This window comes from Ciconia boyciana, chromosome 7 (assembly GCF_034638445.1).
Source record: "Ciconia boyciana chromosome 7, ASM3463844v1, whole genome shotgun sequence".
In the NCBI taxonomy this organism is placed as follows: Eukaryota; Metazoa; Chordata; class Aves; order Ciconiiformes; family Ciconiidae; genus Ciconia; species Ciconia boyciana.
In genome coordinates this window covers 54,239,319-54,309,848 of record NC_132940.1, presented here as the reverse complement: position 1 = coordinate 54,309,848, position 70,530 = coordinate 54,239,319, and the positions used below count along the sequence as shown (strand labels likewise).

Here is a 70,530-nt window from a genome sequence, read left to right as displayed (position 1 = left end):
CCTAAACATATTTTGAGCCAGATTTTTATCATATGTCAGTGCTACCTATTTATTTCAAAGAGGTTTCTGCTGATTTCCAGCACAGTCTGTAAGGTCAGTGAAGCACAGAGCCGAGATCGGGTCCCTGGGGCAGCCACTTCTCCCTGAAGGGCTGAGAGTCGGTAAGAGAGAACTAGCACTCTTAGCATTTGGTACCAAATGATCTCTCACAGTAACAGGTGCATGTGAGTGAATTCAGATAGAAATCTCTAACCACATGTAATATTTCAGTGATTGTCAGGTTAAATATAGTAATCCTGCTACCACAGGACAAGAACCAGGCAGCTATGCTGGTTTACACCAGCTATGGAGCTGGTCCAAGCGTTAGGATGTATAGGTTAATCATGCACCTCATCATGAGACTGGGAAGCAACATAACCTATTATATACACAGGAATTTTTAGAATATATATGCTATGGCAACACTCAGGACTTGTACAGTTCTGTACAAATGCAGAATTAAAAAAAAAAAGTCCCCTCTCCCGGGATCTCACAACATAAAAACAGAAAGCAGCTACATAAAAACAGAAAGCAGCTAGACACAGAGAAAAGTAGATAAAAAAGAAACTTATGATGCCTAAAAAAACTCCACCAGCATTCACCTGATTTACTCACCACGTTGACTGGCACTCATTTCCTTGTGTCTGCAGTCAGGTCTAGTTTCACAGGATGACTGCTAGCGGGTGAGAGCAGGTATTTTGGTTGAGAGTGTTGTGTAGGGACTGGCCTCGGGGTGTTATTTAAATGCACAGACTAGGGACACTGAAAGTCGAGAGCAAAACCTTTTTAGGAATACTTTCAGGATGAGACCTAAGTTATTAGTATAACCATCAGATGTCAAGTCTTAAACAAGCAATTTTCTATAGGGTTTTACCACAAAAGGAAACAAAGATCTTCCAGACTCTCTAAGGACAAATAAAGCTGCTGCAATGGGCCTGACTAGATTAGTGGCTGCTACCTGAAGGCTGCTGCTCTCTGTGCCACACCTGCTGTGATTAAGCAGTTTGGCGTGAGCTGGGAAGAGAAAGATCATGGTTATATGGAAAACTCTGCTACATGCATCTGAGTCAGCAGACGAGAACACAGACACAGGGCCAGGTCTCTTCTCTCTGGAACTGCATTCCCAGGACTCTGGTAACATTTGAGCAGCACTTCGAAGGCTGCAGGTGCTACATATGTGCTAAAAGCTATTTCTAATTTGAAGCCAATAGGTGTGATATTGCCTGCATTTGTGCGAAAAAACATAGGGGTTTGCATGACTTCCACACTAACCTATAAATCAGCCCAGGCTCTTTGGGAGCTTAATGTGAACTTACTCAAAACTTGGCCTGCCTTTGGAGAAAGTGGGTGAAAAGTTTGCAATCCAGAGTCATGGGTTCATGATGACAAACAAACCAAGGGAAACCTCCCCCTTCCCATCACCCCACCCAGTCCTGAGTAATAGAGGACGGTCCCAGCCTCTGGCTGCCTTCCCTTCCCTTGGTCCCAACCTGGCATCTTGGGGTGGGGGGAGAGAAATGAACCCCACAGTGAGTTATAAATTAGGTGCTTTTGACATTCATCTAGTATACTATAAAGCTGAAGAGACATCAAGGTTGAGCCTGGCCAGGTTTCTGAAAGGGGCATAGGACCTCAGAGATCCACAGGATTAATGCAAGCCTGAGGGAGGTCAAAGAGCTGGGGATACTGAAGGCAAACCACAAATGAAAGGCTTTATCACGTCATGCAAGGAAGTTCTCTGTTCCTAAATTGCCTAAGCAAAACGAAGGATAATTTTTCTCCGTCCCACAGTAATCCAAAAGCCTGGGAGTAATTTATTATGAAAATAAGCTTAATGTTGTGCAAAGGTGGCTTCTTTGTGGGACAGACCTAGTCAGGGCTCTCATGAGGAGAGGAGAAACAGAACGAAGACCCCACTTTGCAGACACACACCTAGAGTGGATTTTTAGGGTGAATATGGTAATGGAAGAATAATGGGTTTTATACATCTCCAGACAAGCAAATATTTTCAGGAGGCATAAGCAAAAAGTTTTGACTGTGTATATTCACTGAATCAATCGATAGGACGAGGCCAATTGTATGAGGTTCAACAAGGCTAAGTGCCGGGTCCTGCACTTGGGTCACAACAACCCCATGCAACGCTACAGTCGTGGGGAAGAGTGGCTGGAAAGCTGCCCAGCGGAAAAAGACCTGGGGGTGTTGGTCGACAGCCGGCTGAATATGAGCCAGCAGTGTGCCCAGGTGGCCAAGAAGGCCAATGGCATCCTGGCTTGTATCAGAAATAGCGCGGCCAGCAGGACTAGGGAAGTGATCATGCCCCTGTACACTGATGAAGCTGCACTTCGAATACTGTGTTCAGTTTTGGGCCCCTCACTAAAAGAAAGATATTGAGGTGCTGGAGTGTGCCCAAAGAAGGGCAACGAAGCTGGTGAAGGGTCTAGAGCACAAGTCCTGTGAGAAGCAGCTGAGGGAACTGGGGGTTGTTTAGCCTGGAGAAGCGGAGGCTCAGGGGAGACCTTATCGCTCTCTACAACTACCTGAAAGGAGGTTGTAGAGAGGTGGGGGTCGGTCTCTTCTCCCAGGTAACAAGCCATAGGACAAGAGGAAATGGCCTCAAGTTGCACCAGGGGAGGTTTAGACTGGATATTAGGAAAAAGTGTCTTGACCGAAAGGGTTGTCAAGCATTGGACCAGGCTGTTCAGGGAAGTGGTTGAGTCACCACCCCTGGGGGTATTTAAAAGACGTGTAGATGTGGTGCTTAGGGACATGGTGTAGTGGTGGACTTGGCCATGCTAGGTTTACAGTTGGACTTGATGATCTTAAAGGTCTTTTCCAACTTAAATGATTCTATGATTCTATGAATAAAAAAAGGAAAATATTATGAGACTGTGACAGTTGTACTGCCTAACACTCTGAAATTAGGGGCTGTCAGAGCTAAGGCTGCTTTATTTTGCTTCCTGCTGTACCCATGAGATGAATGCACTACAGGAGACCTCCAGGGCATACTGTTCATTATTTACTCTTTCTGCCTCCTTCCCCCTCAGCATTGTGGTAGACGTTCATGTGGTATGAAATAATTTTGTGTTTTGTATTCTCCTCGTTGTTCAGCATGCAGCTTCAGGTCTTATTCAGTGCAAGCATTTAAATATTGCTCTGAGGATACAAATTCACTTTAAGCTTTTCTCTGACTGTTTCAGCTGTCCCTAAATGCTGCTCTGCCATTCATTAATTTATTTGCACAAGAAGGAAATACTATTAGGTCCATGTTAGCTGTATAAAATTAATCCACACAAAATGAAGATGAAATATAGCAACAAATTTTGGTGTGCCTTCTGAGGCATCAATATGCTGATTTTTTAGGGTATGGCATATTTAATATATCTAGGACACAATTTCCATTAACATCAGCCACATCAGGGAGCATCCACAAGCACCATCATCCTTAGCAAGTTCTACCAGAAGGTTTTCAGACCCCTGTAACTCGGCCAATTTGAGGAAAGCAGCAAACCTCCCACTCAAGGTGGGCACCTTCTGCCAAACCTCCAGGCTTGGGCAGCACTTTGTTTTCTCAACAAACCAGAGACAAGAATGTTCAAAAGTACATATGTGTCCCAAATCTTAGCCACAGAGAATAAGACAATTACAACTGAAACTTTCCAAAAACACGGAAATGCCTGAGGCAGACAGACCACATGGAAACCTTTAGCTCAGAGTGTTTGACAGAGTCGTAGAGGCAGGTCTCACCCTGGGAGGTACTGCCCAGAAGTGCAAGTGGGCACCCAGCCCATGCTCTGTGCCTATGGTGCCTACAGCGGCAATGCCAAAGCGGTCATTGGGGCCGCCCCGCTGAGGGATGGGGTCCTGCATCATGGCTAAGCTCTGGCATACCTCCCAAGCCAGATGTTCCTGCACTGCTGCCCCTTGCTGAGACAGAGCCTTGATGAGCATGGCTAAACCTCATTAAAAGCAGCATGAGTAGGAGGTGGCAGTGGAGGCCCTGTACAGCCTCTGTATTGTCCTCCTCTGATGCTGAACAGAAGCCTGGATGGATTATTTTCAGTATCAACAACTGTTTACTGATCTGGGAGGGACTCTGCAGGATTGCAGCACAAACTTTGTTGTCACAGCATCCAGTCTCTGCTCCAGTGAATAATGAAAGAGCAACAGCCTGAAAGAGGGAGAAAAAAATGCAGCATAGCAGAGGCTGGTGTGCAGCACGCTGAGCTGGGGCCACCACTCTTGGCAGGGGCTGTGCTAGGGTGGCCCAGTGCCCAGCTACTGTACGATGGGAGATGTACAAATGACTTTGCTGGACTGAGGCCTTGGCATGGATTTAGCGGGGCTGTAGGACTGGACGTGCCATTTTCCCCTGAAATGTAAAACAACTTCTGGCCATTTTTACTCATTTGAAATAGCAAGTGTTTGAGTGCTGGGCAAATTCCAGGTCGGATAGCATCATTATGCCTAGTTAAATGGTCATGGTGGTTTTTAATTAAACTCATAATTCTTTTTGATTGCCCTCTCCAGGCTTTTGTGCAATATCACCAGACACTAATAGACAAGGGTGAGATGGGATGTAAAGAGCTCTGAGATCCCTGTGGCCATACTGTAATTGTCATTGCTATGATACCTTTTACAGCCAGGTTAACTGTCACTAAATCATTCGCACAGCAGATGTTGGCTATTCTGACTGCAAGCAGGTGCATCTGCCAGGATGGTTAATCTTCTCCAATGAAATCTGAAGGATGATGGCTCCAGAGTAAGGGTAATAAGCTGTTAGGAGTCCTGCTTGGACTGTCCTTGTTCTGGCTTGCTTAGAAGTATAGAGAAAAGACAGCAAAAATTAAACTGGTGGGTAGGTATGTGTATGAATCTCAGGTCCATTTATGGCATTTGAGTCCAGAAAGACAGAGGTTCATCACAGTTTCCTGCACAGTATGCGTCTTTGTTACCCAGGGTCAATGCTGGGTTGGGTGGGCCCATCTCATGATCCACTCAGTCACCAGCTTTACTGCTGGGACTGCCCTCAGGTAGCCAGGTTGGTTATTATTCCTCGGGCAAGGGGAGCTGCCACATGGCACAAGATTGAAGCCATCAGGCTCATTTTGCAGAGCAAGCACTTGACTCCTTCCTGATGGTCTTGCACAATGGTTCCCATGGAGGACCCCGAGGACAGGCATCTCAGGACACCATGAGCACAGAAGGTTTGAGACATCTCTTCCCCTTTCCCATCCTGGATGGATTACAAGTAATCTAACTAATGTTCAGGCATCGTGGGGTTCATAACACCACTTTCTAAAAGAAGCCTGTTTGATGCATGGTACGTGGGGTTGTGGAAAAATTTATGAAGTGTGCTGTGCTTGACAGCTTTTTCCAAGAGGACTTTGAGTCGATTTTCTTCCAAGAGTCTGCATTCAGTTATAGTTCGGAATATGTGATCTCATGGTGTTTGTATTTATACCTCTCACAAAACCATTTTTACAGCATCAGTATCTATAGGTTACTCTGAGGCACCAAGTGAAGTCATCGTAAGGTCACCCACAGGATACTGCCTCCTACGTGAAGCACATCAGTTTGGCTGCAGGATAGCTACAGCTGACGTTACTTTCTGCAGCTATGAACTGAAGAAATACAAGCAAGGGATATTGAAGTGGTGAAATAACACAATATAAAGGGAAAATACACTACAGGGAAAACACCCCCCTGGCCAGGGGCAGTTATAAGGATTTGATAGTAGAAGGGGGCTTTTCCATCACCTATTCCTGCATTAGGAAAACATGCAGTTCCCTGAGCAACAAGCTCAAAGGGCTGTTTCTTTCATGACTTCTTTAAAGAGCCCCTGATGTCTCATGAATAAGCAAAATTTCCATACCGAGATATTTCTGTATCTCATCCAAGATTCCTAAGCTCTCCTGGGAATATCCCCCCCATCACGCAGGTGACACCTTTGTTACCTATCAGTGTAACAGGAGGAGGCAAATTGGCTTCATACCATGCAAGAGGTTTGGCTCTTGGATGGAGGGCTCTTCTTCCCTCTTCTCAACCTATTTTCAGAGGGAAAAAATTAACCTCCTTATTGGAGGAACGGAAAGCATGGCACAACAGACCAGAAGAAGAAAAAGTGCAGCAAAGGTTTGAATTGCCTTTGACTCTGAGGTTGCAGCCTTCCCTGGGTAGTTTAGGAGACACAGCCCCCATGAGTCCGACATGTGAGCTGGTGGCATGGAAACATCCACAATGTAGGAAAGAAGCACCCCACGGGCAGTGTGGAGCTTCTGGAAATCTGCACCTCAAAGGTCCTCCCGAAATGAGCTCTGCTGCATACACAGCTTCATCAGTCCACGGAGTGGGACTTGGACTTTGTTGTGCCATAGGAGTGTGATAAACATGGGCCTTTTGAGTACTTTGCCAGATAAGCTCTTTGCTCAGAACAGAAATACCAGCTTGTCTGACCAGGGCTGCATGTTCCCATAACAAACTGGGGTTAAGAAAAGCCCTGATTTCCAAACCAATCAGTGCTCTAAGGTGACTCACAGTGCTTTGAATACCCAGAGTTTTTAAGAAAAAATTTTCCTTTTTTTCTCTTTTTCCTGCATTCAGGACTTCTTTGGTTTTTTTGCATGAAAGACACCTAAGTGATAACACAACCATTTCCAGAGCTCACTGCTGCTGATTATTTTATCCAGTGGAAAACCTAAGCCCTCCTTTACTCATTGAGACATTCAAATTTATTCTGCCAAATAGTTCAGAGGCATTCCAGCACCCACTGGAAATGGTGGTAGCTTTCCCACTGACTTCAATGGGCACAAAATATTCCCAAGACTGGAAACCCCAAATTACCTGCATCTGTTCTTCACATTTCTGAAGCCTTCCAACTACTAACAAGACCATCATGTTGCAAGAATAAGTACAGCTATGTGAAACATTAGCAAGATTGTGTGTCTCGGTCTAAGTCCTGGTCTACTCCAGTTGATTGGAAAACTGCCATAAAATAAATCAGGATTTGGCCTCAAGTGTGCTGAAAACTAAGGCCAGGTTCTTCAGCATGCTGCATGCACAAGGAGCTGCCCTTGGCTTGGGGTGCATGGGAGGGTATTATTCAATGTTATGATTTCTGTAGCCACCCAGGGAGGTTTGAAAGCTTCCCACCCACCTTGTCCTCAGCCGTGTGGCTACGATGGGTGCAGGGGGGAAAAGAAGGATACAGCACCCTGTAAACTGGAGCAGTGAGGGTGGCTTCCCTTCTCTCCTTGGAATGGGGAGCAGGGCGAGAAGGAGAGTATAGGAGTATTATAGAGAGAGTATAGGAGTATATCGGGAGTATTTGGGGAGTTGCGGGAGGACGTGGAGGGTAGCAAGCAAGCAAGGGGTCTGTTTTACAGACGAAATTTGGGATGCAGTGAGATGCAGTGATTGTGGTGGGCATGGCAGAAGAATGAACCACTGGAGAGAAGTTATGGTCTCCCTGGTCTTTCTCTTCTCTAACTCCAGCCCCAGCTCCTTGTCTCCCCACCCTGCTGCCCTCCTCCCAGCTCTTCCTCTGGGGCTGGAGTGCAAGGGAGGATTGCTGAAAACAGATGCCAGAGCAGAAGAGGGACAAGGATGGCCAAGAGGAAAGTGTAAGAGTTGGGCTGGGTGCAGACAAACCCAAAGGGACACAGAAAACCTAGGGTGTCACAGGCAGGAGATGACCACGAGGGAGACCTCCCCACTCCTAGGTGTGGGGGTGCTTGCCCAGGCTCCCATCCTGGGAGAATTTAAGGCTCTAAAATACAAGATCAAAAAATACCAGCCCATGGTAGAAAGTCCCTCCCTTTCCCTTCCCATGCACTTGTCCCACCCAGCACTGCCCCGTCCTGCCAGAGTGGTAACATGTCTAGGAGACATGCTGCTGCCCCTCGCATCCCCCCGCTCTCTGGTATCTCATCCCCTCCCACAGAAATGCAGCGGTGCCTGGTCACTGAATTCATCCCCTCCTGGAGGAGTAAGATGACTCCTTGCCGCCTGGGAAGCGTCTCACTTTAATAGGGAAATACAAAAAGGAAAATTAATTTGGTGGAAGGATAAGGATTAAGTTTGCATAATTCTGGCGTAACAGCACTAGGTGCTGTATAAAGCAAACAAAACCCAAGGAAAAGAGGAGCAATAGCAAAGGCGAGGCAGAGAGGGGTTGAGCCATCCTATTTTGATGTCTGAAGTTATAGCTGGCAGTCTCTCAAAAAGGCCAGTCAGCATTTTGGGGACAAAGCTGCCTGGCTGTACCGAGGAGGCAGAAAACACGCTTTGAGACCAAAGTCAGGCCTTTTATTGACAAGTGTCAGCTCGAGGGGATTAGCAGGGTACAATGCCTCCCTTCTAATTCACTCGCCAGCCTTTCATTCCCTGCAAGGCGGGTAAGCAGCCGCCTCTCTGGAAAGCGGGGAAGAAAGGGGCGATGGTAGGAAGGTCAGAACCAGCTGGCTCGTAGGCAAATTCCTCCCTCCTTCCTCCGCACGGTCGCTCGGCTGGAGGCTGGGCAACAAACGCTGGGGACCCAGCAGTACAAAGACCGGCTGTAAGCAGCACACCCAGGGTTGTTTGGGATACTGTGGACCTTTGGGACTCTGGGCTTCTTGCAGCTGAGGGCCCAGGGCTCTGCGTGGCAGGCTTTTGGGCTGAAGGCCCCGTAACCCGGGCAATAGCTCCTGCTCCCCTCGCAATGATCCATCCTCGCTGCATCAGCGCCGTACGGAAGAGGTGCCAAGGCCATACCACCATCTACCGGCCTCTCCTCGCCGCACAGCCGCCGCAGCAGCGCTGGCGGGTCCCCCTGCAGCCCGGCTCAGCCCTGCTAGCTGCCTCTTCCTAGGCACCCTCCTGGCTCCTTGGCAATGCCAAGAAAGCCGCCCTGCCAACTGCACGAAGCTGTCCCAGGGCTGGTAAGCAGCTCCACATCCCTGGGGTTTCTCAGAGAGCGATCCTCCTTACTCTGCTGGCTTTCCCAGCTGCGTGCAACAGCCCTTTTCCCATCGCATGGTACCTTTCTACTTGCCCTCTTCTAGTTTTGAAGCAATCAAGGCACGCTGTGCTCCAGAGTGTACTGCTTGGATTTACCATGTGTGAACGTGTAAGTGGATTGATGCTATTTATGTGCTTCTTGCCAGCTTACTCAGTATGGAGAGCTTGCAAACCTGCAGGTGAAGCCAGGCCAACAGCAGCCAGCTGTGCCAAGAAAGGCACTGGTCTTGGTCCAGGGGCCTGAAATCTCACATGTCAGTCTCTCCATCAGACAAATGAACTGATGAAAGAACCATGCTTGAATGCTAAAAAAAATGAACAGGATCATGGCAGTTTATTTCACACAGACTGGTCACATCAGCCCTGACAAGGTCATATACTTGAAAGGTTGCAAAAACTCTTCTGGTGGTCTTAATGAGAGTAGTCTGCTTTAAGTTCTCAAATGAAGTGAACGTTAGTTGCCTGCGTGGAAGACAGTAATATTAACATTGCATTTCAGATGTCTGTAGCACTTTGCAGGGATTGACTAGTTAATCCCCATAACAGCTCTAAGCAACTTTTGCTGAGGCATCATTATCCCTCATTTTACATATCACAGGTGATAGGATTTCTCCAAGCCTAAACTTCAGATCCAGCAGTTACCAGACTCTGAGCTGGTGGTCAGTCTAACTGTCCCTGCTGCTGTCTTCTCCAGATGGATGGCTGAGCAAGGCCTGTGCACGTAGGCACAAGAGATGGGGTGTAAAGTCCACATCTGGCTGACAGGAGGGACCATGCTCATGTTTTCTTAGGTTAATGGGATCAACACACATCCCATGACCAGCCCAGCCTGAACGCTTTGCTTCGAACAGAGCTGGAAGCCTGATGAGCTGATCATCTCCGGCTCATTTTGCCAGCTTTGTTTTCATGTACCAAGGAAAATTGTTGAATTAAAAGCCTCGTAGACCAGTGCTCCTGTTTATCTTGTAATCTTGTACAGCAACAGCAGCCACCGTGAAATCTAACTTGACAGTGAGTCAGCCCTGGGCTGAGGAGCCTGTTTCTTCCCGGGCAGTTTTTCCACAGCCTGCTCCAGTATCTCAACATTCTCACCTGTGGAGTGTCTGCCGAGCTCTGCCCACAGACATCTCAGAGCAGGTGCCTTTCACAACACACAGCAAACTGGACACAAATTGCATATGCAAACCCCACACTAGGTTTTGTAGGATTGCTGTTAAAAAGCTTTGCATTGCTGTTATTAATAATGCAAGATCAGAAGTCCACTCCTCAGTCATGGCTATGCCCAGGATATTGGTTTAGTTGCAGATGAGGATGTTTAACGCCTTCCCAGTTCTCATATCCCCTCCTTGTAGAGTGCTAATCTGATCATACACTGCCTGGGTCAATGCAGTAACCAAATAGTGGTGGTTTCAAAGGCGTGCAGAGCCACCAGCACAATTATTGCAGCTACCAAAGGAGCAGTGAGAGCTGTTCCGGTCTTTGGATGATGCGAGCTCTGCCTTTGACCACCAGCAGGCAAAGGGAACAGCCACAGCCCTGCACAGAGCTGGGAGCAGGCTGCCACAGCCCCCTCCCTGTCCTGAGGAGCACTGAGTGAAGAGGGACACCAGGGTGATGAAATGTTGTTATAGACTCTGGCTTAACTGTTGATGGACTTTGCACTGAGGCTGAATACACCTTCCTGCCAGCTCCAGAGATAGTCGCATATGGCAGGGAGTAACATGGGCAGATGGAGACAGAAACCTCTGCATGCTCCTTAGACCACCTTCCCAGGACTTGCTGCCCATGGCTTTGTGGTCCTGTTTCTCCAGAGAAACCCAGCAGCAAGCAGAACAACTGCTGGAAAGTTTAAAAATGTGGATGTCAGCAAACAGTTCACATCACACCAAGAGCCTGTGTCCCAGCAGGGTCTGGAGCTAAAGATACTGCCACACGCCCTTCCTCTCCTCATAGCTAGACAATGAATTTCTCCTCAGTGTCCCAGTGAAATCCTGCCTTGAGGGAAGATCTGAAGGAGGATAACAAGGATCTTACAGACTGGTTCAAAGAGTTTGGAGGGCAAAGCGTGAGAACACGCTGCGTGGCAGGGCAGACAGTGGGACAGCCGGGTGGAGCGGCACCCCGGTGTCGCAATGAAGGGCAGGGACCCGACAGAAAGGGCCAGACAGCAATGGGCTGTGCAAGCCCAGCGTGACCAACGCAGCCTGGTTGGAAATCCACGCTGCGAGGAGCTGAGCTCTGGGCAGGCACAGCCTGGGCTGAGCACCTGCAGAGGGAGCTGCGAGAGCGGCTCCGGCGCAGCAGCAGCCAGCAGGCTGCAGGCAGCACCCGCCCAGCCTGCACAGCACGGGTGGGTGGTGGGCGAGGCAGGCAGCGGGGCAGGGCTGGAGGGGAGCACAGTGACCCTCACCTGGCCACAGACTTTGGCACAGGGGGGTCGGGGCTCACCAGGCTGGGCATAAGTCTTTGCATTTGGAGGAATCCGGCAATGCTTTGCAAGCGGTTTCCTAAATAGGGTAGGAGAGAAATCCCAGAGATGGTGAGAAAAGGCCTTGGCAACAGCACAAGTACCCAAACCAACAGCCACTAACCTAAATGACAGGATATTTGCTTAGAAAACAGGCTGAAATTCATGTTCTGCGTAGTTTAAGGCGGGGAGTGGGATTACCACCACAAGGAGCTGTAGAGGCAGCCTTCACCTTGCCAGGCTTTTCAATTAGCATAAATATTCAATATTCACTGATCCAGAAAGACTGACCCTGTCCCCAGGGTCTGGCTACGGGAGATCCTGCTAGACTGTCCTTAGGTTTCTGTGTTTTCCTGCAAAAACTCCTCCCCGAACCTTAGAAATTTTCCCAACACAAAAATCTAAATGCCACCTATTGCCATGAAACACTCTGCAAAGTTTTCCAGTTCTGTGGAAAATTATTACAATGAGCCCTCCTCCTGCACAGCCTCCCCTGGAGCAGCAGCTGGGGCAATGCCCCCAGCAGCTGTACCACACCCTAGGGAAGATGCAAGGTTCCCCATGCATCCCCGCTTGCAGCCCCGCATCCCTTCCCTCCGCAAGGCCGGATGCTCCAGGCACTTTGGGGTGCTCCAGCAGCCTCTGCCAAGCACTTCCCTGGTGCGAGTGCAGTTCTCCAGCAGCTCGGCTGGCTGCACTCTCAGCTCCGCTTTGGAAGCGGGAGCGCTTGAAGCGGAAACTCATGTCGGAGCCATCCAGGAGCAGCAGGTTTCTGCATTCTTGGCAAAGGAAAAAAAAAAATCAGCAAGTGAGCAGAGGTGGGGGATGTTCAGCTTTAGCTGCGTGTGTGTCAGTCTGGGGGGGGTAACATCAGGGTGCTACAGTCCCTGCAAAGTAAAACACTTAAGTCTCTCTAAGCCGTTGCACCCACAAAACAGCCCATCCTTATGCACCTGTCCCCAGTCAGGCATTAGCCCCATTTCACCTGAAAAACGTCTTTATATTGCTGCTGTTTAGTGTGAGAGCAGCCAGGAAGGGTGGGGGTGTACAAAGAGGTGGTGAGCTGGGGAGAGAGAAATGCTCAGCAATACAGAACATATCCACAGCCCAGCCTGTTTTTCTGCCGAGCTCCCGGCAGCCCCCAAGCCCGTTTTCCTCTCCAGCAGTGGTAGGATCCTGCTCCCCACAAGATGCGAGCCCTACCCATGGGTTCATTTCCCAGGCTCAGCTGCTCTGAAGTGACCCCGCTCCCCAGGAGGGGGCTGCAGGATCCAACTATCCGAGAGGCCAAACAAGGAAAGCCTTTCTTGGCAAGGGAGAAAAAGGACCTGGGAGGCCCCCTCAGCTCAGGTGACCCACCCGACCCCCATTGCAAACAGCTATAAATCCTCCCTCTTCCCTGCCACAGCATTCCCGGGCTCTCCCCCTCGTGCTGGAGTTGGGCCTGGCTTTGCAAAGCATGTCAGTGCTGGCCAGCATTGGAAGGTAAATACGTAGCTGGCTGACTTATTTATCAGAGGGTTTTTCTGGCTGAGAACAGAGCTGACTTTAACCAGTGCATAGCAGAGCTGAGAACAAGCTGGCTGTTTGGCTCAGCCAGGCACCCTGCAGGACCGGTTCACCAAGACCCCGTTTTCCGGCTTCATCAAGGCTCAGTGTGGTCCCTGCTAGGAGCCCCAGGGGGGGGTGAGCCTGGCACCAGGCACTCTCATCCTGCTGCCATCAGCGTGGACTCACTCAGTCTCTCTGCATGTACGGAGTTAGTGGCAAGCGGTGCATTTCCACCAGGCGCAGAAGGATGGGGTGTCAGGGCTGGCTCTTGCATACCCCATGGATGGGATAGCTGCCCAGCAAGTCTTTAGAGAAGGGTTAACATGACAGAGATTAGCTGAATCTCCGTATCTGTCCTCAGAGCCTCTCACAGTTCTGTTCATTTGTAGCAGAAAGCTGGGAAACAATCTGCCACATTTCCCTTCCTCCACTGGCTCTTCCCCCATCTCCATCCCATCATCCCAGCAAGGCTGCTCCCAGTGACCCCACATCCTGCTGTCACCTTCTCACCCTACACCTTCACCAGCCTCTCCTCCCCAGCCAAGCCTCCAAGCACTCCTCCCTCTCTAAATCCCCCCTTCAGCGCAGCCTGTCCTGCCTCCTCCCTGCCAGGATCACGTCCCTCTACCTCCTCCCCATCCCAAGTCCTTTCTTGCTGGGCTTGGTTCTCTCTCAAGATAAGCCTGCCCGGGAGGTATAAGTATCCATCCACTCCCCACGCAGGGGAAAGCCCTCTGGCAGGGCTGTTACCTTGGCTCCCTGCCACATAGCATCACAGTTTTGGTTAGCCCAGGGCAGGGGTAGCCCATGGGTGCCTCTGCCAGAGACCAGGGGCACCCAGAAGCTCCCAAGCACTGCCTGCAATTTATCATAGTTTATGTGTGCCCAATACCCTGGAAACCTGGTGTTTTATATAAGTGATTGCTAATCGTCACCACAAGGCTTACCCATAGTAATGGCACAAATAGCCTGCAGTCCCTGTGAATCACACCTGGTGCAGATCTCAGCTTCTCCTCTGGCAGATGGAGGAACAAAACAGCTGAGATCATGTGGATAAGGGTGACACAAGCTTGTTCCCGCTTCAAGGTGCCAAGGGATCACCCACACAGGAGGCAGGTAGCTGGTTTGGGGGTGCTGCCCTGTCCCGGCACTCCCAGCACAAGCTGCCAGCAGGGAGGCTGCAGCGTCCTGCCCCAGCTCTGGGTTTCAGGGGCCATCCGCAGAGGACGCAGGTGGCCGTGCGGGGTGTGGGTGACAGGCTGCGCAGGCAGGGGAGTGCGGCACAGGCTGGCAGGGCAGCGTCCAGGCAGAGGGGCTGCGACCCATGCGGCGCTCGGGCGGAGTGTCAGGCAGGTCGGGTGAATCATGCCTTCCTCCCAGTTTCTCCCCATCGATTATGAAAGGAGCCGAGATGGCTGCCACAGATACCAGTGTGTGTCCCCCCACCGTGGGCTGCCGTGGGCTCTGCTCTGCAGCAGTGGCCACCCACAGGGTGACCCACCACCCTACAGTGACGCACCACAGAGGCCCTGGGCCACTGAGGATTTGCAGCCCTTGGGATATAGACCCCAGATCTCTAAGATGTTTTTAAGAGGTTTCTGGCACTTTGGTTAAGCAACATTGCTACCTGCACGGCGTAGTTTGCAGCGCAAACAGTGCAGAGGGACCGCTTCCTCTGGAGCTCCTGCTGCAGGGAGCCAGAACCTGCTAAAACTCACCAAACTTCCACCATCACCTTTTTTTTTCCAGCTCAGTCCTTAAGGCTTGACTGCCCATGCCTAGCTGCGTCCCACCCAACTTTCTGAGATTCAACAATATTATCCTTGGGAGTGTTAAACTCAAATACATAAGAGAGTCACATGTAGTTAACCTAAATAACAAGCTGAGGGCTTCCAAGAGATACTTCCTCACCAGCCCAACCCAGCTACCCAAGATGTGTGTGCCTCTGAGTGATCACACCGGGTAGTACCGGGATATTTGCCATCATTTCCAAACCTTTCTATTAAACCATTCTGGGGCTGCAATGGTTCATCACGGTCCTGTGTTTTAAACGGATGGAAACAGTCTTGGCTCCTGTACAGGGGAATATTGCAGTCAGGGACATATCCATCACCTCTTTACCCTTGTGCAGTGCCTGCATTCGAGCTGGAGCACCCCAGTGCTCAGATAGCCCCCCATCTGATTTTTCTTCCTGCTTCAAAAGCCATCCATTTCCACCGGCAGAATATCCCCCTGGGTTTAGGCAAGACCTGTGCTAAGAACTATTGTTTAGAGGGTGCCAGCTCTCTCAGTTGCTCCACGCTTCAGTTAGGAATGCCCTTTTTTTATATATTTCAGGAATGTTGTAAGTAAATTCACAGATGAACAACAGTGGGAATGGAAACCCTCAGAGCTGAGGGCTGCCGATGTTACAGGTACGGTAATTCCAAACTGATCCTCCTTTGTGCTGATAACAGGGCTGGCTATTGTTTTCCTGAAGTCCACATGTCCGAAAACACCGCAGGCGTAGATAATTGTGGTGAGCATGTGCTTTTGAATCTGTTTCTAAAACACGCCTGGGATTTAAGCTTTTTTAAAACCATGACCCTGATTCTGCTTTTTTCAAACTCAAAACCAAAAATTCCCTTGGCTCGAAATGAAGAAGAGTCTAGCTCTTAAATACAACTTATAAAGGGGCAAACGTGCCCCCCTTTTTTCTTTCTTGTGATGAAAGAACAAAGCCTGAAAGCTTTCAGCATTTCCCCGGCTTCTTTCTTTTTTTGTTGTTCCCTTTGATTTTATTTCCTTTTTTAGCTGTAGAAAGTCAGATCTTATCTGAAATGACTGGACAATTTGAAACTCTCCTGCTTTCACTGTTTGATGATGATGCTCATTTAGGTTAAGCTTTGTCTTTGGTTATAGTGTAGGGTTTTCTTTTAGCTTTTGGTTGGGCACTTGGCTGACAATGGCCACCCTTTAATCCTTTCATGTTGTGCCACTGGGCAGCGGAGACTGCAAACTTCATAACAGCTAAAGACAGAACAGCAGTGAGGGATAGCTTAATGGACAGGATGCCTCCATAGGCTATTTTATGGTGAAAACCAAGGTACCTTTTGGCCTCTTTGTTATCTAACAGGGTAGTAGAGGTTTGGGGACCATTTGCTTGGGCTATGAACCTTCATTTTACTTTTGTTGGATGTGAGCTGTTGCTCTGCAGTCCCTTCATCATCGATACACCAGCAAAGCACATGACACACAATGGGAAATGGGGAAAATCCTGAATAAATTGCTCTCCAGTTAAATATTTTTTGGATAGGACACAAGAAAGGAAAAAAAATTGTTCTGTGTCCCTCTTCCCCATCTCCTCTTACACCCAAAAAGATTTTGGCTTGGCCAAGGTATGATACGCTCATGGTTACGTCATCATGGAGCTGGCTCGGCCGGGACAAACGTGAACTTGTAAACATGTTGTTGCTCGGGGCCTAATTCCCCTCAGTGTAACATGGCTGCACGGCTGATGTCTGTACCGTGGGTCCTTTGGCTCCTCGTGTCCCAGCTTAGAGGGATCATAATTACATCTCACCTTACCGATCTTTTTGGCTTGCCTGCCTTGAATTGCTTCCACAGACCTGCTTGACTTGTTTGGCTGCTGCTTATTATTCAGCACAAGCCCCCACCCACTGCCCTTTCGTGTACATTCATGTTTGTGTCTAAAAGCCACAAAGGGACATTTTTTGAGGGGGAAGGTGATGAGCGTTGGCTGCTGACCCGGACCCCCGGCTCCCCTGGACTGCTGGGGCCAGTTGTGGGGCAGGGGTGAGTTGTGTGCTCGGTTCAGCACACAGAGCAAGGACGAAACAGTGGCTGGCTCGGTAAGAGTGAGTCACTCCATTTCAAAATAGGAAAATTTAATGAGACGCTTCCTGAAACTTGAGCTTTGCTCCCACAAAGCACAGGAGCAAAAGCAAACCAGAATAAAGCAAGAAGCTAAGGTGAGGGTGTAGATAGAGAGTCGATCAGAGATGGAGCCCGGTCCCGTCCTGCTCCCTCTCCTTGTAACTCCAAAGTGGGTATCGCACAGGCAGGTGCAGGCAGCACTGATGGAAACAACCTCTCCGGGTGAAACTTTGCTCTCTCCAATGATGCCAGCTCCTGTCTAGTGTGGAAAACTTGGCCTCACGCTGGCCCTTTGAGCAACATGGCTCTGACACTAGCAGTGAGAATTCCCTCGCTGAACACAGGGCTCCTTTTTGACTCTAGGCTTGATCCTACCTGTAGCAAAAGGACTTTCTATGTGTAGAGGAACACGCTAAGGGTTAAGAATGATGCAGGAGATTTCAGACCACTCTGATTCTGCGTGAAGAAATGGCTGCGCAGCTCCACAAGCAGCAATGAAATGGAGGAGGCTCTTGCAGCAGGCATCTTGCTGCCTTAGACTGTATTTGGTGATGCCCTTTAGACAATGACCCCATCCTAAGGCAGCAGTTAAGCTTGCCCTCAAATCCTAGAGTGACTCCTTGATCGACTGTGATTCACCTGAGTCTGAAGTCACACCATGATTTAAGAGGTGCTCCCTCAGTAAAGCCGAATGGGAGAGTTGGGCTGAGTCAGCCACCGAGACTGCTGATGGGCTAGTCTACGCTGGTGAGAATGGGCCGGGCTCCCAGGCCATAGTTCCTCACTCAAGGTTGCCCACGTACCCAGCAGGATCCCAAGCTTTCACCAAGCTGTGCCAAGGTGCCCAAGAGCTGAGGCCCTGCAAAGGAGGAGCTCAGGCTGGATGCCCTAAAGGAGAACTCACGGGCATTTCCCCAGCCTCTGCCCCAGGCGTGCTCAAAACCGAAAATAGGGCCAGCTTGAGCAAAGGCAGCCTGTGCAGGTGCTGGCGGTTGGGGTGTCCACGTGAGAGGTGTAAGATTTAGTTCATGTTCCTGCTCTGGTCAGTTTGGAGGCTGCAGACGTCCTCCCAAGGGAGTGCCCTAACCTAGGACTGGTGGCTATGCTGGGTGGCTCCCTGTCCTGCACTCGGGTCAAGGTGTGCCTAGGTGTGAAAACACTTGTCAGGAAATACGGGACTCGGACAAGACTCCCATGCTCCTGGTGAGTCAGCCTCACTCCAGACGTCTGAGTAACTCAATATTTGTACCCAAAGGCCCGGCTCCAGCGGGTGCAATCCTTCCATTCCCACTCCCTGCCTGGTGCTGCTGGGCCAACCTCGTCGCAGGAAAATGGCTCCGCGGCTTCTCTTTGGGTGGCTGGGTACAGGCGTACGAGGGGAGCGGGGATCATTAAGGTTTCATCAGACTTCTGAGATGCTGGCGTTGGAGCAAGCCTGAGCATGACTGAGCGAGGCAGTTGGGACAGCAAATTCCAGGGGAGGAGAAACTGCACCAGAACAAAGGAAGTTTGTCTGAGGACAGAAACACAAAGAAAAGTCCTTGTTGTTGGAGCTCTAAGAGGGAGATGAAACTGTTTCTAAAGTTAGGCGAAGCTCCCTGCCTCCCAGCCATCCCTCATTTGTCACCCAAATTACACTGAGTCCTGGGGCAGCACCTACCTTTATTAAACTGAGTTATTTGCATCCGAAAAGAGTCGTTAAAAAAGAAGGTTCAGGCAATGCTACTGATCTTGTTCACCTGACCTCCTTTAAGATTACGGTCCAACTTTGGATTTTATTTACGTTCCTCTGGCATTTGATTCCAGTGGAGTTATACCCACCTTGCCACAATGTAACTGAGCTGATAATCAGATTTATCGATGCAAAGAGTATACTTCCCCGAGTGGTGCAAGCAAGGAGCTGTGGCAGAGGCAGACGTGGGAAGCCTTCCTCCACCTGGACTCAGCTGCCCGTGCTGCCAGCTCAGCCTAGTGCTGTGACCAGGCAGCGTGTCCTGCCTGCTCCCCACTGAAACTGCTTCTGACCTTAACGGAAAAGGGGAGAGTCTTTCTGGGTGACTCACAACATTGAATATTATGTTGGGAAATGCGCAGTTTAGATCAGTAAATTAGCCTGCTTTCGTTTTTGGGAGTGACTGTTGTTGGATGGGGATCAGGGAGGCAGAGAGTGGTTTGTTTATCCAAAAGGAGAAAGGGCTTAGTCGAAGTTTTGGTGGCTGATGAGAGTCCAGAGTCGGTAGGCGAAGACTGCCTTCGGGGCACTTCCAGATCTGAAAATCTGATGGCATTTCAAATAGTAACAGTATGGAGAGATTGGGATCATTTCTGGATTCGAACTGATGTGAGCACCCAAATGAAGCAGGGGCTCACCACTAGTATTGTCGGAAGCTCGTCAACCACATTTAGGACATTTTAGCTCAGAACTCAGGAGCTTTCTATTCGATCAGCTGCAGGTGGGAGTTTCTATCACCAGAACCAAGTGAGACCCTTTCCTAATGGGGTCCAATATACCCCTTCCTGCACTAGCGTAAGGAAGGGTAAACATGTTACATCTTTGATCTGCTGCTTGCTTAATTTAATCTAGATAAAAGCTGGCTGTAGCTTGTTACTGTTTACTGAATGGTAGCTATGCACCAGATCAAGTTTGAATACAGACCTCAACCAGATGAGAAAAGGGATATGATGACAAAGGTAGCTGTAATAGCAGGATAAAAGGAAAACCTCTTCCCTTCCTGTGTTGTTACAACAAACAAATGGACTTAGCCTTTTTCTCAGTGGGAACCCCATATAAAAATAACAGAAATTGCCCCACAAATGGCAGCAGTCCCAAGCTTTCATTACTCTTATGATGCTGCTAGAAGCCTTTTTCAAGCAGATGCTGTGATCTTCTCTAACATTCTGGCATTCACCCTCGCAAACTTATTCCAGTGTGCATATGTCACCTACACGTGTGCACACTCGCACAAATACACTTTTACTCCTGCAGGTCCTAGAATGGATACCCATTCTCCGCTCTGCTGAGGAGTTAAACTTCACCCTGCTGGAAGGCCGCCTGTGTTGGGCTGTGCTATGTTACACTGACACACATACGCAGCGTTTCCAAAAGGCAGAATTATCCTGAGAGTCCAACTTCATCAGTCAGCTTAAAATTTGACTGATCATCTGTAACAGAATCTCGCTAACTGGTTTTCACAGATGAGTAAGAACAGATACTGCTGCTTTTTTTAATTGCTACCATCGAGCTTAGTTGGATGTTCAGGCTGAATGAGTGTAAGTATACAGAGGCAGGTGTGGGAATGTGTCCCAGATTGCACCCACCACATTCTTCTGGTCTTCTCTGGAAGTAGATATAATCATTATAGTAACCATCCTTAGCCATCCCACAGGTTTTGGGCTGGATGGAGCCCAGAGCCTCCCTTCCCCACCTGCCCTGGTCACCAGAGATAATGTGCAGGAAGCTGACACTGCCGTCACCCCATTCCTCTGGTCTGAGCATACAGCAGCCTCCACAAGCTTGAGTTCACTGCCTTTTGCCAGAATTAAATGCACATGAGAAACATCCACCAGGAGAAAATAAATCTCTGACACGAAGAGATTGCACTGCCGAGGGGGCTCTGAGGAGCATGGGGAGGAAGGGAGCTGATGCTGAGTTAGCGGTGTTAGGAGCAGACCCGTGTGCCATGCTTCCAGGGAGGGACACCTTGTCCCATGCCGGGCTGGGCATTATGGCACGTCCATCAGCAAGTGCACTGGTGGTCTCCACAAATATATGTGGCCACCTATCCTGAGAAGAAAAACACCACTACAGACACTGACAGACACAGCCTTTTGTAGGAAATGACCTCAATTGCTCTTGAGAGGAAAAGGCACGACTCTGAGAGGAACCTTTCTGGTCACAATTAGATGCATTGTGAGTTGTTTTGCAGATGAATTCCAGGGGGAGAAGGAAGAGTGTTTGTTTAGCTTTTATCAGCATTTCTTCTGAACTTCTTTCAGTTCTACAAAAAAGTGAAAACTCAAATGTCCTGCAAGAATTTCCCGTGGGAAGTCATGGATGTTGTAATCACTGCTTGTAGCTCCCATTTGTCCAGGAGACATGAATCAAAATCACCTATGTCACAGGGGAGCCCCAAACAAGCCTTTCTCTAAATCTCTTCGTGGAAGTACTCACACTGCTTTACTCGCACATCTCCCCTCTGGCAGGAAGGGAGCAGGGCATGCCCTGCACTTCATGTGTCATCTGCAGCTATTCTGTAACAAATACTGAACTGACCAAAACATGGATGGGACTGTGGTCAGTCCTGGGACCCTATATGCTTTATTTATCCTACCATTTCCATCGGTATACCTTCTTTAGAATCAGTAGGAACAGCCAAGTTGCATCCTGAAGGGGAGTCCAGGTGCTGCAATTCCAGTGTAGGCTCAGGGACACTGAAGGCAATACTGCCTGCTTCCCCAGAGCTATTACTGCTAGTAGGTCATGCATGAGCAAGTTGATTTAAATGTATATATTTGGTTCTGTCCCACCCTTAATACATTATTTAGTCTTTCAAGCTCTGAGCTGTTTGTACAGCACTTGGCAACAACTAAACTGAAGCCACTGCTCAGAGGGGCCGGGGAACGATATCATTTATGTAATACTGAAGGAATTGGGATTAGCAGAGCACTGATGGAAACCTTGGCCAGTTGTGTGCAGAGTGTATCACTGCCCCTTTCACAAAGCACAGATTTCATTATCCAGGTGAATAATAGGAGGAAAGGGAGGGCTAACTTCTGCAAGCCAGGACACAGATAAGCAAGTTTGCCAATATTAAGAGGGGGTAAGCTGGCTTAGAGCAGGTACTTTACGAATCAGCTTGAATTCCCTCCAAAGCCCTTGTGTTTTTGGGTCCAAGCAGACAAAGCAATGCAATCCTTCAAATGTTCTCAGTGTTGACACACACTGCTGAGCTCCATGTATGCCAAGATAAAAAGAGGCAGCCTCCACTACTCCATTATTCAGTGCTAGACAACTTGATTATGATGGAAACAAACTACACTTTTGCAATATTGACATTGTGATCTACGGTAACAAACAAGTTATAAAAGGCCTGTCACATTTTGAACTCCTGCTATGGCTGTAATTAATGTTTTTAACTTGATCTGAAACACCTGATCTGTGTTCTTTGGAAAAAGGTTCATGCAAAGTGCAATTCTATAAGAGCAATTTTCATCTGCTCCTAACTTGGGTCATGATGTCATCACCTCTCAAAGCTGGCCTGAGCCTGGTTCTGGGGAAAAATTGTAAGGAAATTCCTATTAAAGCGTGGTCTTGTGGTGATAAGAGCTGCTCTGCGTCAGGACTAATTCATGCCTTCAGCAGAATTAGGTGTGTGCAAGGAAAGCTTGGTCATTTCTCTGCAGCATAAAACACCAGAGTCTTACTTATTTTATATTCCAGTTTCCAAGAAATTCTGCAGAAAGCCTGATAGCTTTGCTGACCTGCCATGCCCTGAGGCTCACCAGTGCCAAAAGCATGGTCCTACCCCACTGCTCTGCTTTTCTCCCCCATCTCTGAACTGAAGGGTCTCAGCCCTGCTCCCTGCCTTTTGCTGGTCTCAGCTTAGTGTGCTCCAGAGATGGCAAAAAGAAGGAGGCAAGAGCACATGGCTGGCAGGGATGGAGCAAGGGAGACCTCCCACTTTCCAGGGCAGCTTGAGGACAAAGCAGTCCATCTTTATCCTGTGCCTGCACCCAGAGCCAAATAATTAATCACAGCTGGTCAGTCCCAAACCAACACACATGGAGCTCATGGAGTGCATGGTGGATTTGTGGAGGAGGAGAAGGAAGGTTAGAGCACCAGCACAGATGAAGGGAGACTCAAGTTCAAAGCCTCATAGATCTGTAGGCACTTCCCTTGATTTCAGGGATTTAAAGTTCAGGGCTATGGTTTGCCTGCTGCCCATCTGTAAGTAGAATGAGCACACTATATCCTAACCCACTAGGCTTCTCTGAGGATGATGAAGACTTTAGGTGTGCAGATAAATCTGTGAAGAGCCATGTAAGTCCTGCGGAGATAAATACCCACTCCAGACTTGGTCTGAATTTCAGATAAGTACTTTCTCTATCTGCAGGGCTTAGTCCTGCAGACTTACGCTGAAACATAAAGCAGACAGCCTGGAGCAGCCCCATGAGCTCAAGTGCTGCATAGGTCTAAGCAATTATTAATAACAAATCTGCTAAACAAATGGGGAGGCATGTTCGAGCCATGACAATGTTGTATCCCAAAGTAGGGCCAGATCACAGAGCAGTAATTATTTGCTTTCAGTGCAAGTCTGTCTGTCCAGTGTCCATGTAGGGTATATTACCCTGGCACCCTGGTCTGTGCCTTGAGATCATTCATGTTATTTCTGCTTCATTGTTGGTACTAACATCAATATCCTCACCATCGTTGTCTGGACTCAAAAAGCAGCAGTTAGGAGAAAGGTTGTAGGTGCAGGATGGAGCTTTGTTTTTTGACACTGTCATCAGTGATTTGGGGCTAGTTCCAAAGCTTTAGGGAAATACTGCTTGATCCAGCTCCACTTTGAGCCTAATTAACCTGGGCAACAGCTTTTAACGAAGAGCCAGCATTATGGCAGCAGATGCCAGGCTGGCACATCCTAATTGGCTCTGGAGGGTTCAGGGGGCTGCTCCCACCTCAGGGAAGCCCCGACAGCTCGGCCCCAGCCGAGCTGCTGCCCCGTTATTTTCACAAGGATGGTCCAGCCACAGCCCAGTGCGGTGTTGTTTTTCATGTCGATGGAACATACCGCAGCTCCAATGTGAGCGAACACGTTAACATCAACAGAGCCTTTTCCCCAAGCTAAACAAATTACGGCATCAGCAAATTACAGGGCACTGTAAATTAGACTCCCTCTTGTGCAGACTCTGCTTGCTGGGCCAAGGCCACATCCCTCCCTTAAGGAAGGCAGCGGCAGAGGGTTTTGTTACTCCTTGGTCTCCCCTGCTCCTTGCACAGGGCTGTGTGCTTGGGCATGGGCATGGTCGCATTTCTGCTCATGCTCCCAGAGCATCCATCCCATGCATACTCCCCAAAGGATGCTTTTGTCATGTTACACCATGCCAGTGATGAGTAAACCTCCACAAAAGAAACAACCCATAGGTCTGGGTCAGTGACAGGGCATTTTTACTGATTAAAAAAAAAAAAAGCACATAGGAAGGTACTGGCTTCTCCTTGCTGCTCCCCAGTTTCTGAGCACCTGAAGTAAGGAAAGGTTCGAACAACTCCCCAAAGCAACTGCTTTGAAATCCTGGAGGCAGGTAAACAAGCAGACCTGGCTCGCTGACAGATGCGTTTTGGCCAATGTGTTTTTACCAGACCTTTTCTAGAGAACTGCAAAGTGTGGAGAAATGCTATTGCAGGTCTGGGAAAAACAATAATTAAAACGAACCGTTGAGCTCTTTTTGCTGGAAAAACAACAAATGCAGCCCACACTCTCCCATCCCCCTTACTGCAGCTGGCAGCTTTGCTCGCAGGAGTCACCGGGGGCCACCGGCTCCAGCTCCACTCACATGTGGCAGAGCTCTGCCAGCTCCAGCACCAAGGCTGTGCCACACACACCTCAGAGCAGCCACCCCTCCAGGAGCTGCACGTAAGAAGAAAGGCCCTAAAAAAAGCAGCGAAAGAGGAGCACACACAGGTAAATGATTATTTACAGCTGCTGCGTGGGGAGCGTTACACAAGGGGAGGGTGGAGCATGTTCCACCGCCCTTCCATGGCTTGTGGGCAGAAAAGCCTATCACCGCCGTGGTGTTTCTACTCCCCCAAGACGGAGTTAATGCTGTTTACCTTGTAATAAGAATGCTATTTCTTGCCTTTTTTCCCTTGGCTGAGCTTGTTTTCATGGCTCCCCTAGTTCTCTCCCGTTGGGGGAGCTGGCTCTGAAGGCAGCCAGGACTGCCAGGCTGGGAGTACCAGCATCCCACCCCTCCCACCTGCTGAACGTTGCTGTGTGGTTCCCAAATTAAAAATCAAAGCCCTTGCCTGCAGCAGGAGGTGAATGCGTGGCAGGAGAGAGCACTAGTACTAAGTAGCTCTCACATAGCTGGGTCTTTCCTAGGAGCCAGGGAAGCAGGAAAGCTTGGCACTAGCTAGCCCCTGTTGTTCTTCCCTCCCTGCCTCCTGCAGGATAGTATTTCCTGCCCTTTTTTTTTTTTTTTCATTAAAAGCCACCTGCAAACTATAGGGCATTGGCAAAGGCTGTCTTTGTACCCCTCAGTCCTGGAGATCCTTGCTGGGAATGCGGATGGAGGTCCTTAACTGTGATGATGGTTTGTTCTCAGCCCTGATGTGAAAATGCAGTTCTTTTCTTATGTCAGTCACATCCTTCACCTTCCTGGACAAAAGCCAGTGATGTATCTTTCACAGGTATGGTATTTTGTGATGTGGTAGGCAAAGTACAAAAATATCATGGTAAGAACGGGACTTGTGCAATGTCCCAAACAGAATGTGCAACCAGCTCATCTAACCCAGCCCAGCTGTGCCAGTCAGGAACAGCCTGGTATGGTCAGATGGTCCAGGTGATGCAAGGACCTTGGAAAAGTCCTTCCTCAAGGAGGAGAACCTGGACAACTACAGAGAAGAAGGGCAGGAGGGGAGCAGAGCCCAGTTTCAGAGCAAGGCAAAAACCAACCACACAAAAATACATAAATATGGGAAACTTAACATCAAAATTCAGGTTCCTGACATGAAACCTGCTCCTGGGCCTGGCTGATGAACCAGACAGGAGTGGAGGGCAGTTTCTGTGCCTCGAGGCAAACCCAGCGGATGGGTTGCCCGGTGCTTGGCCCCCAGCCCGGGCAGGACCCACCAGCTGGCATCTCCTTGCAGCTCCCGTGGCAGCAAAGCAGAAGCACCCACAGGTTCCCATGGCTGGGGGCTCCTGGTGTCTCTGGCAGGTCTCTGTAGGAAATGTAGACCCTAGAAACACCAAGTCCCTGATGCAGTATGCTAGGAATCCAGGCAGGGCTTTTCTGGAAAAGCTGTAGGAGTTGGGATATTTTCCAGTTGAGCACGAGGCTCAACAAAGGAGTGTTTTTCCCTTTCTGCTCAGTGATGCGAATGCCATAGCGTGCAGGACTTCTGTGGGAACTGCAGGCAGGGTCAAAAGCAACATGCTATAGAAGAGCAAGCTCCTTGTCGCAGGCTGGACTTCTAGAAGCAGGGAAACAGCAACCAGGCAAATTGAAGAGCCAGTGGGATTGGAGGAATGAAGACTCTAATGAAGGGGGATAATGAGAAAATCCTTGCAATGCTGCTTGTGTTGCAATCAGTGGGCAAGTTTGGAAAGTCCAGGTCAGTTGCTCAGTTGGATGCAAAGCCCCAGCTGAAACACGTGGTGGTTGTGAGCCTGTGGCTGGTGGGGTAAACTGCGGCACTCTGAAAAATGAGTGTACCTGGACCAGGTCTGTGAAGAGCAATCCTATTCCTCTGGGACCTCTGCAGAGGCAACAAACATCTAAACAGAGTAGCTGAGAAGGGGAATTTTTCTTTAATATAGTGGTGGGTCTCATGGAAAGTTTAGAGGGACTTTGTAAGAGGCAAACCCTTCATAGGTGGGGTATAAGTAATAAGACTCATGCAGGTTGAAGGGGAAGGAGTAAAAAAGCCTCAAGAGTAGACAGAAATGCAATCACAGGCAATTATAAGCTCCCTCTGGGGATGCAGGTAAAGGGATCTGAGTTCCTGAGGTGGCAAGGTCTGCTGTCCTCTATCTTATCTCACAGCAGCCATTCCTGTGGGCAAAGAGAGAGGGAACTCACTTGCACCCCTCTGCCCTGCATGACACCAGCCATCTCCTCTGCCAGTTGGTGGGTAAACAACATTGTGGGGGAGAAATCCTGATGGCATACACACACAGAGGTGCTACTTGCTGGCAGGACTGTTTGGCCACTTGTGAGGTCTTACATGGCAAGATTTGGCTGCAGCCCTGCCACTGTGCAAAGAGCTGACTCTGCAGGATGCCTTTTCAGGTAGACACAGGCATAAGACCCTGGAAGAAGATACTGCTACTGTTGGCATCTTTTAGATGTCCTCTGTGAAAACAGAGACAATTTTACATCACTGTCAATTCACTGGCTGCCCCAGAGTTATTCCATATGTTGCCATGCTCAGGACTAAGGCTCGAGCTCTTTCAGTCTGGTTACTTATCTAGATTTGTAAATCTGCTACATTTGAGCAACTTCAGTAAGTTACTGGCATTTCTGGGGTTTGCTCTTAAGCAGAAGTGCTGCATTAACTTCTTTCCCTCAGTAATGCCATTATTTCTTCTGCCTTATATTAAAAAGATTCTGAGCTTGTATGAATATTGCACAAACATTTCTTATCACCAGCTGTCACCAGCTCTATTGGTTATTTCAGGGATGTCCATTGTCAGTTTTCAGTGCTTCAATACACTATATCTATGTGCTCAGAGCAGTACCGAAAACAAAGGCAGAATTATTATAAGAAGCTTATGTGTAAATCAGAAGCTGAATCTGAAAAAGGCATTAGCACAGACAGTTTCTTAAAATTATCGAGTTGAAGCAGCCAAGAAATCCAACAGGCTGATGCTATTCCAAAAACATCTTGAGCTCTCTTACTACTTTGAAATATCTAAGCAATATAAATGAGCATGTAATTCCCACTGACAGTGAAGTTCCCTGCACAGTATACACAGCTCTGGCACCATGTGAATAATAAATATGGTGTGGAAGAAGACACCAAGAAGCAAAGTTCTCATTATCTGTACAGATAAATGCCATCATTTCATTGCAAGATGGCTTTAGCAGCAGGAATGTCAGTCACATGCAAGAATTGAAATCCAGTGGGAAACCCTCCCCCAACTTTCAACCCATGTTACTCCTTTTCTATGCAACCTACAGAAGAGATGGCCAAAGGGCTGTAGAAAACACAGCCAAGTGGAATTGCATGATCATGCATGAAAGGCAGGGGAAAAGGGTTGGAAAGATCCCTCCCATGCAGGGTCAGGGTGATCTCGAGACATCAGCCCTCCAAAAGATACTGCCCCTTGTCACCACTGGACAGGAATTAGGATCACAAGCCATATGAAATTATGTTTACCCCCAAACTCCATCCTTGGCTTTCCAGCCAGCCTGCTGGCAATTCACAAACCATATCCAAATCAAAGTTTGGTTGTGAATTTTGTCACATTAGAAGTATAGCAAACAGACAAGCTAGCCTCTGGTTCCTTCCTCTGTGGTGGTCTCACACACAGTCTCTCCCCCGCAGCGGCCCATTTTTGCCAACAGCTGCAAAGACCTACTGACCATTTTATAGGTGGGATTGCTTTCCTTCCCTGTTCTTCTGCCCAGGACCTTACTTTTGCCTAGGAAGCTTCAGAGTGGAACTTGCAAGAGTCCTTGGAGAGGGAGTGAGCACAAAAACATGGGAAAAAAATTAATCTCAATGGAAATCCTGTACTAATTGACAGGTTGGAATAAGAATGACCATAGACCCCAAACTATGCCAGGCAACCAGTCTGCTCCAGGCACTGCAAGCTCACTCAGCCAGCCACATGCCTGGCTGTTTTGCTCTGCCAGCTTTACAAGGCCTAATTAGCACTATTCCTTTTGTTTGTAATTACAAAAGCAAACAGTCCTTGGAGAGTGAGTGAATAGAGGAGGCAGCTCCTTAACTGAGCTTAAGAAAATGTTTTAAATAAAGTTCGCCTCTCATCACATGTACTTGAAATTATGAAAGGGATAAACACAAGAGCCCTGGGGAATGGAAAAAGGTTTCCAGGCCAGGTAGATGCAAGGGGGATAGAGCCTTGCTACCCTGGGGAGGTATCAGTGCAGGTTAGAAGAGACCATGCCCAGCTGGAACCATTCTTTACCTGGCCTGAAAAAATGGTACACCTGACTGGTTGTGCTCATTTTCACAGCTGGGAGAAGCACAGTACCCTTCCAAAGGGCCTTTAGAGTGAGCTGGATCCTCCCAGCTCTTTATGACCCTGTTAACCCAGAAATGTCAAGGAATTGCACATAAGAGTTTAAGAGACACATATAGATCAGCAGGTCTCTTCCTGCTCTGGAGGCAGAGCATCTCTTGCAGACAGCCACAGCCTGTGCCTACCCTACCCCAGATAAAGCCACAGAGAGCAAAGCACTGCCAAAACACAGAGCACCTCAGCTCCACACCCCATCCCTTCCCCATTCCTGCAGCTCCCACTCCCCTGCAAGGGAGCCATCTGCCTTCCTCCTGCCCCTTCCTGCTCCACCCAGGGTGCAGCCAGCCTTGCCAAGGAGCAGACCTTCTGGTTCCTGGGCTGCAATCGTAGCAGATTACTGGGTGAGTTTCTGCCAGAGGCCACAACTGCCTGACTCACTGCAGAAGATCCGTCCCCACCTATGTCTGCTGTAGATACACACAGCTAAACAAGCTCCATCCTGGCAGGCAAGCTCCCAAAAGCCCAAGTCCCACTCTTTTCCACACACACTCTCCAAGTTCCAGACAGGCTCGCAAAAGCCCAAGCCCCCCTCTTCTCTTTCATGCACACTGTCCAAGTTCTGCTCAAAAACAAGAAATGAAGTAACACAGTCTGATTTTCCTTAAAAAAGTCAATTTATTGAAATTGTTTAAACACTTTATACAAGTTCCCAATAAAAGCATCTGCTCCCTGGCTCAGGGTTAATGCAAATACAAAAGCACAGACTTCAGCAGCTCTTTAATGTGACCTGAGCTGCCACCTCCTAACACAAGGTCTCATGAGGCAGCTGCTGTGCACAGGCAATTCCCCATGGAGAAGCAGAAGCCATGTGACCCAGCTCCAAGTGCAGGCCAACATCAACTCAAACCTGAAGCCAATGCTCCGGTTGGTTTCTTTTAGTAACTTTGATTTATGTTGCAGAGAGTCAGGTCAAACAGAGGTACAAGGCTTATACAAACCACCAACACCATGGTTGTGCATCACTCAGCCCCAGAGGCTGTCCCTGTCTACAGAAAGAAATCAAGAAATCTGATGCCTCAACACATACACAATTATAAAGCCTGGTCAGAAGCAACCAGTTTCCTTCTGTAGAAAAAGCAAGCTTGAGCTTTGGAGAACTGGTACCATCCTTCTAGGAACTGTGAGACTTAACTCTGGACAGCCTCAGCAAGTGTTAGTCCAACACCAAGTGACTGACAGTGTTTCAGAGGAAGGGTTGGGAACCTTTGATGAGCTGCAATTTTTTTTTTTAGATAAGACTTAATATGCAAGGATGGTTTTATCTTTAAAATGCTAGTTTCTTCCTCTTTGGTGAGCTTGGATTAAAAGAAGATGCCATAACCTTCGGGTCAGTTTCCTTGGAATTTGCCTTCATATCATCACTGAGAGTGTTTACAAGAAAAAAAAAGACAGGATCAAATGGCAGCATGTGAGGTATCCTTGGGGAAACATCAGGGAGTGGCAGTGCATTCAGTTTGGTTTAACACATTTAGCTGCATAAGGCAAACAGATCAGTAACTAAGCCCAAATGAGAAAGACTCAAGGAAATAGAGTTTGTTAAAAAGTGGCCTGTAACACACACAAGGGGATAAAGCTTCAAGCTCAGTTAGGTACTAGGGTGGGAACATGGAGAAACAATCACTGGCAGCACTCGGTGTCTATGGAACAGCAGCAACAGCCCCACCAGAGACACCCAGTGAAAACAGAAGGCAATCGTTTTTCTTTACAGCTCTTCCCTGGCAGCAGGGAAACCTGTAGCTGCTTTGGGAGTTTCCTAACCTCTGTAGTTAGGATTTTACAGCCTTTGGTTCAGACACAATCAACTTACAAGATCTTGTCAAAAGAGTGGTGACATACGGTTAAGCCAAGCCACCTTACACTGCACCTTCTGTTGGCCAACAGCATGTGCATGGACAGTTACATATATCAATTTAAGTAAGAGCAATTTAATTGTGTCTGACCCTTTGCTATGCCAATCTGCACAGAAAGGAAGGCACTGAAGATGACAGTACAAGAGCATTTTAGATCTCTTCAAACATTTCTACATGTAAAGTCTTTTCCCTAAAATTATGTTTCCCCTTAAGCTATTGGTTTCATCACTTTGTATATATGTTCCTTTAATTTCTACACACATCACACTGGGCTCTAACTTAATGGGATATGGGACTGAATTGTTACCATCTATTTAAAAAAACAACTAAAAAAAGCACCAACATCCATCTAAAAAAACAGTATCATTTTTCCCTTTTACTCCCAAATACTAAACTTCACCCAAGCTTGGAGGTTTCATCGTTCCAGTGGCAATACCTATCAACCTAGGCTAGCCTTCCTCCATGGGCTGGGAGAGAAAGGAGAAGTTATGTCCAGTAGCAAAGAGGATTACAAAAATATACACATTTTTGGGAGAAGAGGAAGGCAGAACCTAAAGTTTGAACTCTGCTCAGGACAGTGGCATTGTAGTGTCCTCTCCAAAATGCTTTCACTACCAGTGCTGGTGGTTCCTCTTCTTTGTTTCATTATACATAATCCTTCCCTGTGGAGGGGGCATTTTTTGGATAGCCTCGGGTGGGTGGATATGAAGTTTCTCTCCGTGGACAGGAGCAGCAGAGGAAGGCTCCTCCCAGCATGGCCAGAGAAGCAGCTGCCCAGCCAATGAAGAGAGCTGATCCAAACTCAAACCTGGGGGAGAAACAAGGAAGAAAGTGAATACTACAAGTAATGCCTCTGGATTACAGTGTTAACATGTCCACACAAAGCAGAAGGGAGCTGAAATCAGGATGGAAGTGGCTTCCTGCAAGACAGCAGTTTGGAGCAGCCCAAGACTTTGCTGACCCTCAAAGCCCAGAGCTTTGCACACTGGGTTAGTCCAGTCTGTCAGCTCACCCTGCACAGCTGCAGCAGGGCCAAGCTCTGTGCAAACCAGGCTTTAAGCATTTAGTGGAGGAAAAACACTGAAGTCACAGCAGTTAGGTCTCTGGCAGTGATGCTGCCTTAAGTCTTGGCTTTAAGAGCCACATGGATGACAAGATCTGGTCCTAATGCTCCTTCAGCACAGTATGAAGCCAAGCCAGCTACCTCAGGAAACTCCCTTCTTTGTTTTGAGCCACTGCTACTCAAAACTAAGCCCTGTGAGCATTTGTCATGCTATACTATAGTGTTACATCAAATGGGTCGGTACCTGGTGTTGACAGGGGTGAAAGGGTCATAAAAGGCCCGAGCCACTCTGTTGCCGTACCACGACGTGGCCACCAATGCTGCCAAACCTGCACATGAAGGGAAGACAATGTCATGCCTTAAGAAGAAACCCAAAATAAACAAAATCACTGCAAAAATTGCATGTAGCAGAACCAGCATCTGGAGCAATACTGAGCTGCTGCCACCCTGAGAAGATCTGAGCTGTTACTTAGTGCTGCTTGGGAGAGAAGTTAAGAAAGGATTTGAGGTCACCCACAGTTACATCACACCAAAAGCAGGACTGCTGACAGCCTTTCACTGAAGCAAGGTGTACAGATCAAACTCAGCTCTGCTAACAGAGATGGAAGGCATGCAGTCCATATAGAAAGCATAACACTAGTGCCAAGAGACCTATTTGATGCCTCAGAGAGCCAGCAGCTACTGTGCCAAAGTCTGCTAGGGAATTCCCAGCCTAAAGTGCTCTTGGAGCAATGACAGCAAGCCCTCCCCATCCTCTTACATCCTATGCAGGATAACTACCATTTAGGAAATGGCACATTTAATATTAACACATCTGTATGTTACCAACCTGCAATGATGAAGATCACTCCACCAAAGACAGCCATCCGCATCTTCTTCACCTGGTCATCTTCCATGCACTTCATGCATTTCATGCCAGTCACAGCAACAAATACAGCAACAAGGCCCAGGAGTATTGCAGCCACCATCAAAGCCCGAGTGGCCTGCAGACTGCCTAGAAGACATTAGGATTTGAGTTACCACAAAGCAAACTCAAGATACAAATAGAAATTCAAATTACTGGGCTCAGTAACCATGTGTCAAAATACTCTGCTCCGTGTTACACAGGATACAGCCAAGCAAGACATTCCTTTTTAGCTTTAAGCTCCAAGAGACTGTCATGCATCAGGATCAGAGGACTCTCAGCCTCTTCTAAAATGCATGGGAAACAAGGGCATGCAGCTCTTTGCAGGAAATGACCTGGGAATTGCCCTCAGACATCTTTTGTTCCTTGATAATTTGAATCCCAATTGGAAGGGCATATCTGTTTATCAAAAGAAGTATTCAGATTTAGGCTCTACCTTGACAAAGCATTTAGGCACATGTTTTAATATGAATAGTGCCATACATATGAATTGTCCCACAGCAGACAGCAAGGCCCCTTTATTGCTCAGTATTTCCAAAATCTGTCTCTTACACAAATACCTCAGTGCTGATTTAGATATTTTTGCATTAAATCCTCAGTTTGAGTCCCAGAGGGTACAAAAAACTAACTGCAACAGAAACAGGATTTTCCCAGCCAAGTGAAAAATGGGGGGTGGGGGGCATCTACCTAAAAATATTTACTTATTAGACTCAAAGATATTCAAAAGTTTTAAGAGCCTCTTGTGCTTTTGAAGAATTAGAGCATGGAGTGATGCCTCCCATAGGCAAGGGTTGTTTGCCTGGGTTCTCAGCAGACAGACTCAATATACTTTATCATGGATTTTTATATACAGTCCTGTTTTAATATACAGATCTGGGAACAAACAGGGCTGGTTAATCAAAGGAACAAGGTCCCAGGAGCATGCTGTAACCAAGGCAAGTGTCCCCTGACACAGAAGGTTATCTAGTGACACATGCACAGTTTTAGCAAAGTATCACCAGAATCTGTCCCCAAGTCTGGAGCTCACCCCTCAAGAAGCTCACTGACTGCATTCTGCTAGAGCTCTGCAAAGCACTTCAGGCTTGGACTACTGCAGCTGCAAGATTTAAGCCTACAACACAGCACCTGCTAACTCATCAGTCAGCACTCAGCACTGGTATGGTGAACACAGAGCCTGTGCTACAACAGGCTCTTTGGTTCAACCTGAAACACAGACAGGAGTTCAAATCTGATACTGGCCGGGAGGGTAGCACAGCCACACACCTATCCTCTGCAGCTTCTTTACACTTTGTCCCATAGCACTGCTTGTGCAGGAAATTTCTTGTTACCCACACCAACAACAGGCTATCATGCTCTAGTTCTGCTTTAAAACAGATCTGGACCAGCCTCTATATACACAACCTTATTGTTCTGTAACTAGATTATTAAACCAGTTAAACAGTACAATAAAAAGGCGATATTCAGAGCAACAGAAAGTGACACACTTTCATAAGAGAGCCTTGGCTTTCTTGAGAAAAATCCCACAATCAGCTTGGCTAAATGTCACCTCCCATTTCCTTCAAAGGGGAAGGGTGACACACCTCTGCACTGCCCAGGTGTTAATCAAAACCCATCTGCTGCACTGATTGCAGAAACCCATTTACAAAGCCATTTAACACTTTAGCATAAATCACAACAGCAGTATCCAAACACATTTTTAAGAGATTTATCTCCAATGTCAGAGATTACACTCTAAAAATAACTTCTAGCTTACAAAAGTTACGCCAATTTTCAGAAAGACTTCGGCTGACAGGTTACCACCCAGACAACCCATTCAGCTGCCATACATGAAAAGCTAAATTGTGCATTACAGCAGCTCTGGAGAGGCCAATGGCTGAACACTAGTTCATACTTTGCATGGGAAACGACATTTTCTGCAGAGGTGCCAAAGCTGTTTCATCAAGTCTACACTAAGTTGGGCTTAGTCTTGCTGCAGAAGTTATAGGAGACAGTTTTGAAGGAGTTCTTTCATGAGGCTGAAAATATGAAATGTTATCTCAAACAACTAGAAAACTAGTTATAAGGGTGGGAAGAGACCTCTCACCTTAAAACACAGTACTAAGGGACAAACACAGGAAGATGAAAAAGCAGCATTGCAAGCATTTCCCAGGGCTGCCTGCTTTCAGCAGCAGACCCTGAAGGGACATCTCCTGGTGTCCTCACCCCACCCTTATCCATGGCACAAGAGGACAGAGGCATTTAGGAAACTTGCAGTAGGACAGAAAAACAGGTTGGAGTATTTGCAGAACAGACTGTCCCTTTAGCCCAAGAAGTTTTAATGTGACATGACTGTATTAGCCAACCATCCTCCTCTCTGCCCAGCGCTCCTAGCACATGCTGGGAGACAGGGCTTTTGTTTTGCAATGTGTGCAGTACATTGACTGCGGTTAATCATCATACAAGCTCTTAGTTATTATGTACACATTAACAACCACATTGTCAATGGAAGCTGCACATCCAGAGGCTGAGAAGACTAGTTTAATATTAGTTCTGTTGTTCACATGGGCCTTTCCAGGTGCTTTAAAAATAGCAAATGATATAAGCATAATATTGTCTTAACCTGCTAAACAGGACTGGCTACCCACAACAAGCAGAAGTAGTCTACAGAAATTTAACTTTTTAAATTCTATCATATTAGAAAGAAACAGGATTTCCCCCACACTCCTTGCTGCTGCCTCACCAACAGGAACAGGTAGTGCAATGCTTGTAGCCTCCCATGCCATGCACCATGGCTGTCGGATAGCCCAGGCAGTCTCAGGAGCCCTTGGGGGGAAAAAAAGTCCGGCACAAGGCAAGACAAACTGGCCTGGTACCCAACAACAGCTGTCAGGTGGCAACAGTATTTTGTCAAAATAAACTACTATTGACTCAGAAGCCAAGCCTTTTTATTGCTGGTTAGTAATGGGAGACCTGGCCTGAAAAAACCTAGAGCAAGAAAGTAGCAAGTACTAAAGGACAGAGGCTTAAAACTACTGAGGATGGTTAATAACAAATGCGAATTCTGCAAGCCGTAAAACACTAAGACCACAAAAATGACACAGCAGCTCACACCTGTTTCACATAATGAAACCAACTTTTTAAAAACATGCTAACAAACAGCTCTGACTTATTGTTAATGGGTTTGGACACAAACTACATGATGCAGTTTATCTGAAGCCTACATAAGACTTTACTTCCCACAACTACCATTACCCAACACAGAAGTAATTGGTGGCAACTGCTTAGTTATAAAAAAAGGACTTCACCAGCATATGCTTGAGGTTATTTTTCTGTTATCACATTTCCTTATTTATTCTGTTTATATCATCTATATTATAGAAAAGCTGTTGGGCAAGTGCCATAGGATTTTTGTAATGCCTGTTTGTAAGACAAAACTGCTGCAATAGCTCTGTGTGCAGATTTTTTGATAGGGATGCTCATTGACTGCCTTGTTCGTATTTAAACTATGGACTTTTTCTTCCCTTCTCATGGGCCTTCATGCAACCAAGTGATGTGTGCAGTTCCCTCTAATCTCTGCAAGGGAAGTTCCCCAGGAGTTACAAGCACCCCTATAGTGTCGAAAGCATGTTACCCTGTCCACCTCCAAGAGAAGTCAGCAGCCTTCAAAGCCTTCCCACTGGGGTTTCATCAAAGTTGAATTTCCCTGAGGAGCAGGATCTGAGATCCTGCTGTTCTGCCCTGCTAGCATGTGAAAGTTACTTTTGTGCAGCAGGCAAGGGAATGAAGATCTGAGCAAGCAATAACAGCTTCAGATAAATAACAGCTTTGCAGTCATTCTGCCTGGACCCAAAAGCCTGCTAATGGCTTGGAGGCTTTCAATGCCCTTACCAGCCCCTGCAAAACCCTGCACACCCATCACCATCAGATATTCCAGTCTGGACTCCTTCAAAGCACCTCCCCACAAGTCCAGAAGATTGTACAGAGGAATCTGGGCAGCACACAGACTCAGACAGCATCATGTTTCTTGACAAAATGGGAAGGCTGGGCAGTCCTCATTGCATGTCCAGTGCAAAAGCAGCAAGTTCAGTAGGTGCCAGTGGCCTTGTACTCTGCTCTCCTCAAAGCAAATAAGGTTCAATGCCCTCCTGCAGTCACTCAAACAGCAGAGAAAGCTTGCTGGTAAGACAGGCAACACACAGTACCACCATTTCCAGATTCCTGGTCAGAGGAGACCTGGGAAGCCTGTTTCCCCACAAAGCCTGGAAATTCCCTTACCAAGAGATTTAGTAACACAGAGTAACGCTAGCTACTAAAGCTGCTTAGAAGCCTTGTAGAGCAATAAAGCCAGTGTATTGCAACAGACTCCCATCCCCTCTTGCAGACACAACAGGGCACCACATAGGAACAGCCTCGGTGGCATTCCAAGTAACACTCTACCTTCTCAAAGCGCGACACAAGTGAGACTGCTTTATCACTCGATCATGATTTTTCATGAGGAAGGAACAGGGATTGAGAAACATGGGAGCAAATTAACCCTTAACCCACATGAAAGCACAGATACCAGCAGGTTCTACCTGCTTACTCCAGATCTAAAGATGGAGAGACATGACCAATTATTTGGACACATTTGTCCCTCCTGCTATAGTTTTGTCCCTCCCTGGGCCACCCTCCCAACTCCCCCCCCATCACCACAGGGCAGCAGTAACTTGAGCATAAACCCTTCCTCCCCCCTCCCCCCCATCCTCTTCCCCAGCTCCTGGAACAGGCTCAGCTGGGGTGGTAAAGATGTAGGAGGGAAGATTTCACATTTCAATGATGATGTTTGACCCAGAGGGCATCCAAACCCTTGTTTATTTTCTGGGCTAGGGCACAAAGGCTCATTGTAGATGTACTAGGTTTGGTGATGAAGTGGTAGATGAGTCTCAGCTTGTCTCAAGTACATAACATCTCCCAGCAAAATCAAACAGGGCAATGAGTATCTTCAGCTAAAACAGCCTAGAAAGGACCCAGAACAACCTCTACTCCGAACAGGAGAGTGTGGTTAGGTGGGGCTGAAAGCTTCCAGAGACAGGTTCCAGGAGCCCTTCTCCCTCCTGTCTGAGACCATCCCCCTGAGACCCCGGAGGAGCACAAAGCTGAGCTAAGCTCCATGGACGGTGCTGGAGGGCTACAAGAACAATGCTGAGGCTGTGCAACAAAGCCTTGTTGCAAGGGTGGCTTTTGTTGCCTCTATGTCTGCATGTGGCCACGCACTGCTTTTCACGTAAGCCAGCAAAACACAGCCTTTCTATTGCCTGAATAGGAGCACTGACATAAGCCCTCAGCTGAACACAGCTGCGGGAGAAGTGCCAGCACGGGTGCACTCCAGCAGCATGGCCACACGGGAAGCTGGAGGCCCCTCAGTTGGCTAACAGTGCCCCGTCAGCTTGTGCCAACCCCACCTCTGACATGCAGCATCAGTCCAAGCAGCCAAACACTGACACATCTAGAGGAATGGCAATACCCAAAAGCTTGCTGGCAAAGCTTTCCAGCATTCCCACAACCATGAATTACTGCAGGTGTGAGGAGACTCAGTCCTTTCTACCGGGACAAAGTAATTGCAGATCTGAGCCTCTCCCATCAGTGCATGAGGCTCTGACCTGTGGCTCAGAGCACTCAGGGCATGTGAAGCTCTGGCATGAAAGTGTGGCCAGGCAGGAGAAGTTTTTCTGCCCGCATAGCTGTACCACCTTCACCATGACAAATGAATGCAGTAAGGCAGCTCTTACTGCACAGCTGCACCTGTCCCAGGGTGCAGCTGATGAATGGGGTATAAATGGGAGGTTTTTGCTTCTCCACCCAAAACAGCACTGCTGGTCCCTGCCCAAGCCTATGTGTCTGCAAGACCTTGAAGGGAGACCAGGCAGGGAAAACAGCAGAGAAGGTGTATGTCCCTAAGCATGATCTGCTTTCAAGCGAGAAAGGCACAGCCTAAGCAAGCTGGGCTACCGAAAGAACAAGCAGTCCTTTAACTAGCCCTCGCTGGCTTTCCCAACGAGGACAGCATCCCCTGCGATTTCCATATTTCTTGGGCTTCCTGGGAATTTTCAGGCAAGCATGTCCTGCAGGGCCAGGGGCTCTGTAGGAGCACAAAAGGCCACCTCAGCCTCGGTCCCTGGTACCTCACACCTCCCTCCCCCGCAGCCCAGGAAGAGAAGAGCCCTTATTGTTTGCAGGACAAAGGTGAGGGGAGCAGCTGGTTTTCAGCACTCAGCCATGAATGGGGCAGGTCTGGAGGTCCTGGGGCAGGTTTTTAGGAGTCTGTTCAAGCCAGGCTCCGCATCTGATTCTGCAGGCAGGTCTCATTTACAGCACAATAGGCTGCAGCCGCACAGCCCCCGAGGCAAGTTTACCTTTCGCAACCCATCCAGGGGGTGGCTGGAGATTCCTCAGCCCTGCTGGCATCTTGGCCCCCCACCCCCAGTGCGAGATAAGCTTGAAGCTGAGCTTATACATAATTACTATTCAAACCACCCCGGACTGCGTGCTTAGCCCAGCCCTGATTATCCACAGCCCTGCACCCTGTTAGTGCTAAGTGGGTGCACCGCACTCCTGAAGGGAGTAATTTGCGCCTCTGCCAGCTGCAGGGCCCACGGGTGTTCGGGGCAAGGGAGCAGGAGTGATTGATGTGGGCTAGCAACGAAGGTGGGGCCCAGGGTATCCAGCTTCACTGTGTGACACACTGGAAGGGCTGGTGGCAATCTAACTTGGGGATACTCCCAATGGTCCCCGGTTTATGTGAAACGGCCTGCCCATTTCTTTGGGAAAGAGGTGACCAAGGTGGTAATTATTACTTTATTAATTAGGGAGGGAAAGGGATGAAGGTGTTCCAGGACACTACAGGACTCGGGATGAGGGGAGGGATATTGAGAAAGGATTTTTTTTAACCCCTTTGGGTGTCACCATAAGTTATACACTCCAGCGCTCTAGAAACAGCCCTCACTGGGGCTCCAGCTCGGCCTGACCGCCCCGAGTGACACCCCAGCAAGCCAGGCTGCAGTTCCTGTATGCAGGAGATGGCTTCGCCATCCCAGGACAAGGTAAGAGACCTAGATATTACCTCGACGTACTCGTCTGCCTAAAAACTACAGGCAGTGCTACCTGGGCTAGAGTCCAGCTCACCTGCCAGCCCTTTGCTTAAAAGCCCCACGGGAGTAGCAGCGGCTTTCCCAGAGAACAAAAGGCCAAAACAGTCAAACGCAAAAAGAAAAGGATCCGTGCTCGAAAAGACCACTTCAGCACCGCCGATGAACTTTCCTTCCTGCTGAGCCATGCCCAACGAAAGCAGTCCCTGTCTGAACTTCTACAGCCAAAAGCTCTTGTTCGCAGCCACGGCGCTTCCCCGAACACAGGTGGAGGATCTGACCCTTCCCCTCCCGGGACGTTTTTTTTGTGGGACGGGCAAGGGGCTGCGGGACGGCTCCCCCCGGATGCTGCCCCGCCGAGCCCCCCCGCCCGGGGAGGCAGTACCGCCGCGGGCAGCGCTGCAGCAGGCGCCGCAGAGCCCCGGCTGCTCCGAAGGACAGTCCCCGGGGCATCAACCTCGGCCCCGGCGGGGAGAGCCACCGGGGCACCCGAAGAGACACGCATCTGAGCCCCGACGGGACCATGGGTGGCCTCGAGCCCTGCACCTTCAACCCCGAAGGGGCAGGAGGCGCAGCTCCAACGGGACAGAGACCTCGAGACCCGACGGCACCGGCACCCCCAGCGGGACAGGCACTGGGCGAGATGGGGCGACAGGAGCGGCACCCTCAGTCCCAGCACTTCATCTCGAGCCCCTGCACGACCGGCACCGGCGTGGGGGTAATGACCCTACGGGATCGGTACCCGCAGCCCCGACCGGAGAGGCACTGGGGCGGAGGGGACGACCCCGACGGGACGGACACCCCCAGCCCCAACAGGACGGGCATCCCAACACCCGCACCCCCCAGCCCCGACTTACTCTCCAGCTTGAGCAGCGAGTCGTACACCTTGCACTGGATCTGCCCCGTGCTCTGCATGGCACACGACATCCACAGCCCCTCGTAGAGCGCCTGGGCCGTGACGATGTTGTCCCCCGCGTAGGATGCCATCTTCCACTGGGGCATGGCGGTGCTGATGATGATGCCGATCCAGCCCAGGAAGGCCAGCACGAAGCCCAGGAGCTGCAGTCCCCCGCTGGCCATGTCTGCGCGGAGCCGGGCCGGGGGGAGCGCCGGCGGGAGGGTCGCTGCGAGGGGAGCGAGACCAGGCACCCCGCTCCGCGCACCGCACTGCCGCCCGCGCACCGCCCCGCGCAGTTTTTAAAGCCGCGCAAAGGGCGCCCCCTGGCGGCCGCGCCCCCGCCCCGCCCCGCGGGGTTTTCCGCGGTGGGACGCGGCCCTTCGCACCCCCCCGCCTTCCCCCGCGGCGAAGCCGGGGGAGCCGCCCTGGCAGCTGCCGCTTCCCCCCCTTCCTCCCTGGGGCGCAGCGTCGGGGGGGATGTCGACACCCCCGGGATGGGGGGCAGCGAAACGCCCCCCACACACACCCCGGGGAGTGACCCCCTGTCCTTTCTGTCCCCCACCGGGCGTGCCAGGGATGCTTTGGCACCCTTGGAGGTTTTGGCACCTCCGAAGGGCGCTCTGGTTGTGCTCGCGGGTCTCCTCCTTTCTAGGGCTGGGGGCCCTGAGAGCACGAACCCACACTCACCTTCCTTGGTCTTGCTGCCTGTTGCTGTCCTTTAGCAGCCGGAGCTATAAGCTTCCCTTTCGGTGAGGACCCCCTCCCTGAGCCAGCACAGCGGACGGGAAAGGTGGAGACTGGGGACACTCCTGATGGTGTCTGTGACCCACCTTCCCCAGCCCACCCCAGAGCCCCACTGCAAGGCAAGGGCAGGGGGGCATTTCCCACCTGGCAGAGTCACTGCCCGGCTCCCCGGGGAACGCAGCACAGGCGGGAATAAACTGCTGCAGAGGAAGCAGTAGAGAAGTCCTGGAAAAGATCAGTACTATGATTTTAAAGGGCTTCCAAAGAGGCAGCTGAGCAAACACTCATCATCCATGTACAAATGCTGCCAGGACCCTAAATCCAAACTTTTGAATCTACCATTTGAATAAGGACGATGTGCTGTACATCTTCGCATTACCGGGTCTCTCTTAAAGGAGAAATTTCGATTTTTGAATGCTTCAGTGATTTACTAAGGTTTATTGAACAAGGGGATTGCAGAGCAGGAAGGAGTGTCTTCTTTCTCGGGCGTGTATTTGTCCAGTCACTATAGTTTCCCTTTCTCCTCCGTGAATATTTGAATATTGACAGATCCGGACTCAGAATAGGCGGAGTGAGGAAATACTGTCTCCTTTGGAGCGCCCGAGGAGCACACGGCATGGTCCGGGTGGTGCTGCCTGCCTTCACCACGGGCTGGATGGAGGGGATGTTCAGCCTGGACCTGCTGTAATCCCAGGCTCTGAGATAAACAGGTGGTAATTACTGATAAAGGTCCTGCTGGAGGTAGGGATGGGGTTGTATTGTTTTGACACCATGGTTTGCTGCATTCTGATGACTTAGGAGATTTTGCTGGAGCTGCTTCCTGAGATTTGCAAACAGACAAACAAACAGACTCATGATTACCTGACCAGTCCTGTGCAATGCCAGGAGGGTCAAAGGGGAGAAAAGCAACCACGATCTCACCACACCGGGCAGAGACAAAGCAAGGCTGGTTTGCACTGAAAACACTTGCAGCTGTTGGTCCCCAACGTCCGGGCAGCAGCGCTGGTGTGGTGAAATCCATCCTAGTTACCTGGTAGCGAACTTTTCCAGTCGTGTCCTTTTTCACTTGCAAAGGAATCAGGGAGCTGTGAATCTGCAGCTGAAGAAAATTATGTTTTCCTGGGTCTCTGTGGGCCCCAGTTTTATAGTTTTGGAAGTGAAGAAGAGGAAAGCAGCAAAGTTTTATTTGGCAATGCAGAGATAACATAAGTAGATGCATCTCTCTGTATGCATCAAGAACGCTACTACAGGGAGTAGAGAAACCAGGGTGGTGCTGGCTGTTGGAGCTGGTCCCTGGGAGGAACAATTCCTTGCCCGATGAAGAGGCAGGACAGAAACCCATGAGAGCCTGAGGAGAGCAGGGTTAGAACTGTCTGTATTTGATCATTGATGTCTGGGTAGTCATATCAGTCCTATAATGTCCATCTGCAAAGGAATGTGCAGTGTTCCCAGGTGCTTCAGAGTGCTGAACTGACTCACCCCTCTCCTGACCCTCCTGCCACCCCCCAGACAGATCAGGCAGCTCCACGCTGATTCCTGCAGTGTGAGGTCAGCTCTGGACAGGGATACAAGTTCCAAAGATGCTTTTAGCATATTTAGATCCTTTTGCTACAGGCTCTGAGCAGCCAGGAGGGTGAACAGAGATGTTTTGTGTGGGAAGGACTTGGGCTTTCTACTGAACCTTCTAGGAAAGCGCAGGGAGGAGTCCTGGGTGGCAACGGTCCGACTGCACTTGCACTGGCAGGGACATCAAGAGTGGTGTTGAGGAGACGCATGTAAGCAGTCATGCAGGCATGTGCTGTATGATGTATGATGTAGCACTCTGCTCATGCTGCTGGCTCTTGGAAGGACTGCAAACCATGCACACCCTGTACTTGGGAAAAGCTGAGCTTAGGGTGTGTTCCTGAGGGGCTGTGCAGCCATCCCATTGCTCCTCTGTCCCTGATGGGTGCTGCACTGGGCAGTGTTACTGGGTGAATGCATGACAGAATGGCCTTGGGTCAAACAAAGCCGATGAAAGGCAATACTGAGATACACCCATGTGCTCTTGGACCTCCCATAGTCCACATCGGCTACAGGACAGGGTCTTGCCTTTGTCTTTGTGCACACTTTCTAGGCACAAGTTCTGTGCCTGCATCTTGCTTTGTGGATGTGAGAGCTTGTAGACAAGTTGCTGATGTCTCTGACCATTGAACACCCCTGACAATCCATATAAACACCTCTTGCCCGGAGTCCCAGCTTCATGAACACCCAATTTATATTTTGCTTTCCAGGGACAATTTGAAGTTGATACTTATTACTCACGTTTCATGAAAGATTTCAAAACCCAGCAAATCTTTCTGTGGACATCACAAGGAATTTACAGAGCAAGATAAACACTGAAACTCCGCTTTTCCCCTTCATCACTCATCAGTGTTCTCAGCGTTCTGGAATTTGCTGAGAATTTTACAGCATCCCTAAGATCATCAAGTCTCCTATTCTGGACTTCCTTCCTTTCTTTGAGGCATGAAACATATCTTCTTTCTTTTCTTTAGATAATTTTCCGCACTGGTTCAATGGGCAAAATAAACCCCCTCTTTACTCAATAATCACTGCCTTTCCTCCTCTGCCTAAGATTCTTTTTTCACTGGAAGTCCCAAAGCGTTTTCACTCAGTTTTTGCCTGTTTTTTCTACCTGACTTTTGGGGAAATACCATTCCTTCAGATCATTAATCTCAGCTGAAAGACCTGGGTTTATCCAAGATGTTGCAATCTTCTCTGTATTCTCTAGGCTAAAGGCACTCCAGTACTGACAGTCCTTAGTGACTGGCCTGTTCTTAAGTAAACATGTGAGTCTTCATTTTTTGCCCTTTACAAAAGCAGGATCAAGTGAGAAGAGGCGTGTCTATAGACAGTTACTGAAATCAAACTGGGATGTTTTAGTCTGCAGGTAGATAGACTCCTTTAACTGTTCATAGAGATTGTCCTCATGTGCAACAGTCCTTGATGCACTGAGCAAATGCTTAACACCTTGGTCATGTTGCTCCTTTGGCTGTTGTTACTCAGACCAGCAGCCTCACCTCCATACTCAGCAGAGATTTGTGCTTTGTGGGTAGTAAACGATACCTGTTTCCTTTTCTGGCAAAAACAAGCTTTAATGCTTGCCAGGACTTGAAGGTGAGCAGCCTGGTTTCCACTTCTCTCAAACATTTCTCAGGGAAGGTCTCACTGTGCAATGCCTGTGTTTGGAGAGCAGGGGGTTGTGTGTGATCCTCTGTCATGGCATCCCCTAATGCTGGCCCCTGGGCTGCTCTGAATTAATCCTTGGGCTAAAACTTATGTGTTAGGGGGAAACATCTCATTCTGATTATAAGTTATTACAAGTAGGGCCAGGTGCACAGAGCAGGCACAGCTGCACAATCCTGGTTTCAGAGCGAAGACGCAAGCTCCACATCTGGACCAAAAAATGGGAATGGCCAGACAACATCAGCTCAGCCCACTGTTTCTGGTGGCAGCCAGTTGTAGAACCAGGGAATAACACAAGCACATAGTGACACTAGCCCAAAATGTGTTGCAGCCCACCCTGAATATATCCTGTGCCAGTACCAGTACTTTTAACTTTAATTTTGCTCACTGGATTTTTCCTCCATAAATTTGGCTGGCTGTTTTTTGAAACTTCTGGCACTTGCAGCATCTTGCAGCAAGGAGTTTTGCAGGTTAACTCTGTGTTTCATAGGAAAGTACAAGCACTTGTTTCTTTTGAACCTTATGACTTGCTGTTTCATTTGATGACCCCAAGGTTCTGGGAAAAAAAGGGCAGATTGCTGGGACCACATGCATTTAGCTCTAGTTCACATTGCCTAGAAAAAAAACCTTAAAATTACTTTGTTGTTTATCTGCAGGCTGCTTTTGCTTCTCTCTCTCCCACTTACTCCCCCATCCATCCAGGAGAAACACCCTTGCTGAACCTTAGCTCCAAGCACTATTTTGCAGGCAGCTCCCAGATGTCTTTGCCCAGATGTCAGGAGGATCTAAGACGGCTGCAAACCTTCCCTGGGATTAGTCAGGGATTGTGTCCAACCCAGTCTGTAGTGAGGGGCAGACATTGTGTTTGGCCATGGTAGCAGCCAAAGATCACAGCTTGCAGGGCTGCAGAGCACAGCAGCACAAAGAAAGCTTAACCCTTCATCAGCTGCTCACTATTGCAGGACTGCCATTCAGTACAAAGTTTTAAAAAAGGTTGTTGGGAGAAGCCCTGCTCCAAAGGACTCATTGCCTAAAAGGCAACAGGATAGCAAATAGTACCAAAACTGAAGCTTTTCCCTGCACACCTGGATTGAAATCTCCATTTCCAGGAAGAAAGTTCAGCTTTCCTCTTTGGAATTGAAATTTGTGGTTGATGGAGGCAGCATCAGGCAGAGGGACTGACTGGACTTATTTGATACTGACTATACACAGGGAATATATTGTGAAATTTGGATTTAAAATGGGCTGTATGAATTATTCCTTCTCAAATGTTGGGGGTCAGAAACACCATAAAACTCTCTGTGTTTGGTCAGCAGACATGACCTGGAATTCCTAATCTGCTGGAGATAAACCAAGCTAATAATCAACCCTCTTCTTGCAGCCATTCAAACATTCATGTTTCCTCACCGGCTGTAATAAAGCTACAGTTTTGGGTGTAGTTTTACTCTACTCTTCACATGATGGATTTCATCTGGCTCTAGTTAAAATGTGCTTATATGTAACACACTGAAGTTGCATGAGGCTGGAGGCTGCCTGAACGTCTGGCTTCTCTTCCAAACCACCCGCTGGTGAGGGCTCTGGAAGGGATCATATCCCCTCCGCAGCTTCTTGGTTTTCACCTGTTGCCTTTGTTTTTCCTCCTCTCCTGAATCAGCAACCCACAAATGACCACAAGGCCCGAGACTGTCCCTCAGACTGCCCCAAAACACTGAAATCATTCCCGTCTGTAAACAAGTGGGTTTGGCATGTATAAAGCTGCACCATGTGTGTCATTACCCACAGCTCTCAGATCGCCGGGCTTGTCTGTGCAAGGCAGCATGCTGCTGAGAAATAAAGGTGGTCCTGTATTTGGCTGCTCACGTGTTGTTTTCCAAAGTGATACTGGAAGCTCTTAAAGAGATTCCGTGGCATGAAACCCATCCCATGGAGGCCAAGAGATTTGACCCATATGGTAGGATTTATTTTGCTTTCAATTTTTCTATTTTAGGATTGTTCTTTCACTGGACATTCTGTACCAGAGGCCAGATAGAAAACAAAAGTCAGACACAATCAAATTAATGGAAACAATGAGTTTCACAGTACTAGAGAGGTAATGGTGGGAAAAGCAGGGAGTTATTAAACTCATTTCTGCATGCTGTCGATAGAAGGTAGCTCTATGTCATATCATCAACAAATGTCTTTCTCAAAATGTGTGAAACTGCTCATGGTGTCAGATGAGGAGACAGGTGTGGTGGGGCATCTAGGGAAGAGGCTCAACAGTGAAGTGGCGGGTGGAGAGTGTGCCTTGTTGGAAGGGTCAACCACAAAGTGTGGCCACTTTCCCCACCATGTGCCACTAGGGCCAGGTGGAGCACAGCAGCTTCTGGTGTTGGAGTCCCAGGGCAGGAGAGGAGGAGCAATGAGACTAAGTAAGACCCAGGCCTGGCTGAGAGGGACAGGGAGGCAGAGCTGTGTGTGTGTGAGTGTCATACTCAGTGCATGAGCCATGAGAGATGTGCACCAAGGTCCTGACAAGATGAAATTCATCCCTGGTACCATCCATGGAAGACTCTTTTAAGTGCAATTAGGAAAACATCTCTCGGATCCTGCAGGAAATGGGCTCTGTGAAGACCTAACCCTTGGCTGGAGCCATCCTGTTTGCTCTCACCACGTTCCTGATGCCTGCAAGGTCTTGGTCCTGATCCTCCAGAGACCAGTTATAGCAGGGATCACATTTCTACCCATATGTCACCAAGTCTCCACCAGGGACTCAGTGATGGCTGGTGTCTGTGCTTATGTATGAGCTTGATGGCCTAGTTATGGGATGAATTTCCTGAGGCTGGCAAGAATCTGATCACCTTCAGGATCAGCACTGAAAAATGTTCCTCTTTGGAAGAACCTTAGGTTGTTCTTCCTGAAATCAAATGGAGGAAGGAGGGGGCATTGGAGTGATATAACAAACAGATAGAAGGAGGAAGAAGAGAAGATGCCTAATGAAGTCCTCTGAAGTCCTCTGCAGGAACTGCTATTAAGCCAATACTGAAGACAGAGTTACCTCCATTAAGCCAGAGTTACCACCATTTATGTTGCTCACCCAGTGAGCAACTAAGCCATCAAGCTCAAGTACCTGTGAGTCTGGTTTTGAGGCAACCTTCATGTCAAGGAAAAGCCAAAGCTGTATTCAGCATTTTAGAGATTACTCAAAGATTCCCATCCCAGGGTATGGCTATGTCTCACCTTTTTGTGCCTGGACCACAACCTCTATCCATTTCCTTAGCCCTTATGACATGTCAGATAATAGGTGCTGGGAAGATAAAGTGATCCAGTGTCCCTCCTAGAAAGGCTCTGCCATAAACTGCTGCAAGTTTTGTAGATCAGACTGTTAAGGGGCAATGTAAAGGCTAGGAGATGAGGTTTCAGGTCTTTTTTGGGGTTGCTGAACTTAGTCCCTTCCACATATTGCTAGGAATTCTTCTGGGGATCTGTAAGACCTAACCTATTTGGGATGTACTTGGATATTGGAACAATTCAAGATACACAGATCACTGTGCTGTAGGAAATCTTATGACACGCAAGAACCGGTGAACAATTGCTCAGCATCCTCACAGATAAGCTGACCCTCTACAACCATCCTCCAAGTAGTCGTCTCTGGAAAGTGAGAGGAGCAGTAGGATGGGATTTGTAAGTATTGATATTCAATATGCTTCAGTCCCCTTTCAGACACTGAAATCAGAGCCAGGTATTTCTGAAGCACTCAGTAGCTGCTGCTGTGACACACATGGCTGGATTTTCCAGTGGGGAGTAGGGTCAAACATTTAAAGAAGTCTTTAAATGTGGCCAGTTATTCTAGTGCCTACATGGGAATGAAACGCTTAAAAATCCTTTGCTAAGTGCAAGACCCATCTGCACTGGAAGCAGAGCTTGTGCATGCACGTGTGTGCAAGGCAGAGGAGGAGGGAAGGAGCTTCTCCCCTGGACTTTCTAACACACCCTTTATCATTAGGACTGGGAGAGCACATTGGCAACCCAAGGTCATATTTCAATGCCTAGAGGGAGTTTAAAACCCCAGTTATCTGGCTGGAGGCCAGAGGCTGGAGGTGTTTCTCTCACAGCTGTGTCTCTCTGGTCATGAAAACTCTTTCTTAAGCCCGATGTATACAGAGGCTTTGCTGACGGGTGATTCGGGAGCACTCGGGTTAGCCCACACCCTGTGCCGTTGACAAAGAAGGCGCAAACGAAGCCTAAGCCAGAAGGAGGCGAAGGGATGGTCTCCCTTGGGAGAGCTGAGATGAGGAACAGCACATCTCCATAAAGAACAGAAAGGGAAACTGAGCCCTACGTGAACCACGACCACCGGGGAAGAATACGGACAGAACAGGAGAAAGAGGGAAAGGACATGCCGTGCTCTCCTCTCCTAGTGTACAGAGAGACTCCGATGTGGGGGAGAGGACAGGGCAGGAGAGAGAAGAGGAGAGGAGAGGAGGCCTCTGAAGACACTCCCTATATAAATGCCTTGGGCGAGATGAGCACTGGAGGCTGGAGTAACCCGCTATTGTCTCCTGTTCCAGGGCTGGGACTGCAGCTCTGCCCATGTCTTCTCATTCCTCAGGGAGTTTCTGTCAAGAATTAGGCTGTCCTTCCCCTTCCTCCCTCCTCTTCCTGGTTTTGTTTTCCAGCCTACAGCACAGCTTGGCTGCAAGGTGAAGGCAGAGGGTGATGGGGTGTATGTGAGCCATGAGGGGCTCTGCTCACACTAGTTTGCTCAGCAGCAGGGGCAGAGGCATCCTTGCCCTGTCCCCTACCCATGAGGGAGAGAGCTGGAGCGAGGGGTGGCCTCATGGGAGTCTTTGGGGCATTTGCAGTTGGCTTCTCCCCCTCACCGGAGCCCGGCTGTGCACAGAAGGTGCAGTGCCTTGTGTGGGGGGCAGACCTGGGGGTCACTCCGTTACCCCACAAGTGTTAGACTACAACTCTGCGTCAGCTCCAGGCAGTGTTTGATGTGCAGCTTGGATGCTGGTTATTAAACAGAAGGGAACAGCGAGTGTATGGTGAGGGACTGGTGACGGGCAGGTGATTTTAAGAGAGTCGCCGCCTCAAGAGTTCTGCAGGGAAACTCCTTGCAGATCCTGTACCCAAACCTGACCCACACTCAGCTATCCAGGTCCCAAAACTGTCCTGTGCTCATGGGCTGTGAATCACAGCACAACTCTTTTCTCCGAGCCTCAGCTCTTGCCCTCCTTGCCTTTTCATAGCAGATCAAACATCCTGTTACCAAACTGGTCATTTCTAACCCAGTAGTTACTTCTAGCCCTTCCTCACTGAGTCTCGTAGAGGGTCTTTCATCACTCTCCGATAAGCAGGTTTGTGAATAGGAGCGAGGGGCACAGAGGTCTGAAGCGGATGTTTCTTGTGAAATGAGTCACAAGAGGGGCTGGATTTCAGCCAGGACAGCCTGCAGGGTGAAGCGCACGTATGATGGCCCCTTTCACTTACGCTAAGGTAAGCCGAGTTTCTGAGAAGCAGCCGCCAGACCAAGGACACAATGCAAACCCCTTCCACCACGGGATGTTTCTTCCTTTGCTTTTCTCTGGTACTGTGGAAAGAGCTAAATACTCACCCTGCTCTCCCTTCCCTTCCTGCGATTGCTATTACTGGCACAGACGTTGTGCTTCACTTGCATTTTATCACCTTTGCATCAGGGCACGGGAAAGTTCAGGCTCACGCTGGGAAACACACACTTGGATGAGGATGATGCCGTCGGGATGTGGCAGGGCATCAACAGCCCCCGGGGTGCTTGGGGATGAGGGCTATTCACTGGAACTACTGACATGCCGAGAAAAGGTGTGTCTAATCCGCTGCCCAGCTCCTCTCCCTATACACGCCTGCGTGAAGCTGGTATGCAGCGGCGGCACTGCGTGTTCTGGGTGGCTGCTTTCAGGAAACCCGAGTGGTCATGCATGTTTTCACCGATAAGGATCTTACCACACCCGTGCAGAGAGTGCTGGCCTGGTGTTAAAGAGGAGCGGGGCTGTGACTCCTCACTCTCAATCTAAGGCACTTAGTCAGTGCCTCGGTTTCCCCGTAGTTAGTAATACATTGTTGAGATTATGTGTTTCTCAGGTGTGGGATTTCATAGGCAGCTATAAAACAAAATTTACTGTACTGAAGAGAAGTTGCACAGTACTTTGAGAGCCTGAGAAGACTGTATTGAAATGCTTATTTTATTATTTATTGCATTGGAGTGATTGAAAAAACTGTTTTAAAGGAGTGTATGCAAGCATCAAACCTGTCTGTATAGTACCCATATATACACACACACACAGAGTTTTTACTTACCAATCCTTTAAGCTCATATCTACTAGAAAATGCCTTTGCTTTCCTATTTTGTTTTAATCCTATATATCGCCTGCTTGAAAAGTCACAGGCTGCTCAGAAGTCTTACTGTTTTCCTTGGGGTTACCAGGCTAACTCCTAAGGTTTTGTGACCACATGAGCATGGCTGGAGTGATACATCGCAGCTGACACACACTGCTCTGTAATTCATGTGTATATGCATCTCATGTCCAAGGAGCCCTGCTCTGGAGATGAAGACACTTAGAGACCATGCATGGTGGTGCATGAAGCAGGAAAATGGAGGGGGTACAACCAGGAGGGAGGAGTGGGAAGGGTTGGGCAGACAAGCCCATGGAGTCTTCCACAGCAGCAGAAGAGCTCTTAGGGAAACCCTTCCTGAAGCTCTCCATCACCTCTGGCTCCTGAGCCGTGCCTGTTGGACAAGCCTCTGGCTCTGAACACAACAGTCACCTCACTGACTACTTGCTTGCTTGCAGTTAGGTCCATATTTCATGCATTAATGCACAGCATCACCGCTTCCCTCTTGCTCAAGGCCCCCTGCTACACTTTATATTAGACACTGTGAAAGTAAAGGGAGGACACAACCCTTCCCTGCTCATGGGACTGCAACTTCATTGGGTTGTTGCTGCAAGAATGGTTTTGTAGGTAGACGGGTGAAAACCAGCTATGATCCTCCCAAGACTGGCAGTAGTTTCTATCGCTCTCTGTAACATAACGGCTTGGCTTTAACGGAGAGCACAGACTACCTTGTGTTAATGAGTAATAAAAGCAATCGACCCGTAGTGCATTCGTCTCTTAGCTGGGAGTGTGTGTAGTCGAGGTGATAAGGCTGTTACATTAGCAAAGTTATGTTGCATTGATACCACGCAGTTTAAGAGCCCTGCAAGGCCAAGCTCTGATAATTAAGTATTAGGATACTCTAATGCTTTTGTTAGTGTCAAAGTACTGTAAATGTTAAGTTAGCCAAGAGAATAAGACACAGAATATATAGTACAGCCTACAAATCCATTTGAAAGCCTACAAATCCATTAACCTACACTGAGTTTTGTCAGCCAGGTTTTAGGCTATACAAGGACATCTTGGAAGGTTATTTTGGGAGAGCTGTTTTCCGAAGCTGAGGGAACATCTGCCATGCTAAGCTAGGAAAGCAGAGTATGATGAAAAACTGCTACAGACTTTGTTTCATGAAGATGCTCACTTGTTTTAAATAAAGAGCATTAAATATGTACCTTGCCAGTTTCTACTGAATAAGAATATCGTATTCTTTCTAGTAACTCCAGCAGTTCTCATGGGACTGTTTGGAGACATGGACCTAAAGAAGGACCACATATTGGATTGGCCTCTCTGTCAGGTGAAAATCACAAACCATCTTCATTGTGTTGCATGCTGTGGAGCAGTCTTACACCAGGGAAAACTGGAGGATCCTGACCTGCTCTGCTGCCAAGGCCAGGATGCTCCTGAGCCCTGAGCTAGATGCAAATGGCTGGTGTGAAGCCACTTCCCATCCCCTGGTGACTCATGGCCAGGGAAGCGCTGGCATCCTGCTCTAGGAAGGGTCACCCGCCTGCCCTGCCTTGCAGGGAGGGTGAACACAGAGAGGTGGATGGAGCTGGGACAGCAACACAAATTGCTGGGCATGCGGAAAATAAACAAGACTTTGCCAGGACTGCCATGATAGCTATGGAGAGATGGAGTGAAGCACAGGCAGCACTGGCACCTGGACACGCTGCCTTCATCCCTTAGTGGAATTTGCTCCTTGGGCTGACGTGTGGACATCTGATGTGCTAAGCTGGAAGAACAGAGTATGATGTGCCCATTACAAAAGCTTAGAAGCACCACTCTGGCTATTACTGTGGTCCTGCTGTTCCCCTGGGAGTTTTTTGCTTTCTAGCTCTGTCATGCTTTTATTGGGCATACTTTCACCATACACCAAATGAGGAAAAATGGCCCCATTCTCCCCAGCTGGGATATCCTCTCTGAAAGAGGCTTGTATTTGGGTGCAGGACAGCATGAGAAGGCAGGGAGATCCATATGGCTGTAATACATTTGCTGGCTAATTCTCTGCTACTGTAAAACTCTGCTCTTGCAGCCTCTAATGACTTAATTCTGTTTGTGGAAGGCTCTCAGATTTTCCAGGCCTTTTCTGAGCTCACCGCACCACTTTTTCTGAGTTACTACTAATAACAACTAGCTAGGATACCTTGTTTTGAAAACGGGTGCAGCCACAGGTTAATTAACAGAGTGCAAGACAAGGACAGGAAGATGATGCATATTATCAGTACCTGTCTCATATCAATGCAATCTATATCTATGTGGTTAATGAAAGTCATTATGCTTTATGGGACTTGCATGGCTAATGCCCTGTCCCTGTGGGTCAGAACTGTTGGAAACACAACTCTACCCTTGTGAAAGCAAGCCATGAAGTGAAGATCATGGGTGTCTTTGCCTTATTTAGACACTTGGGTGCCAGAAAGCTCAGCAGAAAGCATCATACCTGCATAACCATATCAAGGCATGTGTCTGGCAGAGAAAGAAGAAGAAAAGTTCCTCACTTGACAGCTTCTAAGAATGGATTTAGAAGACAGAGAGCAGAAAAGCTAAAGCAGCAGAGTCCTGCAGACCCTGGCCTTTTGATTTGGGACTTTTGTTCTCTACCCCATGTCCCAGAAGGCATGTGCTGAGGACCTCTTCTGCAGTGTGACCTCTGAGGAACAGAGTGACCCTGGGATCAAGGCAAAAGATTGTAAAACTTTTGCCTTAGTAAAACTGCCTCATGAGGTTATGATGGGAATTATAAGGGTTCTATATTGTAAGAATAATAAACTTGTTATTGCTATTGTATTTGGAGGGAAATCTCAGAGAAGAGAAAGCAAGCTTTGAGCATTCTGTAGAAGTACCGATTGGCTCCATCTGGAGGTGACAGCTGAGATGACAGACACCATCAGTTTGGGAAAGCAGATTGCAAGCGGAGCTGAAGGCAGAGCGAGAATCTGCTCCTCAGCCCTGTGTTGAAGACTTGCCCACTGAAGGCAGGTGTCCAGTCTTTTATGGCTTCTCTTTTCAAAAATAGAGATCGCTGACGATGTGACGTTTTCTGTGCGTTTGTACCTTTGGGATGGAAGGAATTTCTAGTCCCGTTCCCCCTTGGTTTTCCTGGAAGGTGCCCTGGAGCCCTGCTGGGTTTCTCAGCACTGTGTGAGAGGAGGCATTGAGTGAGAAGCCTCCTCACAGAGGTTCCGTCCTTCTGTCCCTGGCAGCCTGTGTGACCTCTGCTCACCCAGGGAGTCCTGCAGGAAAACAGGAAGGTTGCAATGGCAGTAAGCGAGCAGGCAAAATCCAGCCAAACAAAATCCCCCAAACTGGCACTGGCTTGAAAAGTTCAAGATTCCCACATAGGAGCCGGACTCAGGCCATGAACAAATTGAAGTCCAGGGAATTAGAGTATCTAGGTTTGGCTTAAATGCAGAATACAGAGCTCCATATCTGAGCCGGGGTGGTTGCTGGTGCTGGCTCTGAAGGCCCATGACTGCTACCTTTTCCCTTCCCTTCCCTTTCTAGTGACGTTCCTGCATTGAACTAGATCATCACTGCATCAGAGACCAACAGGGTAAACCAAAGGGCCTGGGATCTACACCAAGACACTTTATAGTTGCTCACTGCTAAGGCATGAACCAATGTACAGGAATAAACGTGTGTGCACAAGAGCTCTTCTGTGTGTCCCTTAGCAGTGCTCAAAACTTCTGCCCTGAAGAACAAGTTTTGATTCTTTTTTTTAATTCCTACTTTTCCAAAAGCTGCAATGATATCTGTTTTCCTTGCAAGTCCAGCTCTCCAGTTACCTGCATGCCACGTCTGTACAATCCCATTTCTCTTCAGCCAGGCATGACAAGAGCTTTAACTGTGCAGGGCGGATTGGCTGCAGCAGCTCCCGTGGGCACTCTCACCCTCCTTCCGTCCCCGCTGCAGGTGAGCATTGCTCCTGAGGCCATCACTAACAGATGGCATCCGCAGAAGTGAGAAGTTCTTACTGTTCATGGCCACTGGAAGAGGGTGGCAGTGACCTGGGACACTGAGGCTCTGCCTCTACCCCAGCTTTAAGACCAAGGGCTGGGCACTGTTTTCACCCCCCTGGATGTGCTGAGCACCTGCTGGCATGCGGTTTTTCCTCCAGTATGTGGGCTGTTTTTTTGCTTTTTTCTCTACTGGGTTTTTGATAGCATCTACTTGGACAGACTGCTGGATGGTGAACGCTGATGATTCCCTGGAGGTAAGATCGGGGTGAGGAGAGCCTGATCACCAAAACAAATGTGTCCTAGAGAGAGTTTGGTTCCCGGCATCATTGCTCCACTCTCATGTACTTTTTCCCTGTTCTGCTGGATGAAAGTGAATGAAAATGAAATTAATGACTCTGGCAAGAGCAGGGGAAAAGTGGTATTTTGTGTAATTCTCTCTGCCAGACTTTATTATCCAGACTCTGCTCTCACTTAGTAAGTTCAAGAAAGGTCTACAGGCTCTAGGTTTAAATGTGCATGAACTTGAGTACGGTTATCCTGCATCTCCAGCCTGCATGGATATTTTGGAGAAGTTTCTAATTCTGTAGGTCAGACTTCTTGGTAGAAAAGTGTGTACTTTTCTACCAAGTGTGTACTTGGTAGAAACTGTGTACACCTGTGCTTTTCAGGTGTACACCTGTGCGTACACCTGGAAAGTGTGTACACCTGTGCTTTTCAAGTCTTTTTCTTAACAGCCATCGAGTTATAGGGCTAGCAGAAATTTATGGGGACTGCTGTTAGAACCAGCACTGAAAAATATCTTGAACTTGTGCAGACATTAGCACTCTCGTGTTAGAGAAACATATTGGTAAAAGTAAGCTGCAAACAACAAGGGAGCAGAATGCCGCATACGTGCAAGCTCCACCCCAGAGACTCCAGACCCCAAATTGTTGCCATTTCTCCAGCCCTCGATACTGCAAGTTTGTATTTTTCTTCCCAGAGCAGCCAGCCAGCACGTTCTGTATATTTAAAGGCTGCAGGTCCACAGTGTGGGAATCTGCTCTCTGGTAAACTGGATACTTTATGCAGTGAAGGTGAAACACCTTCCAAGACAGAAAATTGGGCTGAATATATCAAGAGGAAACTTTCTACCTGCTATCCCACATAGGAAACCAGAAGAGCTCCTCTGCACTCAATGATTGCAATGCAACATTTAGCTGCATCCCATCAAGTGATGAACTATCTGAAGAAAGAAGGCTAAAAGTGATTACAAGAAAAATACCTATTTTCTCTATGCCACATCTCTATTTTCTCTATCCCGACAATCTGACTGCCAGTCCCACCCTGGAAAGTGGTTGTAAATGCTGAGGTGGTCATAGATCCAGTGCTGTGAGGTTGCTGATGGTCACTGTGTCTGCTCAGTGAGCCTCTTTGCAGGGAAAACAGTGTGCACCCACTGATGCTGGCTGGAATATCACTCTTCACTTATCATCTGAATTTAGGAGATATTTTAGATTCATTTCAGGAAGCTGTGAATCGCCTGGAGTCAGCTGAAGATATCAGTATACTCAGAAAAGCCAAATGGATCCCAGATTGTGCCATAATTTCCAGGAAAATCAGAAGAGAGGAAACCCAGCTCCTGAGTAAAGCGAGTCCGGGAAAGAACCAGTGTGTTACCCTGAGGCTGTGTAACCTTCTCTTCTTGGCACAAAGGCACCTGCGCTGGGCTGTCACAAAGTGCTCCATTAACACCCAGTTTGCTTATTAGCAGCCACTACTCTCACATTCCTGCTCTGAGTGTGAATACTAAATAATAGAGAAAAATGCCCCCAGCCTTAATACCTGACCGACTGATCTCCTTAATGGCCCTAATGACTCACTGCCTCTCTAAATACGGGAATGCAGGTAAACTGTCCATGGCCAGAAAGGCGTGGAGTCCACAATGACTCCTGTTTTCAGCTGGAAAAAGGGTAATTCAGGCAACTTTTGACTTTAGGAGAGAGGAACTGCACCATCCAGCATAGAAAGTCGCCCGGCTTTGACCCTGCCCCAGCAGCTGGGGAGGAGGAAGCCCTCGCTGTGGTCCCACTGGAGAGGAGCAGCCCAGGACAAAGCGGCCAGGGAGAGGCGGGAGCAGCCCCCTCCGGAGGGGCTGGGGGGGCCCCGGCCAGCGCTCAGCTCCCACAGCCCCTCGCCTCCCCTTCCGAAACAAGCAGATTACGGCAACACAGAAAGTGGTTTAAACTGGTGCACTCCGAGTGAGCATCAAGACAAGCCTGGGTCAAGTTTTGCAGTAGTTTGTGCTTGGAAAAGCCATAGTCTGCTTCCCAGCAAGCACTGTATTGTGTACACAGTCCCTCCCTATTGCAAGCAGATTAAGAATATTACCACTACTGTTAAACGCTGCCTGTTTTACTCTCGTGCTGGGCTTGTAATCATTGTATGCTGGCACCTTTTTGCAGTGCAGTAAAACACTCTGACTAACATCGCTCTCATGTTTATCTTCTGCGCTTTCCCCAGAAGGGGAAGTCTGTGCTTGTTCTGTCATTTTTTTGTATTAGAATTATTTTAATATTAATTATACATTATGCATAGGATATAATTATATCTATTACAGTCATTATGCAATTTATGTTTTACATGCATAGTTGTGTTAGGGAAAGCAGGTTGTGGCAATGTATTTCGTAATCAAAGTGGGAGATGAGGAGTTTGGCTGTGATGCTCAGCTCCTGGGGGAGTCCTTGGCTGGGCCCAGAGAAGCTGGAGCAGATTTGCTATGGGGGGAAAGAGGTAATGGGGAATTCAGTGCTACCAACATGGTGCATGGCTCTGGCCATGGGATGGAGAAATCCATGCCCCCTCCATGTCCACATGATGCCCCAGCCAGACCTGGCCCCTCTCCCTCCCGTTTACAGCAGCAAGTTGCCAAGTTGCCATGTGCCTGAGGGTCTGTGCTGTCTGCACAACAGCAGACGCCTAAGGGTGGTTTGGGAGCAGATTGACAACCCAAAGGACAAACGGTGCACAAAGCAGAGGGGAGCAAGGGGTGAGCAAGGAGGTTAAGAGGCAGATAGCAGAAACCAGAATAGCTCAGCAGCAGCTCAGGCCAGCCACAGGTCCTCCCTCTGATGTCTGTTCCCATCACTCCTGCACAGGCAATGAGACATTTATCCCTGGCTGTGCACGTGCTGCATAGAGATCTGCCAATCCCTGGTTTTGCCCATGTTCAGCGCCAGCAGCAGTAGGTGACAACTGAAACATCCCGAGACACACAAAACATTTATCAAGTTTTTTCTAGTCTAGGAAGGGGGTTGTTTCACAAGCTAGACCATGATCACAAATGTTGTACCTTAAGACCTCTGTTTTGCTTGGAGGCTAATGAAACCTAGAATCCTGTTAGTCTCTTTGTAAATAATTTAGACGAAGATGCTGCTTGTAAGATTTAAAAAACAATACTAATGCAAGCAAGTGAGGAAGTAGCTGAGAGCATTAGCTGAATACATAGTATGAATGAGCCTACTGTGGTTTATGAGGAACATGAAATGGTACAAACACATGTAGAACAAAATGTCATTTAATAAAAATATGCTAATTTCAAGCACAGCCTGAACTTGGTGGTGAGTTAAGACAAAAGACGAGTTGTAGCTGGGTTAAGAGGGCTATGGTAAAAACTTATGTCTGATATAAACATGGCAAATTGTTTTACATGACACTGTTCTCTTGAAAAACACAGAATCAATGAAACCAGGTTTTTCCAGCATTGCTTCTTATTTTTTGTGGTATTTTTCATTAAACCTGCCCCGAAATTCTGAGAAATTGTAAGTAGTTTTAATCTTCACAAAACAAAACGTGTAGATAGTTTTCATTCAAACGTAAATAGTATCTTTTTTGCCGGTCTGAAGTAGCGAGTCATTTTTACTCACCTTTAATCCACAGTGCACTATCACAGAGAATGTGTACAGTTTGGCTCAAACATTGTATTCTGGAGAAAATATTGCGGTTGGCTACAGGCTTTAATACATCCTGAATGAGACTTTACTAAGTGGCTGAGATATGTTATTATCTGCCTTGTGATTTACACAGTGCAAGAAAAATGAACTTGTTGCATCATCCAAACAAGCCTGGTCCCCTTCCCCTGCGTGAAACCCATTCCTTGGGAGAGTTTCTCCTTCCATTAACTGCAGCTGGTGTCGCTGGCAGCAGCGGGGCAGGCTGGAGTCCAAAGCTGCACCGACATTAACTCTGCTCCTTGTATGAGCAATTCCAGGAATGTTTTAGAGCTGCGTGTTGCCATATTTGCATTGGTAATGAAAATACCTCCCATATTAAAGTGATTTATGGAAGGCTGGGCTGGGAATGGTATCTACGGCTTCAGGACAGCAGAGACAATTAGCCATGATGCTACTGCAACGTCTGCTGAGTCTGGATGTCTCAGCAATGAGTGTGGCTCGGGCACGCGTGGTCCCATAGCCGGCAGCACACCAGGAGCCCCAGGGCCAGGATCAGCACTGGCTGCCTCTCATTTTCCAGCCAGTGTTTACAGCTGAGTCATTTGGGGGCAGCCCTCCACATGCGTCTGGAGAGGGGTTCACATCCACACCTTTGCTCTGCAGCAAAGCACTCCTTTACCCCGCCGCAGCCACCTCCCATTGCGGGCGCCCGGCTGCTGGTGCAACGTCTGCCGCGCCAGTCGCACTCCCCTCTGAGCCGCTCCTTCCTCCTCTGCCTTGTTGGCAGGAGGATGGTGTAAGGGGAGCATGGACAGCAAAGTCTCAGGTCATCTGGTCCATAGCCCTGCCCAGCTATGGAGCATTTGGCAAGGAGTGATCAAACCTGCTCTTAGATCTCTCCTGTCAGCCACCCCCCAGCTCCTCCCAGAAATTTCCTTCAGAATTTTTATCCTTACCATAGGAAGGTTTTTCTCCTAATGTCTAGTCGGAATTTCTTTTGCTTTAATTTAAAACCATTAGCAGGGACACAGAAAACATTGTCTTTTTCTTCATCCCGCCGCTGTTTTTCTTCTTCAAGCTAAACAACTCAGGTTTGCCATTGACATAGCTGGACCAGGATTTCTGTCGAAGGGCCTCGCTGACCATCTGCTGTGTTGGTGAATGTATTAACTTATGGTCTTTTTTTCTTTTCTCAACCCACAGGTGAGCACAAAATGCCGTGGCCTGTGGTGGGAATGTGTCACAAATGTTTTTGACGGGATCCAAACTTGCGATGAGTATGATTCCATCTTTGCCGAGCACCCCGGTATGTAAAAGTCAAAGATGTTTCTACAAGTGGTGGGAACACCTGAGTGTAGACAAAAAGAGCATCTGTTCTACTCAGTTGCAGATAATTTGGTGCACACACATATTAGAGCCATGTTTCTTTTCTCAGTGAGGTATTACTCCCAGGGGAAGCTGGAGAAAGCTTCACCCCAGGAAAAAATGTTGCTGTGGGATCTGATCCCATTACCCACCTGCATTTCCATTCCTTGTGCACTAGAATGATCTGCTTTTGTCCTGCAGTGAAGCTGGTGCTGACCCGAGCTATGATGATCACAGCAGATATCCTGGCAGGATTTGGATTTCTCTTCCTTGTCCTGGGACTGGACTGTGTGAAATTCCTTCCCGATGAGCCGCTCATCAAGCTGCGCATCTGCCTGGTGTCTGGAGTTACATTGCTCATTGCAGGTATTCATCTGCTGTGCCTCCACCCTGCAGAACACCCTTTAGCAAAGGGGGCAGCTTTAAAGCCTTCTCTTATTTTGGGGAGAAGAAGAGTTGGTGATTTGCTAGAGGGTAGACATGAGGGAAGGATGTTTATTTGCTTTATTTGTGCAATATAACTTCCTCTGCTCACTGCCTGCCCCTAACAGCACATAGTTGAGTTTATCTGCTTTCATTTCATGTATTGACCAGGTGACTTGGCTCTGAGTTGACTGACTTCCATTTACTGCTGTTTTACTGTGAAGAAGTCAGTGTTGTTGGTAAGGCAAAGAGACCTAACTGCTGAAGGACTAGAAAGTCCCCACATCCTGGTTAGGTTCCTGGCTCTGCCACAGATTGTGTGACCTTGGGCAAGTCACTTAGCCCGAAATCTCCTTAGCCAATCTCTACTAAAAGGCTAATAACACATCTGTCCCTCCTAGGTGATAAATACCTAACTGACTGAGGTGCTTTGCTGTTACAGCCAGTGGGAGAATTTTAAATGCAAAAATAAATAGACAGCCAACTAGGTACCAAGTAATTTCATTTGACTTTATGCCAATATCAAGTATCTACCTCTGCTTCAGCGTAAGCAGATTTAACACATAACTCACCCCAGACACTGGGAGCACATGTGAAATACTTTGAAAGGTTCTTTTAAACGTTCTCCATTCACCTCCCGAAGTTTGTCTGACAAACACTGTCAAAGTTCTGAAAGTCAAAACAGATTAGAAAATTAAATTCTTGAAGCAACTTAGAACAAGTTGATAAACAAGCTGAGAAGGGAGGAGCTTTCTGCCTTTTACCGCAGCAACCTGAGTGCTGCCAACCGGCGCTGATGGTGTGTGTGAGTGCCAAGCCGCGAGGTACAGCCTCTGCCTGGCAGCACTCCAGCTGATATCAGTAGGAGCCAGGGTGAATCCGCCAAAGTGACCGGGCTGAGACTGAACAGGGGCCAAAACCTGCTGTCCGAGGAAGGTCTTCCCATCCTAAAGTCTGACCCAGCAGACAGCAGGCTATAGCTCCAGATTTTATGTTTGTGATCTCCTCGTGGTCCATCTGGGAGCTCTGTGTGGTACCTCCCTCCTTGTCCTGCAGGTCTCCCAGGCATTACCGGCTCGGTGTGGTATGCCGTTGATGTCTACATGGAGCGTTCCTCTCTGGTCTTCCACAACGTGTTTCTGGGCATCCAGTACAAGTTTGGCTGGTCGTGCTGGCTCGGCATGGCGGGGTCACTCGGCTGTTTCTTATCCGGGGCCCTGCTCACCTGCTGCATGTATCTTTTCAGAGGTGAGGAACTGTGGCAGGGCTGAAACACAGTTCAGAGATAGAGCCATCGCTCGGGGCGTGCTACAGGCACACAGGGTGGGGAAAGTCCTTCAGGGACATCCTTCAGGATGGTTGCCCCAGAAGGATTATCTTCAGCTGTAAAATGGGAATAGTGTTGTTTCAGCAGCTCTAGAAAGCACATCAAGGTCTTTAGGTGGGAGCTGAGGTGCAAGTATGACATAAAATGTGTTATTATGTGATATCTTGGAGTGCTGCTTTCTCTGCTTTTCGAGGCTTTGCAGCTGGAAGTCACCAAGCACTCCTTAGCAGATGCTATTTCTCTCCCTGTGCCTCACAGAGACCAGCTCTGGAAGACTCCACTCTGCTTTCTCCTTGAGGAAAGGCTATTCCTCAGCTGGGACAATTGTAACAAATATGCATTTGCCATCCTCGCAAACAGCTACTGCCAAAATGTATGCAGTGGACACAAGAGTGTGAGGAGGAGGTAAGTGCTCCAGAAAGAGCTCTACCTTTATTTGTAGTGGATTGCACAGACACTCAAGCTCCTGTGCTTGTAAAACAGATGCAAAATTAAATTTCAAGGATGTACTGTATGCTACAATGTTTGCAGTATGAGAGCTTCAAAAAACCATTCCTTCAAGAAAGTAATCTCTGATAAGATCTTGCTTTAGGGAATCCTGTTGTCTTGAGTGCTGAGGCCACTTGCGTAAGCATGGACTGAAATAACCAACACAAACTCTTTCAGCATTTGGCTCAACACTATCGGTACGAGTGAGATAAATCAGCCGCTCCTGGATCAGACCCCAGTGTTCCCCATGAAGATCCCCAAACTGTAAGATGGATCTGTTCCGTGTCTGGCAATGTGTTGACAGAATGTACAAAGCAGAAAATACAGGCAAAGAGAGGGACTGGCCAACATCTGGACCCTGTGCACTCAGCATGGGGGTCTACTCTGAAAGGCAGCTGGAGAGTTCAGCAGAAGATAGAGCTGTGTTAAATGCCTGGCCCTCTCTTTGGCCCATGAACCTCTGCACTGAGGAAACACTGCAAATTCAGGTGCACTCTTGCCTGCAAAATACAGTCCTTCTCACTAAGTGTTAAAATATACATTACAGATGCTCTAGACTCACTGAAATCTGGAAATTGCCAGCTTCTTTCTGCTTAGGAAAAATTTTGCCTGGACAAAGACAAAGTGAGTGAAGATCCGAGATCTGGCCTTGTGCATGACAGTATATCTATACCAGCTAGAAACTAGGATAAACAATAGTAAAATCGATTGTCCCTTTCTATCAAAAGATGTTTAAATCCAGTTCAGGACTGCTGCCCCCTGCTGCAGTCCAGGCTGCCATAGGCTGGATGAGGCTAGAGCATCAGCCATACCTTCACTAGGGTGGGTGAAAAAACTCAGCATGGTTTAACACATTCGCTAAGGGTGGATGCACAAGTACTGACAGCCCTTCCATGCCTTTGAAGGAAAGAGAAGCTGAGACAGTTTTCTTAGGCTTGGTAGGAACTGCCCAAATCCAGTCCTTCCTACCATGGGCACCACATCATATGGGCATGGGCACCAGGGGTTGAGAAAAGCCTCTCAGCACAGAGATATACCTGTTCAGGGGGAGTGGAGAAACAACAGCAGAGTCTCAGGAGGGTGTGCAGAGCCGTGGGCACTGAGGCTCCACCACAGGTAGGCTTCCTCCACTGACTCCTTGGTGGGGAAACTGGATGGAGAAACTCCCTTCCTCCCCACAGGCAATATGAAGTGAAGCCTTATGTTATGAGGGCCAGAGGGAGATGGGATGGCTGTGGATGGAGTGGGTCATGTCCCAGAGAGCACCTCTGATAGCCCCTACGGTGGAACATGAGGGGCTGAGTCCTCTCATAGATTATGGTGGAAGCAGCATCTTGTGCTGCAGCACAGAACTGACCAGCAACAGTAAAACATAACCCAATCCTGACATGGCTTCTAACCAAATAACACTCAGGCCGGGACAGACGGGACAACAGCAGGTCCATATGGCTTTGCTATGGGCTCAAGCACCTCCACAACGCTCAGACCATAATGCAAACATCTCAGCAAGAGCCCTCGCGGCAGCACTGCTGTCCAGGCGAGGGAGGCTTTATGCCTGCAGAGTTCATGCTGCTTTGGTTGGCAGACATTTATGTTAGCCAAACTGAAAGCAACTTATTGCCAACAGATGAGCTATATTGAACAGATGTAAACACAGTAGGAGAAGTGACGGAGGCTTTTTTACAAGTCCTGAGAGATGAGGAGTACAAGACTTATGAGCAATGTGATGAATTCACGGATTATACCAAGAATGCACAAAGAGATCTGGAGGTGATAGGAATTTTTGCCTGTTATTGCAGGAAACTGGAGAGGCAAGGCCACATCCAGAGCTTTTTTTTTTTTTTTTAACTGTTTCACAGTCATGTCAGAAACATGTGTTTGCTGTAGGGCTTTTGGGGTGGAAGAGCTGGAGCTGGTACACCGTGCCAGCGGAGGGAAGCTCCGGGGATGTTTGTGGGTCTGGTTCCTGGGCTGTGCCTCTGCTCCCCTGCTCCTGCAGGGACACACCAGGAAGGAGAGGGAGGACAAAACTGCTCCGATGCCTGCGTCCCTGCTCCTCCCCAGGGAGGCCAACGCGGCCTCAGCCTCCCCAAGGGAGGAGAGGTGCCCCAACGCCCCAGGCTGCCCCAGCCTGGCTCACCCAGCACAGAGATGCTCCTCGGGAGGAGGTACTGAGCAAAGACACCATCACTTGGACCAAAATCCTGAATTAAATCCTTCCCAGACTATGCAGCCAGTGCGTTAGCCCTTACCACTAACACTCAGGGGCACCCGCCAGCCTCTTGTTGCTTTTTTCTACAGCTGTTTCTGAAGCATGAAGACTATCTCTTGCTGGGAAGATTTAATTCTTGTTTAGCAGAGGAGAAACAGTCTGGGATCACCTGCTAACGTGGGTGTAATTGCAGATCTCAGACCATTGATTTCCCCTGTTCTTTTTCTCCTGTAAGCTGTAGTTGAGGAGACTTCTGGGCCTTTGTCCTAATGGTCTTCGGTTTGTTTTAAGGTGGGAGACGTTTTGCGACTTGCAACACGTGGGTGACACCAAGCAGCGGCTCAGTGGACACTTTGGGATTAAACGTGTATGCCCTGGTCAGCAGTGAATATAGCGGACTGGTCTTATTAGTCCCTCCAGCCCTGTGCTCCTCCTGGGGGTACACAAATAAGGCACATGCATACCCCAAATACTACCTTAACTCAGGGTGCATCATCCTTAAATATACATATACACAAAGAATGTTGCATAAACATTTGTGAGCCTTTCTCTTCTTCAGTATCTGTGTAGAATAAGGTTAATTCTTTAACCATGCTCCTGTTCTAGCTGCACTCTACGATAGCCTTTGAGGATCTATCTCCTGCACAAGAGGACTAGGAAAAGGTCACAGCAAGCCCTAGGTTTGCCAGGTTAATGTTTTGTAACAACCAGTCCAATGCTGCATTTCTTCATTATTCAAATCCTGCTGACAGTCTATCTGATGTTTTGATCAGTTGTTAATATTTAATTGTTAATTCACTGTTTGATTTAATTCTGACTCTGATTTCATGACTGCAGTATTCACTCCTCATTAGCTCATTACCATGCCACAATGCAGATCTATTTTAGTTTGGTTGTTTATTCATTAGCAAGAAACCTCCCAGAAAGTACACAGGACTTATTTTTTTCTTTCAAAATCACCACCAGTCCCTAAGGCTAAAGCCGTTGCAGGTGAGCTCAGATATTAAGTTATTTCCTTAATACCTACCTACATCCCATTCAGCAGCAGCTTGCTAGGAATGACAATAGACTGACTTTGCCTTCCTGATGGCCATTGATGGTTTACCAAGGCTCTTTGCTCAGTTGGAATTTCCAGCCGAGGCTCAACGTTTAATCCTTCAGTGCCAACAGCCTTTTAGGCTTCTCCAGATTTTCACTAATTTCCAAGGAGTATTTTTGTATGTTTGGGCATCGCAGTTTTGTTGCTTTGTTTCCCAGGGTATAGGCAGAGTCAGGGACTTAGCTTAGAGCTGGGACTCCCATGTTTCCTCCCTGCTGTACCTGTCCCGTGGTGTCTCCTTGAAGCTGGGGCTCCCCATTGCCCTCTCCACTGACAGCACACAGCTCGGTGCCGTCTGCCAGGGATCCGGCTGTTTGCAGATTATGGAAAATAGCAAAGGCTTGTAGGTAAGCTCTTTGCTAAGTTGATTTTGTGCCTTACAGATAGGTATTGATTTCCCATTTTGATATACGCAAGTGAGAGAGATAATAAAACAATGACATCTGCAATGGCTGTCCTTTTCTGCATGCAGTATTTCGTGCTCTCACTACCTCGATCAGCCTTGCTCATAAGGGCTCTTAATAACTCCAGCTGTAATTAGGACTCACTTTTACTGTGACCTTGTGAACTAGACGATTTCCTACTGCAGCTGCATGAATATTTCCCAAAATATGGATTTCCTGCATTTTCACACACATTGTAATGTGATTTTGGTGTGAATTCAGTAGATCTGAACAATTATTTTCAGTAGATAAGAATGTTACTTCAGAATTCTGTTTTCCTTATATATTGTAACAGTGAGATATAATAAATGCAGTTGCCTTTGAGCGTTGTGTTTCTCTAACCCACATCCATGTTTCACCCAGAAAGGTGCTTTGCGGGGTGACCTGCTCGGACTCCTGTGAGGGAAATCACTGCTCTTCTGCAAGGACACACAAAAGGCAGCAGCACAAACAGGACCAGCCCTTGGGAAAGTGGGGTGTGATTTTGGAGGCTGCCCAGACCTTTGCCGGTAGCCACAGACCCCAGACCCCAGTGCACACCTACAGCAACGGCTCTTCGACAGCTGTAGACTTTATCCCCAGTTTAGACACATCTACTTATAGTAATTTTATAAACTTTCCAAGAGAGAAAAGTAAAATTCCACCAAGAAAGCGAGGTTTTCTCTCTCCGCTGGGGCTGGACTCCCACAGTTTGCTCTTCTGCATCTGTTAAATATTGTGAGCATGCGATTAATGACCAAAATACTCTGTCCAAGCACTGTTACAGGGAGCAGAGAACAATTTTCTCCCGGTAGCTCTTGGGTCCCTGCTGTAAGATGCCTTTGAGCGAGAAAGGAGAGAGCCAGAATCGTGCCATCTAGTGACCCGAAGAGAGCGAGCATCTGTCCCCGGCCCCATCCTCTTCCTCCCTGCGCAGAAGTCTTTAGCCCATAATCCAGTCTTCAGATGACAATAAAACCAGATTAATGAGCATTCTATTATTTTCCCATCTTTCATGTGCAACCCTCCTGGCAGCCCTGACCCATCCCCTGTTATGACTCAGCTGCCTTTGGTTTTGCTCTATTTTGCCTGAGAGCCAGTTTATGACTTTATTATTCAGCTCTTGATGTGCGGAGGTGAAAGTCCAGCCATGTGCCTCATCACGTTCCCTTTGTCTTTTGCTTCCAGATGGTCACCAAGCAATTAGCTCCTCTGTACTGCTCCCGTTTCCCCCTCTCAAGGCTTACTGACAACAAGTTCCCCCACAAAGACATCTGCCTTCTCGTGTTTTCTGGGTTTTTCTAGAGCAGTTTGCCATTTCTTCTCAAAGTCAGCAGGAAGTATAAGTCAGAAGATGAGTGGCAGCCAGAGGTTCACAGCAGAACAAGTGCTTTTCCAAAGTGGACCTTATTCATAAGGTGATGAATTATAAAGAAATGGCTCATCTTTCCTTATAACTCTGGAAACATCAGCCAAACTGCATTAACTGCCCTCATTAAGGGCTGAGTGCTTACAAAAATATAAGATACCAGGCAAAATCTCTGCTTTTGTAAGAATGGGAACACAGGTCTGGAGAAACCTTGCTTATTCTGCTGGAGCACTTGGGAGTAAGGGGGCAGGCTCGGAGAAGCAGCTTTCCTAGGCAATGGTAGGTCGCTGAGGCCATCCCAAATACATTTGTACAAGGAAGGAACCCATCCTTTTCTCCATTTCAATGATCAGGAAGCCAAGGACCTGGGCAGTACCCCCTGAACCCCCTCTCAGGGTACTCTCCTTCCCCACCCCAAGCCAGCAGCAAGGGGGTTTATGCCCCCCCCCAAGCAACCCTACACGAACTCTTTTTGCAGATGGGTCCAGCTGAAGCCTAATTTTGTGACAGCCAGTAGCTTTCTCTACTATAAGCCACTTGACGCAATTTTGATGGAATAATTTTATTCCTTTTGTGAATAATTAAAGCACCCCAAACATGAAGCTGAATGCACTTGAATGCACACTAGCAGCACGGAAACACAAACCTGTTCCCCACGAATGTTTCTCCAAGAGCAGCAGCCTCCTGGGTGCGTTGCTGAAAGCCTTGCTTGCCCTCTGTTGGGTGGCTGGGGAAGGATTTACCGCCTCGGTAATGAGTGCTGCTTACTGGACCTTGTGAAATAGGGATGCAGAGTGATGGAGGCATTGAAACCAGAGCAGTCCTTGCTTGTTAGCCTCTCCAGCCATCTGATTAGAAGGTGACATTCAATGAAATTAAAGGCAGCAATTTATTTAGAGCCAAGCAATTAATAAGCAGGAGAAGGTAATGTTTTATGCAGCTTATAATGCAGACAACCTGTGGAGTTCACTTCCACGAAGGGGTCACTGAAGCAAAAGCAGTATGTAGGTGGGAAAGAAGCGATGACTGATTTAATGCCCACTAGCAGGCTATGCAAGCTGAAGTGACAAACATAATCAAATCTCATGCTTCAGGGCATAAATTGAAGGGGTTGAGTAGTGGAAGCAGTTATGTATATAACAGGTCTGATCCTGAGAGGTGCTGATTACCTACAATTCTTACTAAATTCAGCCAGCGAAAGGACACTCAGGAATTGCTCGACTTCTCCACTGGCTGTCTGTACTTGCTAATTTTCCTTATTAATATACCCTGTAATATTTTAGCCTGCTGGCACAAACATTCATTTTGCTACAGTAACATTTATTTCCTTCACACAAGAGTCAAACATTAAAGCTGCTTCTAAAATAAGATTTTATGGAGATAATTTGTGGTGGTGCTGGCAGAGAATTTGTCTCTCAAAATATGCTATAATTCTTTATCTAGCGAAGGTACATATATAGCCTCATTATGAGAATATGTGAGCACTTCATACCTTTAGTGGATTTATTTTCCCAGTTTCCTTCCTGAGCAGGGTAACTGGTACTAACCCCACTCTACAGGTGGGGAGCTGCTCCACGAGGCAGGCTGTGGGTTTCCATTAATCTTTTGGGGTACCTAAGATGGACCCAGCTGCCCACTTTGACTGTGAGCTCGTGGCTCTCTGGGCACGTGATGCACAGCACTAGGTGTGACATTTACCTTCTGCATCAAGAGGCGTCTGATTGCAGCCCCCAGCCCTCACCATTGAGAGAGCAGAGGTGGAGAGGTCAGGCAGACTGAATCCAGGCTTCAGTGACCTGCCCATGACAAACAAAGGAAATCTTTGCTTTCATCTGGAATCCCACTAAGGGGGAAATTCACCTCTGTAATTTGAGAACTAGGCAGGCTAATACCTCCTAGGAATGGCTGATCCTGCTTGGGTATAAGGCGGTCTTCTTGAGGTCTCTTCCCATCCTGTCTGCAGTGGTCACCTCAAAGAAAATGGCATTCTTTATCCTAATAAATTTCTGTACCTAAGCACCAAATACCTAATCCCATAATTCATGTCTGTGGGGAACTGCCATGTGAGTCCTGGGCCATTCAAAGCTGGTAGGTCTGCAATGCTAGGGCAAGAGTAGCTGGGGACAGTCACCATGAAATTAAGAACAGCTTAAATGAGCAAACTCACTTTTTTTCATGTTCTGTAGCCAGCTCCTGCCGCTGCCTAATCCCCCCATAATCCCCATCTCTTGCTTTCCCTCCCCGGCCATAAATCTGCCTTTTGCACTAGACAAATCTGATATGCTGTGCTAAATATTTTAAATGTGGCAAATGATCCTTCATCACAGAGTGGCATGATTGCATTACAATGTATTAGAACAACATGACTTTGCCAGAGGGTGTTTGTTGGCACTGTGCCGAGTGAGGGAGGCAGCCCAAGTTTGAGAAGTAACTATCAGGTCATTTATCAACACTCGGTCCTAAAACACACAGGGTTGCACCAGCTTGAGCAGCATTAGAGAGATAAATCTGAAGGCTGAGCCAGAAACACCGAATACAGACAGACATTTGAGGGAGCTTCTCGAAATCCAGAGCCCTATCAAAATGTCAAGCTGAGCTCCTGTGACAGATTCAACACATGCTTTTGGCATTTATTCTGTTGCATTTTGTCTCTTCTTTTAGGTTCCAATGAAATATGTACTGCTTTTCAGTCTCCTGGCCAGCCTGTGGAAACGGCTGATTTGGTCTCACACTACTGTAGCATAATGGAAGATCTCTGATGAACCAAGTGGAATCGCAGAAAGCCAACACGTGGCATCTAGAGCTTGTTTTCCTTCATAATATCTTCATAGGATGGAGG

The 70,530-nt window shown here is 48.2% G+C and overlaps 3 protein-coding genes across 3 annotated transcripts in view; 1 reads left to right on the top strand and 2 right to left on the bottom strand.

The window, feature by feature from the left end:
- Positions 1 to 29,524: 29,524 nt before the first annotated feature.
- On the bottom strand, positions 29,525 to 40,958 carry CLDN1 (claudin 1). Its single transcript, XM_072867733.1, has 4 exons — positions 40,701 to 40,958; positions 32,666 to 32,830; positions 32,081 to 32,165; positions 29,525 to 31,581 (listed from the first exon to the last, which is right to left on the bottom strand). The coding sequence occupies exons 1-4, from the start codon at positions 40,921 to 40,923 to the stop codon at positions 31,419 to 31,421; spliced, it is 636 nt and encodes a 211-aa protein (XP_072723834.1). The 5' UTR covers positions 40,924 to 40,958; the 3' UTR covers positions 29,525 to 31,418.
- A 19,126-nt stretch (positions 40,959 to 60,084) lies between these two features.
- On the top strand, positions 60,085 to 65,458 carry CLDN16 (claudin 16). The gene is made up of 5 exons (XM_072867842.1): positions 60,085 to 60,291; positions 60,552 to 60,716; positions 61,830 to 62,021; positions 62,359 to 62,505; positions 65,093 to 65,458. The coding sequence occupies exons 1-4, from the start codon at positions 60,159 to 60,161 to the stop codon at positions 62,496 to 62,498; spliced, it is 630 nt and encodes a 209-aa protein (XP_072723943.1). The 5' UTR covers positions 60,085 to 60,158; the 3' UTR covers positions 62,499 to 62,505; positions 65,093 to 65,458.
- A 5,030-nt stretch (positions 65,459 to 70,488) lies between these two features.
- Positions 70,489 to 70,530, bottom strand: part of TMEM207 (transmembrane protein 207) — a 4,087-nt gene continuing 4,045 nt past the window's right edge. Inside the window, exon 5 of the mRNA XM_072868744.1 lies at positions 70,489 to 70,530. This exon is cut by the window's right edge and continues 107 nt beyond it. Coding sequence (XP_072724845.1) covers positions 70,489 to 70,530 — 42 coding nt within the window.

What these genes read in the sequence shown, in the direction of transcription:
- CLDN1 (XM_072867733.1), bottom strand. Translation starts at nt 40,923, where the DNA reads ATGGCCAGCGGGGGACTGCAGCTCCTGGGCTTCGTGCTGGCCTTCCTG. An exon ending in CTCGCTGCTCAAGCTGGAGA is followed by an intron (nt 32,831 to 40,700) that starts GTAAGTCGGGGC and finishes AATGTCTTCTAG; the next exon opens with GCAGTCTGCAGGCCACTCGG. An exon ending in AGTGATCTTCATCATTGCAG is followed by an intron (nt 32,166 to 32,665) that starts GTTGGTAACATA and finishes CTTCATGTGCAG; the next exon opens with GTTTGGCAGCATTGGTGGCC.
- CLDN16 (XM_072867842.1), top strand. Translation starts at nt 60,159, where the DNA reads ATGGTCTTTTTTTCTTTTCTCAACCCACAGGTGAGCACAAAATGCCGT. An exon ending in CATCTTTGCCGAGCACCCCG is followed by an intron (nt 60,292 to 60,551) that starts GTATGTAAAAGT and finishes TTTGTCCTGCAG; the next exon opens with TGAAGCTGGTGCTGACCCGA. An exon ending in CTGCATGTATCTTTTCAGAG is followed by an intron (nt 62,022 to 62,358) that starts GTGAGGAACTGT and finishes TGTGCCTCACAG; the next exon opens with AGACCAGCTCTGGAAGACTC.